General features: G+C 42.6%; 1 protein-coding gene and 1 long non-coding RNA gene across 2 annotated transcripts; one reads left to right on the top strand and one right to left on the bottom strand.

The window, feature by feature from the left end:
* Nucleotides 1-1,252: 1,252 nt before the first annotated feature.
* LOC124290089 lies at nucleotides 1,253-2,889 on the bottom strand. Its single transcript, XR_006901828.1, has 2 exons — nucleotides 2,614-2,889; nucleotides 1,253-2,017 (listed from the first exon to the last, which is right to left on the bottom strand). It is a non-coding gene; the product is annotated as an uncharacterized LOC124290089 (long non-coding RNA).
* A 41,560-nt stretch (nucleotides 2,890-44,449) lies between these two features.
* Nucleotides 44,450-70,738, top strand: LOC124290073 (taurocyamine kinase-like). Its single transcript, XM_046726761.1, has 15 exons — nucleotides 44,450-44,656; nucleotides 48,895-49,154; nucleotides 49,542-49,690; nucleotides 50,467-50,632; nucleotides 50,992-51,175; nucleotides 51,927-52,077; nucleotides 56,166-56,230; nucleotides 56,741-57,000; nucleotides 59,804-59,822; nucleotides 60,554-60,757; nucleotides 62,827-63,086; nucleotides 68,200-68,348; nucleotides 68,860-69,025; nucleotides 69,278-69,461; nucleotides 70,076-70,738. The coding sequence occupies exons 1-15, from the start codon at nucleotides 44,506-44,508 to the stop codon at nucleotides 70,231-70,233; spliced, it is 2,526 nt and encodes an 841-aa protein (XP_046582717.1). The 5' UTR covers nucleotides 44,450-44,505; the 3' UTR covers nucleotides 70,234-70,738.
* The last annotated feature ends 1,351 nt before the right edge of the window (nucleotides 70,739-72,089 follow it).

Raw genomic sequence — 72,089 nt, 5'->3', positions numbered from 1 at the left:
ACACAATTGGGATACGATGGCATGTGTCAATCAAGTCAGCGAGCCTGACGACCCGATCCCGTTAGCCGTCTCTTACGACAAGCATGGGTTACTGAAGACCAATTCTAACCCGCATCTTCACGGGTGGAATGGTATCAGAGTATACCCTGACTGCGTGGACTGTTGTTCGTATCATCAAGATAGACTCTTGATTATCGGCAGGAATGCCAACCTCATTTTGACAAACCGGATGCCAAGCTCTGTGGAAATCCGGATGCCGTAAAGCAGTATACGAGATGCCGTAAACGGATGATAATATTTCAATGTTAACATATATTTTCGTATTTATTTACAAGCAAAAGGTGACGAATCAATATAAATAACTAGCCTTCATATGTCCACACATGTCCATGCATACTATGTGGAAATCCCAGTATACTTAATGTGCACCTACTGTGTACGCCAATATGACTCAAGAGAATGCCAAGACGACGCCAGATGCCTATAGATATGCAATATCATTGAGAGGGCGGGGCTGTGGGGTAGCCTAGTGTTTAAAGCGTTCGCTCGTCACCTCGGAGACCCGGGTTCGAATCCCCACATGGGAACAATGTGTGAAGCCCATGTCTGGTGTTCCCCGCCGTGTTATTGCTGAAACATTGCTAAAAGCGGCGTAAAACTAAACTCACTCACTTGCTGAGTACTGAAGAACAGTTTAAATAGATTCGTGTTACAAAACTGTGTGAACGTATCAGTTATGTACTGACCTATATAAAGAATCCATGTCACGAGTTTCAGATACATAATTTACGATGAAATTGTGGTTTGTGGTGCAAAGAATAAACTGAATTGCCTTATCAGTTAATGAGAAAATAATATTGTAAAGATACGTCATTGACCGTTCGAGCGTTACCCTTACTACAATCGTTTATAAGCGAGGAACAGAATATTCACCAGGATCGATTTTTGTGGGGGAAGTGCCTGTTTTGATCGTAATATATGATCAAGGAGTTTTGACTTAAAAGCATTAGGAGATAACCAATTTCCGTTCCAAAATGGCCATGCTAAATTAAAACAAACCACAGAGGAATAGGCGACCTAATTTTAACAATCTGCCATAAACTGACGTGAAGTCAATACGTTATATCCAATTCCCCCAAAATCGATGATAAAACATTTTGCTGATATTCAAGATCAAGGGCGCTCTCTTCAGAGACGTGATGTTTTTACATATCAAAAACAAATTTAATTAGACAAACACCCCAACACAGAATTCATTGGTAGAGTTTAGTCGCTGTGTTTACACAGTTGGTAAGCCGTCAGTTTGGACTGGGAACCCTCCCAGTCGCAGTAATACCAAGACGTTCTTAAAACCGGTGGCCGTATCGAGTTGTAAGGCAGTAATAATAGCACAAGAGAATGAACGAAAAAACTATGGGCGCTTATTAAATCCACCAAGGTCACGAAATGCCCTCGACCGACTTACACATGATCAATACTTTTGCTACAGCGGATCATTCAATGGGCAAGATTTTGGCACCACTCCAAGCACAGCATCGGATTCCTGCAAGTCTGCTGCCAATGTTTGGTAACATCGTTCACGCTGAGGCCGAAGAACGCTGCGACTGCATCATCAATTCTTGGTGTATTTTTATCCGTGTTCCATCGGCGTGTAGCTCTATCTCCAGAATCATACTGGAAGCTTGTTCTTTGCCGTGCATTTGGTGATTATATAATTATAACCGACTCTGACCGATATTCGTTCACGGTTTCATAGGCATCTAGGTTACTAGTGCCAAAATAAAATGGATTTTTAAGTGCCTCCCCGGGGTTGCACTGTCTGTAGCAAGATTCACATTCAGTTGTCTATTTTCCTCCAATTCTAAAATATCCACTAGAATAAGTGAGCCAGTACGACAGGGCGCCCAGCATCAGTGTTGTCAAGGATACTGCATTGGCATTTGTAGGAATATCAGCTGATTGTGAGGATAGGCTTCTGTGCACTCGTATCTGCTCATACATCGAATTAGGTCTTCATCTGGATAAAAAAATTATTAATTTAAAGATGTATTTACTGGGTTATGTATGTGCTGGGTTTTCCCAAAGAAAGGTGGCAACCTCTTTCTAGATCTCTTGTTCGACATTCTGCTTTAACTTGCAATTTCCTCACCTGACCTAATATTTGCAATAATCCAAACATGAATGCGGAAGCTCTCCCTCAAAGTATTCAAAAATACCTTTTTCTCACTCGTCACACACTCAATAACTATCTCTCTCTGTCTTACTCTCTCTCATAGATACACTCTCTCTTTCTTTCTCTCACACACAGAAACACAATCTCTTTCTCTCCCTCTTTCTCCCCTTCTCTCTCCCTCTTTCTTCCCCACTTCCTCTTATAATATAATAGTAATACCTAACCCCATACAAAGCCTAAGTATAATCCTATTACCGATTGTTACATCATAGCTACTTAAGTCAACGGAGTTATAACATTCATGTATTACGTACAATCTAAGGTTAATAGCCCCAAGGTGAAGGTCACGGAAGAGCTGACGTAGCGATTTGAACGCCAGCTGGGAGCCGTTACGCCAGTGATGGTTCCATCCAGCGTATGCTATACGAAAGTGTACTCACGTGCATTAAATGGTTATGGATCATAAATGTCAGGATAGGTTTCCCCGATGCATTTCTGAGACGTTCATACCTCTGGTGGCTAAGCGACCACAACTGTTTCTCATTATAAACTACCTTTGCTCCACGGTATACACTGTGTTAGGAGCATGAGGTGCATATGTTAGCTGTTTGCTCGTCAAGGTTCAAGCTAGGGCCAAAGGTTAGCATTCTTGTTCGGAAATATATACTATTGCATTTAGTGTCAAGTGTAGTGCGTCTTTAAACCTGCCGAGATATTCCATGATTGCATTCCCGCAGGTATAATATACTAGTCCGTTGATTGCGGCTCCAGATATTCTCGAAATAGAAAAGCAATGAAATACCATTAGCTGCTCGTATTTTATGAGATTCTTTCAACACACAATCGTTAAGTCTAAACACCACTTTTGAAAGAATTAAAGCGACTGTTTGTACGTAAATAATCATCATCTTCACCTTCACATCGTAGAACATCGATAGCTACTGCATAGCGATAGCTCCTCTGCATAGCTATGTGAGAGAAGCCTACTTGGCGACCTTGTGTGGAGACATCTGATATCCCTGTGACGTCATATGTGTCTGTGCGGTAAGTGAGACAGATCCAGGTTGGAGATTTCTTACTGCAGATTTCAAGGCCAGATGGTGAAAGGTATGGGGCAATTTGGCAAAAGAGTCAAAGAAACCCTTCGTCGTTAAAAAGCACGAATGTGGGGGATTCGAGTTACAGTTTCTCACGCTAATACAATGCTGCCACGCTGAAACGTATCGCATTATGTTACTACATTAGTTTCCAGGTACGGCAATACCGTTAAAGAAGCACGGGCAATAAGGAAAACCATTAATTCAACGGGGAGCGGACCTCAGAGAAGACAACAAAATGGCGTCCATAATGACTGGCCAGTAAGAGCAACAACGTGTAAGGACTCAGGGAAGAACTATCCTCAATACCCCAGGCTCGCTGAAATGAGGATTATGTGGTTACTGTGTATGAAATGGCTGTAAAAAGCCTGACACACATTTCGTTGATAATTGATCGTGCTGTCAACCCCTAGTGTTCCTGGTACAGTCCGGAACATATGCAGCCAATCGGTAATATGTTCAAAAGCAAAGAAAAAGGCACACATTATTTAATTGTACGTCAATTGTAGGTTCAAATGTAACCAATGAATACAGCTTGTTTGCCAGGGAGAAGTCATGCTGTGAACAAACGGTTCATGTCACAACGATTTCGCCGCTTTCATTCTATATTTTTCTGTTGTTGCTGTTACGCGACTCATTTATGACAAAAGGTGTTGGTTAGGAAAGAGCAAAAATACATTTTTACAACCCATGTGGCAGTGTACCCTATACTGTAGCCAATGGATGTATAGTAATTCTATCTTCAAAGAGGCAAGTCTAGATGAGCGGACAGTACGAGGAAGCGAGACTGTTAAAGGGACAATGTGTTCTTTTTATTCCCATTCTTTTAGAAATTATCATTTAAATCTTATTTATTGCCTTAGAGACTTGTGCAAGTCTACCTATACTGTGTATCAATGAGTTTTGAAGACGATTGTTTGAAATATGTTTAACTTGCTGTCACAAAAAGACAAAAGTAGTGTCCATCATTGGGGGTTATTTTCTCCGAAGGCAGAGGTCCGTAAACGAAAGAACAGGCGTGGCGAGAGCCTTTAATGGAACATACCTGTGCGTAACGCGATACGACAAAGATAACAAGCATGTAGCTGAGGGTCACGGCGACTTCAAGCAGCAGGAGTAAATGGATCCAGACGTTGTTTCAACTCTTTGTCGATACACCTTTGCTCCATGCCTAGTAGCGATACCGATTAAGTGTAATTCCCGACTGGAGACCAAGGCCCCCCGCCCCCCACCCATTTCAGCTTTAGCCTCCCGGAACATCCCTATTCAGTTCCATACTCCATTGCATCCACTTTCGGCTCCTAGCCTCCATTATCATCCCCCTTTCGTCTCCATCCATTTCCGTCCCATCCACTCCAGCCTCCGTGCTCTCCCTGGGGTCCATCCTGCCACTCCATTGTCGTCCCTGTCCGGTGTCCATTTCCGCTCGTGCGTCCGCCTCCCTATTGTGTCCTCCTGTCCTCCATTCCGGCCTCATTCGTCTCCGCTGTCCTCCGTGTCTGTGTCAGTCCCTGTTCCTTCCTCCTGTGTGTCCGTATTCCGTGTCTCGTCCATTGTGTCCATGCTCCTTGTCTGTGTCTGTCCCCATTCCTTCCATTTGTCCGTCCCTTCCGGCTCCCTATTCGGTTCCGGCCTCCTGTGTCGGCCTCCGTGTCCCTTGTCCGGCCTCCGTGTCCCTCCGTTCCGTGCCTCCACATTGTTCAGCTCCGTGCTGTCCCTATTCCGGCTCCATGTCCGTTGTCGTCCTATTCCGGCCTCCGTTATCCATTGTATTCAGCTGGCCTTCCGTTCAGTCTCCACTGGTCCTTCCGGTGTCGTCCATCCAGCCTCCATTGTGTCATCCACTGGTGTCCGTTGTCTCTCGGCCTCCGTGCCTTCCGGTTGGTCATTGCATCCCTTTCCGTGCTCTGCCTCCCATTGTCCTTCCGTCTCTTCATTTCCTTGGCCTCCATTGTCATCCACTCCATGTCCATTGTGTCCCATTCCGCTCATCCCTCCACTGTGTCGTCCTATTCCGGCCTCCGTGTCATCCCTGTTGTCGCCTCCATTGCCTCCATTGCTGTCCCTGTGTCGTGTCCGTCCCTGTGGCTCCCGGCCTCTGTGTCCACATCCGGCTGTGTCAGTCCGGCCTCCACCCCTGCTCATCGGCCTCCATTGTCGTCCCTGTTCAGTCTGGTATCCGTGTGGCGTCCCTCTGTTCAGCCTCCGGTTGTCCACTTTCGTCCCTATTCGTCCCTGTGGCATCCGGCCTCCATTCCGTATCCCTGTTATCGGCTGTGTCGTTCTGTTCCGGCCTCCTGTTGTCGTCCCTATTCCTTCCATGCTCCCATTGTCGATCCTGTTCGTTATCCATTACGTAGCTAAGCGTCCCTTTCAGTCTGGCCTGCCGGTGCTCGTCCCATGTCCGTTGTCAGTCCTGTGTCGTCCCTGTTCGGCTCCGGCCTCCGTTGTCGTCCCTGTTCAATCATCCTATTCGTCCCTGGCTCAGCCGGCCTCCTGTTATCGTCCCTGTTGGCTCCGTCCTCCGTTGTATCGTTCCCTGGTCGGTCCCATTCTCTTTATCGTCCCTGTGGCTCCTGTTATCTGTCCCCTGTTCGGCTCCATTTGTCCATCCGTATGTCCCCTGTTCGTCTGGTATCCTGATTGTCGTCCCTGATCCAGTTATCGTCCCTATTCGATCTCGGCCTCCCATTGTCATCCCCTATTCATCCGATGTCGTTGTCATCCCCCTGTTCAGCTCCCATTATCATTCTATTCTATCATCCCCCTATTCGGCCTCCCAGCCTCCCATTATCATCCCCCTGTTCAGCCTCCAGCCTCCCATTATCATCCCCCTATTCGGCTCCAGCCTCCCATTATCATCCCTATTCAGCTCCAGCCTCCCATTATCATCCCCCTATTCAGCTCCAGCCTCCCATTATCATCCCCCTATTCAGCTCCAGCCTCCTATTATCATCCCCCCTATTCAGCTCCAGCCTCCCATTATCATCCCCCCTATTCAGCTCCAGCCTCCCATTATCATCCCCCTATTCAGCTCCAGCCTCCCATTAACATCCCCCCTATTCAGCTCCAGCCTCCTATTATCATCCCCCCTATTCAGCTCCAGCCTCCCATTATTAACACACACACCCTATTCAGCTCCAGCCTCCCATTATCATCCCCTATTCAGCTCCAGCCTCCCATTAGCATCCCCCCTATTCAGTCCCAGAGTCCCATTAGCATCCCCCTTTCAGCTCTAGCCTCCCATTATCATCCCCCTTTCGTCTCTTATTCCGGCATCCCATTTCAGCTCCAGCCTCTATTATCAGCCTCCATTTATCATCCCCCTATTCAGCTCCAGCCTCCCATTATCATCCCCTATTCAGCTCTAGCCTCCCATTATCATCCCCTATTCAGCTCCAGCCTCCCATTAGCATCCCATTATCTATTCAGCTCCAGCCTCCATTATCATCCCCTATTCAGCTCCAGCCTCCCATTAGCATCCCCTATTCAGCTCAGCCTCCCATTAGCATCCCCCTATTCGGTTCCAGAGTCCCATTAACATCCCCTATTCAGCTCTAGACTACCATTATCATCCCCTATTCGGCTCCAGCCTCATTACCATCCCCTATTCAGCTCCAGCCTCCCATTAGCATCCCCCTATTCAGCTCCAGCCTCCCATTAGCATCCCCTATTCAGTTCCCCATTAACATCCCCTATTCAGCTCCAGCCTCCCATTATCATCCCCCTATTCAGCTCTAGCCTCCCATTATCATCCCCTATTCAGCTCCAGCCTCCCATTATCATCCCCTATTCAGCTCTAGCCTCCCATCCCCTATTCGGCTCAGCCTCCCATTATCATCCCTATTCAGCTCAGCCTCCCATTAACATCCCCCTATTCCAGACTCCCATTATCATCCCTATTCAGCTCCAGCCTCCATTATCATCCCCTATTCAGCTCCAGCCTCCCATTAACATCCCCTATTCAGCTCTTAGCCTCCATTATCATCCCCCTATTCAGCTCCAGCCTCCCATTATCATCCCCCTATTCAGCTCTAGCCTCCCATTATCATCCCTCCTATTCAGCTCCAGCCTCCCATTATCATCCCTATTCAGCTCTAGCCTCCATTAACATCCCTCCTATTCAGCTCCAGCCTCCCATTAACATCCCCCCTATTCAGCTCCAGCCTCCCATTATCATCCCCCTATTCAGCTCCAGCCTCCCATTAACATCCCCCTATTCAGCTCCAGCCTCCCATTAACATCCCTATTCAGCTCCCTCCTATTATCATCCCTATTCAGCTCCAGCCTCCCATTATCATCCCCCCTATTCAGCTCCAGCCTCCCATTAGCATCCCCCCTATTCAGCTCCAGCCTCCCATTATCATCCCCTATTCGGCTCTAGCCTCCCATTATCATCCCCCTATTCGGCTCCAGCCTCCCGATTATCATCCCTATATTCGGCTCCAGCCTCCCATTATCATCCCCTATTCGGCTCAGCCTCCCTCCCCATTAACATCCCTATTCGGCTCCAGCCTCCCATTATCATCCCCTATTCGGCTCTAGCCTCCCATTAACATCCCCCTATTCAGCTCTAGCCTCCCATTATCATCCCCTATTCAGCTCCAGCCTCCTTTATCATCCCCTATTCAGCTCTGTACCTCCCATTAACATCCCCTATTCAGCTTTAGCCTCCTATTATCATCCCCCTATTCAGCTTTAGCCTCCCGTTATCATCCCCCTATTCAGCTCTATCCTCCCATTAACATCCCCCAAACATCTCCCACCTCTAGAAACCAATTCTCATCCCCTCTTAGCTCTGGCTTCAGCGTTCCCATCACCCCCTGCATCCCACTGCCATGTTCATCCTCTGCTGTGTCAGTGACAATGGGGTTCGTTAAGTGTATAGTTTATGTGATAGTAGACATTTGATTACCGTCCACGCATAACTAACTTCATCAAATTTGAACTAACTGCCATGGAACAGCTGCAATATATGTTACTACATTAGGATATCGGGTACTGTAGTGTAACTTGTTTGTAAAAAGTAAATGTACTTCGTCTAAAAAAGGTAATACATGATACAGTTGTTTCAAAAGTCAATATAAAGAGTTTATCTCAAAAAACTGTTTTGCTGCACGAACAAGACAAACTGTAGGGGATGGTTCCTTAATGTAAAACAAGTCCGACTCGTGAAAATACAGAAATCAGCTTTGGATACATTTCGTTGTGTGTAGAACATGGTCCTGAAATTTAATGATTTGCTTATCATTAATTGATGCGAAAATTAGTTTAAAATAAATAAAGAGTGAGAAATTGTGTGGTTCGTGTTTATTCTTTGATATCATGTATCATGACATTATATCCCGATGGCGTAGATCGATGCTCATGCTGTTGATCACTGGATTGTCTGGTCCAGACTCGATTATTTACAGACCGCAACCATATAGCTGGAATATTGCCGAGTGCGGCGTTACAAAACAAACATACCTCTCTCATAACAAACTTGTCTTTTTTGGTACGAAGTGAAAGTTTAATGTAGCTGCCATGTACCATATACCATTAGACGGATTGATTTCGTTGGCTGTGTTGTGATTGTAAATATTTGATTAAACATCACACACAACTAACTATATTTCGAGGAATGTACGTCATGCATACTCGTGAGTGAATGAGTGCGTGCGTGCGTGAGTACGTGTGTGCGTGTGTGTGTGTCTAATCATGACATGTTTAACATAGGAACGCCAAGGGTGTGTTTAAAGATGGTATAATATGTTATATTCTGTTGCTGTCCATGTTCTGTTTTGCTGGGTGTGACTGATATCGCCTGTCTACTAGTGGTGATCCGATTAATTGAAATAATCGAAGATTGGTCGCAGTGACCAAACGACCAAGCAATCGATCACATTTTCTCATAATCGAACATAAACGATTTTGGAACTACTGTTTTAGTGTCTTTCAGTGGCATTTACTGTTTTAGTCTTTGAAATACTTGACAATGGAACATATCGTTGAAGTTGTCAGGGCATGAAAACGTGTTTAATTCTTAGAAAACTCACTTCACTAACTGAGAAGCCATGACTGAATATTTCTTGAAGACTCCAGGAAGTTTATGTTCATGATATTCTAGTCATCACTTTAAAGTAGCAAGTTGCATCATGTTATAAATATCTGCAATAACAACCTGGATAGGAAAATCTGAAAAATGACGCTAACCAATTGTTTTCGATGCTTGTTCGTTGGTAATGAATCAATCATCAACTGTGAGATTTCAACCAATTCCCAACACTACTGTCTACTGTCATCATGAACATCACGATTCTGCATCCATTGCGAACTATCAATTTCAGTGCATTGACGAGCGACGGCTTAATGCATGAGATCCCATGATTCCCAATGGTACAGGCTTGCCGTTAAAATGAAATACTGAAAAAACTGTTGGCAACAGCGAGTTCAGCAGCTCTGAACAGTATATCGGTATATGATGATAAGAATCCTCTGCGAAAAGCAAATTCCGGCTATATCACAGTCTGAAGATTTTCTTAACTCTCTAGAGCATTGTTCTATTTCAGTCAATGGATTATCTTAAACATTACTCTAAAGCTTTTCTTAATCTCTGTCTAAACCTTGTCAGTATATACTAAACAATATAAAAAAAACTTAAATGCAGTCTTAAGCTTTCGTTTATATCTGAAAATGTTCTTAATACCAGTTTGAACATGTGCTTACATGTGCTTACTATTAGAGGAACGATCACACATTTCATTGTGCCCAGTAGTTTGTCTCACAGTCCTTGAACCACATAATTGTCCCTACAGCCTAGCCCTGCAATGCTGAAGCCCTAAATGAAGCAAGTCTAGATTCCCATCTGACTGGGGCTCCTTTTCAATTTATTTGGTTGGTTTATTACTGTCAAAATTATATATATTTAGAGACTAAGCGTTAGCCTATGTGCACAGTTGCATGCGTGGTCTGCATTTGTGCTTCTGGGAGGGGGTAGCCTTTGACTTCCCGGCAGGGTTGAGACGTCTGGCTGTCGGTTGTTTTGAAGAGTAAATGATGCCGGACAGTTACACATGACTGATAATAACAACCAGATTCTAACTTCTAGCCCCGGGGAGCTGCTAGTCTTAATTACATAGGAATCCTACTCAAGTCTAGAATGTTTGGCGAGTCTAGATTGACTCAGCTCTGACAATTTAGGATTGTTCTGGTTCCATATGGATTTATCATTAAATTATTTAATTTAATTATTATTAAATAAGACAACTATATTTCTGAGACTACATATCTGCCTGCATGGTCCTGGAGCTGAGAATGGGATGAGAATATATAATAATAATCGATGTATTCTGTCTCACAGTCCCAGGAGCATGTTACATGCCGAGCAAGTTTCTGTAATGATACACTCTTAAATGAAACAAGACTCTTTAGTATAGATTTTCAGAATCCAAACCTATTTCTCCTCTTCAATATAAAAATAGTTGTTTATTTCTGTCTGACTGACTGACTGACTGAGCTTGGTTTTACGCCGCTTTTAGCAATATTCCAGCAACATCACAGCGGGGGACACCAGAAATGGGCTTCACACATTGTACTCATGTGGGAATCGAACCCGGGTCTTCAGCGTGACGAGCCAACGCTTTAACCACTAGGCTACCCCACCGCCCCGTTTATTTCTGTCAACACGAATAGCTGCAAAATAGCTGATTCGACGTTAAGCAATATTCACAAACTTCCGGTCAATATTGGAGTAAACTAAAGTTACAATGAATTCAAAAGACGACTTCTTATTTAATTTAACCGTTGTTCGTTATACACGTTTCAATGATAAAAACCACACCACGTGGCATCCGTCAACCCGTGAGTTCGCGTTAAACGTGTTCGTTATAAACATAGTGTATGCCTACTGTATGCGAGTATAGTATAAAGCTTATGGGGGTGAATTAAGAATGGAATGGAACGGAATGTGATGATTATCTTGTTAAATAAATGTTATGGCGTCTGTAGGAGAGACGGGATATTGTTCCCAAATGATGCTCACCGCAGCTGCAGCAGACTTCGGCTGCACGTGCTGCTCGTGCGCCATGGTGACCGGTAATTGATCTACAGGCGCTCCCGTCTGGTGATCACGGAACCGATAACACGGAGCTTGTACGGAGGAATTCCAGAGAAATGTCGGAATGACAGAGGATTGTATATCTCCTTTTAACCTTGTTAGTAGCAATGAACAGAGTTATCCACGTCACGTTATTCGTGTTCTTATCTGGTTAATTTCATTGATGGCTTCGTGCCGTGTTATCAGCTAACTGCTGACACCACGTGTCACGGTGTGTCATTAGTTGTCAATTTCATGTCCATTCAGAGAGGCACTTTGATCAGAATCAAAGCAATGTATATGACAGTAATTGGTCCTGTTTATTAACTAGATCTTGTGTCACGTTATCGGAAAGCGGTGCAGTTGTGCTACATTGTGCCTTTGGAAAAAGGCGGTTGCGTTTCCAAAAGACAGCTCTATATAGGTCTAGTATTAGAGTAGGCTCACACGCATGCACGCACACATACACACGCAAACAGGTAAAACCTGTGTTGATTTTTGAGAAATCAGTGGGCTATGTTGCTGATATGCTAGTGCAATGTTTGCTTAGTATACACCACCACCTGTACAGAGCCTCTTTATGATGGGACCCGTGATGATTTTGAAGATCCGGGTTTGAATTGATCTTCAGTAACCCATGCTTGTCGTAAGAGACGACTGACGGGATTGGGTGGTCAGGCTCGCTGGCTTGGTTGACACATGTCATCGGTTCCCAATTGCGCAGATCGATGCTCATGCTGTTGATCACTGGATTGTCTGGTCCAGGCTCAATTATGTACAGACCGCCGCTATACAGCTGGAATATTACAGAGTGTGGCGTAAAACTAAACTCTCTCACTTACTCTGAACGATGTAATGAATGTGTGACTGCGTGTTTGCGTTTGTGTTTTCGCACATGCATGTAAATGTGCGTTTCGTGTCCGAGACTGGGTGTGTCAATGTCTTGATGGAGTGTGTGTGAGACTGTGTGTTTGAACGTGTGTGTGTGCATGTGTTTGGCTGTGTGTTTGAAGGTGTGTAAAACTCCGTATTGAGTGTGTTGTATGGTTCAATATCCACGATCGCATACAAGACATTTATCTAATGGTGATTATCCAGTCGTTGTGAGGACGGCGTATTGATCGCTGACTCTGCAAATATGACGACTATATCACGTGACAACTGAGTCATGATTATGTGATAAATGATTAAATTCCGCCACAGAAAAATACTGTCATCACACTGAGGATCCAGGGTATAGAAATGATAACATAGGAGTATCGTACATTTGGGATAATGCATACACAAGGGTCTTCTGCATAAATATTTAGTGATGAGTGAGTAAGTGAGTATTGTTTTACACCGCTTTTAGCAATATTCCAGCAATATCACGGCGGGGGACACCAGAAATGGGCTTCACACATTGTACCCATGTGGGGAATCGAACCCAGGTCTTCGGCGTGATGAGCGAGTGCTTTAACCACTAGGCTACCCAACCGCCCCTATTTAGGGATGAAACAACACCAGTGCCACGGACACGATCACTAAGGATTGAGACTATACCAGGCACATGGACATGATTGTTAACACAGAACACGTGATGTTTGTTTGTTTGTTTGTTTACCGCGGTAGTATTTCATCCATATGACTGCACTCTGTAAATAATCGAGTCTGGACCAGAAAACACAGTGATCGAAATCATGAGCATCGATCTCCGGACATGGGATACGATGACCTGTACATGTGTGAACAAGGTCAGCGAGACTGACGAGCCTCAAATTCGTAAGATGTAGTTATACAGAGTTTATTCTAAAATATGCAATATATTCACATTTTTACAAAAGATGCGTTTTCCAACCATGCCGGAAGCATAGCATGTATGTTGTTTTGATACGATAACGTATTCCGTGCACTGAGAAATTCATGTATCTGCTCAAGTTCATTAAAAACAAGGAAGACGTTTTCGGAGACAAATTCAACATTTCAAATGCCTCTCGTTGACATGTTTGAGCAAAATACATGCATATGATTGTATTCGGGGTTCTTAATCATAGGAATACAAACATAATCTAGACTACTTAATCTGCCAATATGACGTTCTTACATGCAGTTCCGTGTAAAATACGATGTTTCGTGTAACATGTATTTAACATACGGACATATACTTTAAAAACTAATGAAAGTAGTATATCGCTGTGAAACCAGGACACACACGTCCAATGCTACATGGTAGACGCGATATTTTATCCCTTGTGTATGACGACTTTTTGCGTTTATTTTAACCAACAATCTGTGACAGCCATCAATGCTTTCCAAACATTCGGAAACCAACGGAAACTGAGAAACACACTTTCTGTGACCTGTACGAGAAAAATGTAGCCCATTTCTGGTGTCCCCACAGTGATATTGGTGGAGTGTTGCTGAAAGGGCTGTAACGATGCATCGAACTATTGAAATTGTTGATTCTCTGATGAGCAATTAATCGATGGTAGAAACGAAAACTATCGATGCATCGATCGATAGTTTGTGTAACTATCGATAGTTTAGTAATTGACTTCCGTTGATAAATGCTCAATCCAAATGAGTATATGGATGGTTATATATTTTTATCAAATAATGTTGTTTTTTATTTTTTATTTTTTTGGTAGACTATTGAGTTTATGTTAAAAAATGTTTACTTGATATGGGTTTCAAGTTTCTTGTCAGTTATTAAAAGAGACTGAAACTACTTCAATTTGTTTTTATTTCATATAAACTATACATTCATTTGGGAAATGATTTCACATGAGACAATGCAAGGAGAGACAAAAATATTGCAATAGTAGGCCTATTGAAATAGATGGTCGCAATAAACTATCGATGTCGCAATAGTTGTTTCCCCCTCAATAGTCACCCCTAGTTGCCAGCCGCGGCGTAAAATCCTTTTCACTTGACGTATTTGTACGTTAATCTGTCATATACATATACTGCTATCATATTTCATATACGAAAATGTGAGGTATGTCGGTCGTTGCCCTAGGCGAGATGATTCGCCGCGTCCATCGTTTTGCATATACATTCCATATATCTTTCAGGTGTATTTCAGAGATGGTGCTAGACTAACAACTAGTCTCTGAAATGAACATATTTTACTGAAAAACTACGCAGACTAAGATGGTGCCTGACTCTGAGATTGTGGGTTGGAATCCCGGATGGTACTCAACCTAACAAATGTTACATAGATGTATCCATTAGCTCACCTTTGTTATGTACTTAATGCTGTTCTGCCTTGTTAATTGGATATACATTATACATTATACATAATGCAATAATATTCATACATACAGCATTATCAAGACAGGTGTCGATAAGCGCTACATCTTGTTTGAGAATAGGTAAAGGAATTATGCTAATGAATATTCTGATGTAGGGACATATTCGTTCTGAACAAGGTAGGTAACACATGTATTTCATAATCACAACAGATGGCGATTCATTATGTTGTTACGAAATTTGATCTTGAATTTAATAAATAATTCAACTACATTCCTTCCACGGCAAGGCTTCAGACGGCAGCTGGATCAGTGTCTTGATGCAACTGACAACACACGATGGTTGCCTCACTACTGCTTGCAATACATGCAGTCAAAGGGAATCAATGAAACTCGATCTGACCTGAACTGATGCAAGTTTAATTGTAGTGGCAGTGGAAACTGGTCCTCATTCACGTTACAACAAAACTCCCCTGAACCACGTGGAGAATTGATACATGGTTCATGTGGCCTTGGCGCCATCTACATCACTTGTAGTCACAGCAACAAATACATGACTCGGATGTGTGTGTGTGTCTAACAAGAAGACTCAAAGGGAAGCTGTATTGCCCCAGGGTCGTCTGTGTCGAGCTGACCTTGTGAGCTCACAAACAGGGCATGATCTTCAAGCTGCGGTTCGACTTGCAAGGTGCTGCTTAATGCCACGAGTTGTTCGTACTGAAAAATAGGCACGTCGGAAAAAATGGCAATAGGGACAAGCACACTTTCATTGAGTGTCATTGTGTTTGTCACGGCGTGGATCATAGTGTATGTCACGGTATACGTCATGGTGTGGATCATAGTGTATATCACGGTATATGTCATGGTGTGGATCATAGTGTATGTGTATGTCAGTGTGGATCATATATGTCACGGATCATGGATCATAGTGTATGTCACGGTATACGTCATGTGGGATCATAGTGTATGTCACGGAATACGTCATGGTGTGGATCATAGTGTATGTCACGGTATACGTCCTGGTGTGGATCATAGTGTATGTCACGGTATACGTCATGGTGTGGATCATAGTGTATGTCTCGGTATATGTCAAAGTGTGGATCATAGTGTATATCACGGTATAGGTCATGGTGTGGATCATAGTGTATGTCACGGTATAGGTCATGGTTAGGATCATAGTGTATGTCACGGTTTAGGTCATGGTGTGGGATCATGGTGTGGATCATAGTGTATGTCACGGTATACGTCATGGTGTGGATCATAGTGTATGTCACGGTATACGTCATGGTGTGGATCATAGTGTATGTCACGGTATACGTCACGGTGTGGATCATAGTGTATACGTCATATATGTCATGTGTGTATGTCACGGTATATGTCATAGTGTACGTCATGGTGTGGATCATAGTGTATGTCACGGTATACGTCATGTCACGGTATACGTCATGGTGTGGATCATAGTGTATGTCACGGTATACGTCATGGTGTGGATCATAGTGTATGTCACGGTATACGTCATGGTGTGGATCATAGTGTATATCACGGTATACGTCATGGTGTGGATCATAGTGTATGTCACGGTATACGTCATGGTGTGGATCATAGTGTATATCACGGTATAGGTCATGGTGTGGATCATAGTGTATATCACGGTATATCACGGTATAGGTCATGGTGTGGATCATAGTGTATATCATGGTATAGGTCATGGTGTGGATCATAGTGTATATCACGGTATAGGTCATGGTGTGGATCATAGTGTAAATCACGTTATAGGTCATTGTGTGCTCACAACAATCACTGGTTTGTCAGGTCCAGACTTGAACATTTACAGAACGCCGCCATACTGAATATTGCTAAGTGACGAGTTTCAAACAACGATATTAGATTGTAAGAAATACGTGCCTCAGAGAAATGCAAGCTGGCTTCACACGAACACGTCAAATATACAAATACGAGTTTACAAACTTTAAAACAATACTTTCTAAACACGTTTTTATTCACACGCCTGACGATGTGCACAATTACGCCACACTATTTTGTTAACATACGTTTAGCAGACATCACGTGATAAATTAGCGATTTCTTCTCACTTGACAAATGCTCACATATCAACATACAAACACGAAAACGTGGTAGAGAATAAAGTCCTGCTATATCTTCCTGAAAACAGTGTGTAAAGTGTTGTTGCGACGTTTACAGACGTAAGCTTGAACTGACAAACATGTTCACGATTTCTGTTGTTTGCGTGAAGCCGCCAAAAACTGACCAACACGTGGCAGTGAACTGGAGACAACCAGAACTGTATTTAACGCAGTGGTCAGTGTTGTTACCTTTATGTCAGCGTGAAACTGAAGCTGTCCACGGTAGCCAGGTCAATCAGCCAGGTCACACTGACTTTCCTGGCACCAGAGACATCACATAGTTTCGGCTTCAAATTTCTTGTCTCAACTAAGTGGTGTTTGACACTGAAAATCGAATTTAAAACGAAACCTAGTGATTGATAGTATGACAACGCCTTTGGGGTTTGTAGTCACACAATCAGCAAGCACAAATTTAGGAAACAGATTATACAAATAATGTCTGTGTGTATGTATGTATGTATGAGAGTGAGAGAGAGAGAGAGAGAGAGAGAGAGAGAGAGAGAGAGCGAGACCATCCATCCACACACACAGACACACATAGTCGTGTTTAAGTTAGTATACTAGCCACATAAAGAAACTGTGCACACAGAAAATTCCTTCAGAATTGGAGTACAACACAGAAAAGACGACATGATGTAGACACTTTATAAGCTGAAGTATCGGGCCTCAACAGCATGTCAAAAGAACATGAACAATATCCGTAACGATGACGTCAGAAGTTCAAAATTGAGTCGGGGTCACACGTCAAAGTCACAAAGTCAATATCGGGTATGACCATCATGCGCGTGAAGCACAGCAGTGCATCGACGACGCATAGATGCTACCAAATGTTCCAAAATGAAGGCCTGGGGAATGGTTTGGGACGTGGTCACTGCCGTCTGGAACCTGTGTCTGATATGAGTCACCCGAATCCATCTGTCCTGTCTTGGCGTCGTTACTCGGGGACGCCCAGAACGTGGGTGGTCGGCGACGTCATTACTGTTTCCCTAACGCCTGACCAATGAAGATATCGTGTTACGATGGCATTGGAAATGTGCTGCCACCTGTTGTTGGCTCATGCCTGCTCGAACCATTCCAGTGGCTTCATGACGTTGAGCACATGTTAATCTTGGCATGATGTGCATGTGACTTTTCATGTGAATTTGTGAACGTTTGAATGACCAAAGATCAAGCTTTCGACAGTGACATCAATTTCTGAGTTTCACATGTTGTGTGCAGCTGCACAGGCTGCAAGTGCAGTAACACATTGCAAGTCCATAGGCCACCATCAATGACGTCACGTCGCCTGGCACTGCATGAGCGTTTGATTGTCTCCAATACTTGCTATGTTCACACCTTTATTTATGCATAAAGACGCTGTCTGCCTATCTTTATATTTTCTGTGTGCACAGTTTCTTTATGTGGCCAGTATATATATGAAATTACGTCATTATACAAGCGTACATCAGGTTAATGGCTCCATGTTATCAGAATTATCTGTTTGAACTGACGATCGAAAGGTCAGTGAGACACTTATAGCCTCATTATCGGAGATACAGGAGAGGACAGTGTAATACTGATCTGCTTATAATGAGTCACTTGAAGTCACACATTAAGTAGATCTGTAATATTACACACTACAACATTGCTGAAGATTGTGTTATCACACACCGCGGTGTGCCTGATGTATGTATTCACTGACTGTATCTAACATGTTCCTGTTCTGCTTCAGGAAGTTCACATATTTTCCTGTATACACACAAGCTATGGTATACACTACACTAACGGGACTGACAAAACACTGACATGTTTTCCTCCTGCAACATTTATAATTATGTGAATATTGATATATTTTCCTTGCAGGATATATTTGTATTTATAGGCGGCATTTGTTGCTATTCCAGTAACCTACTCGTACATTTCTATCCCTAGATCTGTTGATGAAATGTTTCTCCAGGCTACCGGTGTATAGTGTTATTACTGTATATTTACCTATATGTGTCTACTCTGTGTGTCTACTCTGTGTGTGTGCGTGCGTGCGTGCGTGGTGTGGTGTGGTGTGGTGTTGTGTGGTGTGGTGTGGTGGTGTGGTGTGATGTGGTGTGCTCGGTGGTGGTGTGTGGTGTGGTGTGGTGTGCGTGGTGGTGGTGTGTGGTGTGGTGTGCGTGGTGGTGTGTGGTGTGGTGTGCGTGGTGGTGTGTGGTGTGCGTGGTGGTGGTGTGTGGTGTGGTGTGCGTGGTGGTGTGTGGTGTGGTGTGCGTGGTGGTGTGTGGTGTGCGTGGTGGTGTGTGGTGTGGTGTGGTGGTGTGGTGTGTGGTGTGGTGTGGTGGTGGTGTGTGGTGTGTTGTGTGTTGTGTGTTGTGTGTTGTGGTGTGGTGTGGTGGTGTGGCGTGGCGTGGCGTGGCGTGGCGTGGCGTGGCGTGGCGTGGCGTGGCGTGGCCTGGCGTGGCGTGGTGTGATATGCAGGTGTTTGGGTGTATAAAGTGTGTGGGTGTCCGGTGGTTTGTGCATGCTGTGTATGTGGTGTGTGTATGTGTGCGTGCGCGCTCGCGCGCGCGTGTGTGTGAAGACACCTCCAGTAGTTTAGGCGTTGGAAGGCTTGCAGAGTAGCACACCAGCATCAAACTAACACCATCAAACTAACACCATCAAACTAACACCATCAAACTAACACCATCAAATCAACACTGCAACCTACCCTCTACTGCAACCACCTACAAACTCACATTGCACACACACGCACACCCACCCACACCCACCCCAAACCCACACCCCCCTGCGAGAATAAGTACTTGTCGTTATACCGTACCGCTTCCTGTGTTTGACTCATTTAGACGGACAAGTTTGAATTTGATTAGGGAAGCAAATATCCAGACTTCAAAGAAGCTGAGCTGTAACAAGCGCTATTTCCCGAGGTAGTAAAGTGTGGTTGTGTCTGAGGAATAAGTGAAGATATTTTTAGCAAACGTAATTGAAGAATTTGACCTTCACGACGTAATATAAAATATTCTGAAGAAACCCCTATCGGAAATCGAACAAGAGATTATATAGCGATCCTAGTTAACTATGCTATTCCGATGTTTAGTCATAATGTGGAATGTTATTCAGAAGGTGATCTTGCTGAACGTGATTAACAGAGATGTCTATCAATCATGTCCATATCGACCGATGTCCATATCGATACTTCGTATCACCCAGCTAAGCATTTGGTTTGTCTTGAAGATGATGCACTTGATATATTCTATATCATAATCATCATCATAACAACATCCTTATAATTATCAGTATTACCGCAATCACCACCTATGATGAATCTCCATCTTCACAATCTTCATCAACGCTAATAACAACACATCACATCAAAGGGTGGGGTAGCCTATTGGTTAAAGCGTTTGCTCGTCACGCCGAAGACCCGGGTTCGATTCCTCACATGGGTACAATGTGTGAAGCCCATTTCTGGTGTCCCCCGCCGTGATATTGCTGGAATATTGCTAAAAGCGGCGTAAAACCAAACTCACTCACTCACAATCAACGTTTCAGTGGTATTATTTTCAAGCTACACAATGCCTCTAACATCAGTTCCATGACGTAGGTTTCCCGCCCCCAATAATCAAACCAGTAGCTCCAACATAATCAAGCACGTCTGAGAGAAGAATCCCCTGTACCAGCAAGATGCACATCCTCCGTCGATCACCGCATCAGTCAGATGCTTGTTACCTGGCCCTAGACATAGAAGCTCGTTACATCAAACCCACAGTTAACTCTGAAGGCACGGATGTGTGTCAGTATTCAGGATATGTCTAGAAACAAGATCCAGGGTATGTCTAGGCAGCCTGACAGCTAATGTCAGTTACATGTATATAGAAACTGATACGCACCATCAACACCTGCATCAACGGTATGGCTGTTGGAGTTATGTCACAAGTGCGTGTTCGTAACAGGAATATCATTGACAAATACAAAAGAGAGAACACAACACTAAAATGGCGGATAACACGAAACACAAAAATGCAGTTGTTACCTGATGCTGGTTTACCTGATACGAGAGGCAATAGTGTTTTGATGCATAAACTTGCAGTGTTACGGTGACACTTTTCAGCCTTGTAAAGTTTTGTAAAAAATCAAATCTAATTTTCAAGGGGGCAGTGGGGTAGCCGAGTGGTTAAAGCGTTCGCTCGTCACGACGAAGACCCGGGTTCGATTCCCCACATCGGTACAATGTGTGAAGCCTATTTCTGGTGTCCCCCGTCGTCATATTGCTGGAATATTGCTAAAAGCGGCGTAAAACTATACTTACTCACACTCACTCAATCTTCAAGTGTATACTTTCTTCTGTGCGTCAGTTTATACAGTAGTGATCTCACACAATATGACGCTGCACGTGTCACGAGTTACCTGAACGGTATTTCTTATCCTGCAGTTGACCTTTCAGAAACATGCTTCAAATACCACCAGCTGTCCATATTTGTATATTTAAATACAATGAAACCTTTCTGAACCTGCATTTGTTGCATATTGGCAACATGGAAACATGTTCCTGAGACCAACAGCTGTTTGTATTCAACTATCAAAACTCATTCATTGCAAATTATTGCCTGATACTACGTACCTGTATGCTACCAACCTAATCTGAATAGGTTGAATGAGTTGAGCGAGTGCGAACTTAACGTCCTACTAGCCCAGTGCCACGTTGCTGTGTCATGATAGTGGCCTCACGTGGTTTTGACGTTGACGTTGCCCTTTGACTAGGAAAGTGGGTGAAGGTTTATCTGGCTACCGTTGTGATAATATGTAATCAGTCCTGGATGAGGCAATAGTGGTAGACAGCCACCATCGGACAACGACCTTCGGGGTAGGAAGTCAGACCAACAGACCTGATTAAGCTGTTTTCATCCCGAAACGCGTCCCTGCATTTCATCTTTCAACGGTCTTTCACATTTGCTTTGCAAAGACCATGACTTAATATATCTCACACAGCGTGTATAAAACATCAGTTAACACAATAGGTTAGGTTAGGTTATTTTAAAATGCGCCTACACTTTTCAAGAGAGTGAGCATGGTTTTCGCTGCTGTTAGCAATATGTCAGCAACATGAAATGACGTTGGACACAAGAAATGAGCTTCACATATTGTACCCATATGGAGAATCTAGATACATAGATGCATAGATACATTGATACACATATGATTGATAGATACAGTCATAGATATGTAGGTAGATAGATGGATAGATAGATAGAAGTAGTAACAGCAGCGTCATCAGTAGTAGCAATGAGAGAGTGATCTATTTTTCGCTTTTAGCAATATTCTAGCAATTTCACGGCGGGGGACACCATGAATGGGCTTCAAACATTGCAACCATGTGGGGAAGCGAACCCGGGAACGCTTTAAACACTAGGCTACCCCAGGACCCCGGCCGATAGATAGATAGATAGATAGATAGAAAGATAGATCGATCGATAGATAGATAGATAGATAGATAGATAGATAGATAGATAGATAGGTAGGTAGGTAGGTAGGTAGGTAGGTAGGTAGTGGCTTCTGAAGTGCCCGGATGTATAACCAGTAGCAAACCAAATTACATGGTTATCGCGATATATTGCATCATCACAAATCCGCCTGAGCTCGCCTGTATATACACACATTTACGTCAGACATTTACGTTAACCGCAGCCTGTAGTACCAGCTCCACATGGCCGAAGCACGCTACACCTTGGCAATTTGGAGATGCGTCTGAGTGGTTCTCTAATACCATCACACCTGCGCAGCTATCTCCTCTCTGTAGACAGCGCCCACGCCGCGGAGTTAACAGCCTCGTTGTAGGTTGCACATCGTTTGTAGGTTATTCGGGTTATCTGGGTTATCTTGCACTCGATGTGTTCACATCTGCCAACAATGTGCCTTGACTTGTACGTAGGTGATAAACAGTGACCTGAATGTTATCTATCAACCGGGAATTTTTAAAGACCGTTTGAGGAAGTTTCACAACATTGCTAACCAGTCGATGCATGTATTGTGAACGAAATGTTAGAAAATTTATCGGACAGATCAGAGGCGATTGTACGATTCCGATTGCATCACGTGTGCATGAATCACTATCTAATGTGACGATACCGGGCGGGCTCGTAAAGGTGAACGTATCATGGCCCACCATTGACACCCGTCACAAACACATGCAGAGGCAAGGCAATTGTTTATTCGAAAACAAAACCACAAAGGAGCATATGAGTAAAGTTAAAATAAGCTATTGCATCAAACAATATTGTGTTAGTGATGCCCCAAATTTAAAAATGTCCTTCACGAACCTTCACTGAGGTTTTGAAATCTTGTAAATTTCATCAAACTACTTTTGCTCAAGGGTTATATAACATGGATTTCTAAATATTGATATGCTTGACACAATGCACAACACTAAAACTCATCATGCCCAGGACTTTAAAACATTAATTTTCTTGTTTTATATTCATGTTTCAGATGCTGTTTAATATTTCAGGCATGTGAGCATAATAAGCAGTGTCATAAACCTGAAAACTTTCTCAATACAGTAAACTACTGTTGTAACGAACCCAAAGAGACCACATATTTTAGTTCGTTATAACCGTGGTTCGATGAACGCATTTCAGCTTAAATGTGCAAGCTGAGGGACAAAAAACAGGCACAGCGCTCCAGGAATGTCGATATGGTAGCCTTGCTCCAGGGCTGTACTGAACATAAGTCAAAGTACCATACGTCTGACACAGGTTATGTGTGGGACTACACTTTCTCAGTGCGTTACAGTTATCAGCCCCGTTATAAGCATGATCGTTATAAACATAATATCATGTACTTGAAATTCCAAAATATCAAAACAGATATAATTACATATAATTGCATAAATATAGGTAAAACATGCCTTGTAGATCTTTGATACCCACAGACGCACGCCATTAGTCACGAGCATGAATGGCCCGTATTGTGTAAGCCTAAAGTTACAGCTCACACGTATACCTAATTATTGTACAGCCGATTGTTTGTTGACGATCAAAGACAGATATCTTCTAAAATCGTCTAATCTATAGGGTACTTGGATTAGGCTGTGTCACGGGAGCTGTGCACTGTGCAGCGACTCCAGGTTAGGTTTCATATGATCAAATGTATATTAACAAGAATATGTTACATGACATATAATACCGCATTGTGAGCCGAACTCACCTCGATACAATTCCCGACCCCGCTATACAAAATATGTAGGCTTTGTCATTCATAGGTGTGAATCGAAGCGAGACGGACTGGAAGACTTTTTGCAGGTACACAACACAGATCGAGTAATAAATATGTATGCATATATACTCATGCAATTATTAGTATATTTTTAAACCTTTTTTAAATATACATGATTATTATACCCTTGATCTGAGGGTCTGGTTGACAAAGTGGGTGGTTAAAAGAAGATTAATAACAGTTTATCAAAGTGTATGGGTTCAGACTGCGTGAAGGGCATGTTGAGACATCTTCACCTTTGGCGCGGCGCTGTGATTCATCAAATAGGGTAACGAGTTCTTAAACATGAGGGAAAGACACACAATGCCATTCATATATTATGTTCTGGGTTGTTTTTCGTTTAACGCCGCACTCAGCAATATTCCAGCTATCATGAGTATCGATCTATGCAACTGGGATACGATGACATATGTCAACCAAGCCAGCGAGCCTGACCACCCGATCCCGTTAGTCGCCTCTTACGACAAGCATGGGTTCCTGAAGACTAATTCTAACCGAACCTTCACGGTTCTCATATATCAATTTTCACATCTTTTTGTATCAGAAGGAAAGTATTATATGATAATCAATTTAAGATTAACATTTAAACTAAAACTTCATTAATCTGTAGGCTAATAATCCTGAGTATTGCATTTCAAGTTAAACAGTACGGATTAAAAACACAACTGTTTTGCGTATTTGCGATATAAATTATGTGAGAATTGGTGACTCACTTCACGAGGTTCATGAGAAATCTAACTTCTAGATATATTAGTTATGATCATAACGGTAATGCCCATTTCACAGTCGGAAAGATCCGTAGGGTCTCTGTGCGGCGTAAAACAACATGCACATATATTTACTAATACCTGTATACAGGTGAGCAAAACATATTCACCATTTCGGTGTTAAAAATACGCAATGCAACGCTTCCACAATTCTTTGCAGCAATCCCACAAAGCTTCAGTCATTAATTCTTCTGACTTTATTATTCATTTGTTGACTAATCAGCTAAATCAGCAAAAACGAACTCTTTTAACAGCGTGTATATGTATTGCCATTCCCTACAGTGTGTGCCCACATAGTATCTTGAGATCAAGCCATTCCATTTCGGCAGCAGTGACTTGGTGCTTATGTGTTCATATAACGTCCTTCAATATATCTGATTCTGTAGACTATAGAGCTTCACAAGGCACAGCGCTCCAGGAATGTCGATATGGTAGCCTTGCTCCAGGGCTGTACTGAACATAAGTCAAAGGAAGTATCATACGTCTAACTCTGGTGTCCCCCGCCGTGATGTTGCTGGAATATTGCTAAAAGCGGCGTAAAACTAAACTCGGTCAGTCATACGTCTAACACAGGTTATATGTGGGACTACACTTTCTCAGTAAAGTACAGATTCTAGTTATTCTGTTGGGTTCAGTCCCATCTGGGATTCGAACCCACACCCCAGAGCAAGGTACCTAATCGCCAGCACACAAATTCAGCGTCTAACCCACTCAGCCATCGCAACTTCCACGTATTACGTTTATCCTTATACCAGAAAAACATTGATAAACTCCAGTACAATGTCGCCATTATTTTCTGGTGACAAATTGTTCTATCTATTTATTTAATCTAAACATCATGAACATCTAAACTATGATTATCCATATCCTAATAAAAATAATACATTGATGCCTTAGAGACTGGCAGGAGTCTAGCGATAAGGCTGATCACATTTCAACCAGCCATATTGGAATTTAGCTGTCTGTATGTATTGTCTGCCCACTCGGTTGTATGTATTGCCATATTGCATGTCAGATATATTGATTCTGAATAAATTTCATTTTTACGTGCAGTTTATTAAGTAATAACATAGATGTATATTCTTTTTATCACTTTATTTCATTTTGATCTGGGTACAGCATTTCATACAGGTTTAACAGGTCGGCATATTTGTAGTATATAGAGCAAGTCAAATTACAGTCATGATCTATGTAAATAGATTCTGGCAAGACGACCAAAATGTAACAAAAGTGTCGTATTTGCAGTGAGAGTAGGCACTAAATTTATGTAATTGGTAATTGTAATTCAATTTTGGTTTCAGACCAGCGAGAGAAGGTGCAATGTTTGCTACTTTTCTAGAATACATTGTATATGTATTCTTTAGTTAATAGGGGCGGTGGGGTAGCCTAGTGGTTACAGCGTTGGTTCGTCACGCCGAAGACCCGGGTTCGAATCCCCACATGGGTACAATGTGTGAAGCCCATTTCTGGTGTCCCCCGCCGTGATGTTTCTGGAATATTGCTAAAAGCGGCGTAAAACCAAAACTCAGTCAGTCTTTAGTTAATAGGAAAATGAAATTCAGTACATCATTTCTTCTCTCTTTGAATCCGAAAATAATAGCTTATGCCTTTAATTTGAAATGGGTGTCTGTTTCATTTTCAATCCATTCTAGTAGATCTTGTCACAGCTTTTTGACATATTTTGCATTCATATAGTAGATGAATCATCGATTCTTTTTCAACATCACAAAATGTAATCTATATATGTTGTGAGGATCCTATGGAGAATGCGGTATTGAAGCCACCTGTGCTTAGCAGTATAAGATGCTCGAAATGGTATACAATTATGTGTTTTCCATAGATTATATATTATGTATGTTCAATTCTTTTTCCCACTTGCTTTGATAAAGCAGTTTTGGGTTTAAAACTACCTTGTGAAGAAGCCGGTTGTAAAATATGCTACATCCTTTCTTAGCTTTAAGTAGTATTTCCAAATTAGGAGGAATAAAACGTAAATCTTTCTGAATATTTATTTTGAACGAACCCTTACAGTTTAACTCCATACAGTTCTACGAATTCTTTATAAGAAAGAAATGTATTGTCATCTTTTAGGAAGTCATTTATAAATTTGACATTGGATTGTAGATAGTGGTCACACACGACTGGTTCTCTCCCCTTTGTTATGTCATCATTTGCCCATTTTCATACTTGCTTTGTCCTTGTAATTCTGATACGTCAAATACGTCTTTCCAGAATGGGCTGATGAGGTTCGGAATATAATGTGTTATCAGATACAATGGTCCCATTTCTATGGGGTTTAGTTCACTGGTTGTGAAGTATATATATAAAAGATTATTTAATTTTGTGTCATGTACGAATAATCTTCTGATCCATGATATTTACTGGGACTTATTTCTTACAAGTATAGCTGGTACTTTTAGACCACCTTCTTGGTATGTTTTTGTTATCAGACATCGTTTTATTCTATCAGGTTTTCCTTTCCAAATAAACGAGAAACATTTCTTTTGAAGGTTCACTTTCGTTTCTAATTTAGGGTTTGCTAGCGAGGCGAAAATATGATTTAGTGTTGGTAAAATCAACTCTTTAGAATATGATACATGTATATTAATAGCCTTAGTTTATGAGTGTAACTTGTAAAGGAGTGGTGATATAAGCCGAAGGGTAATTGTGAATTCCTTCTGTTGTATGCTGTATGATGGCAAGCTGTACTTTGTGATTCTGGATGAATGAGGGAGGGAGGAAGTGTGTCACTGGGTGAGATTGTGTGTCTTTGGGTGAGCGAGTGTGTGTCATTGGGTGAGCGGGTGTGTGTCATTGGGTGAGTTTGTGTGTCTTTTGGTTAGTTTGTGTGCCTTTGGGTGAGCAAGTGTGTATTTCGGTGAGCGAGTGTGTGTCATTGGGTGAGTTTGTGTGTCTTTTGGTGAGCGAGTGTGTGTCATTGGGTGAGTTTGTGTGTCTTTTGGTGAGCGAGTGTGTGTCATTGGGTGAGTTTGTATGTCTTTTATTGAGTTTGTGTGTTGCTTTCGGTGAGCGAGTGTGTGTCATTGGGTGAGTTTGTGTACCTTTGGGTGACCAAGTGTGCCTGTCGGCAAACGAATGTGTGTCACTGGGTGAGTTTGTGTGTCGTTTGGTGGGTTTGTGTGCCTTTGGGTGAGCAAGTGTGTCTTTCGGCAAACGAATGTGTGTCACTGGGTGAGTTTGTGTGTCTTTTGGTGAGTTTGTGTGCCTTTGGGTGAGCAAGTGTGTCTTTTGGTAAGCGACTGGGTGAGCAAGTGTGTCTTTTGGTGAGTGTGTGAACTTTTAGTCATTTTCCATCTAGGAGATGGAGGACTCTAGGAATGGGTGAGTGAGTGATTGAGGTTTATCTCTGTTTTCAGCATTTAAGTTATGCCGCTATGCATTAGTTAAATGTGTTGGGAAAGAAAGCGATGCTGGCTTTATTAGTTAAACAGATAGTAAATCAGTTAGAGAATTGGGCTTTCGTACAGTTAGCGGGGCGGTGGGGTAGCCTAGTGGTTAAAGCGTTGGCTCGTCACGCCGAAGACCCGGGTTCGAATCCCCACATGGGTACATTGTGTGAAGCCCATTTCTGGTGTCCCCCGCCGTGATGTTGCTGGAACATTGCTAAAAGCGGCGTAAAACCAAACTCAGTCAGTCAGTTAGTCGTACAGTTAGCATATGTGCTATCAAGAATCATTTTGGATCAGTGGATCCTGTATAATCAAGGGGAGCAACTCTATACAGCAGTGCTAAAGACCACTGTGTCACTCTTGTCCTCTTCATGTCGAACAACCTCTTTACAGTCCATACTCGGCCAAAACAGTGTTTGCTGTATGTGACTTCACATAATGTGCACACTGGTTAGCGGTTTAGTACCCGTTGGCTCGGTAGGGTAGCCTAATGGTTAAAGCGTTCGCTCGTCACGCCGAAGACCCGTTTCGAATCCCCACATGGGTACATTGCGTGAAGCCCATTTCTGGTGTCCCTCGCCGTGATATTGCTGGAATATTGTTAAAAGCGGCGAAAAACCATACTCACTTACTCAAACTCTCACTCTAGTACCCGTGAAGATCCGGGTTAAAACTGATCTTCAGCGAACCATGCTTGTCGTAAAAGAACGCATCGTTTAATCTGGCTCACAGACAAGCAGTGTAGTAGTCATAGCATCCCAACTGTGTAGATTGATGGGCATGATGTCAATCACTGGATTGTCTGGTCAAGACCAGATTATTTACAGCTGCAATATTTCTGAGAGCTTCGTCAAACAACAGATAACCAAAGAAAGCTGTAAAGTACCTACCTAGGCTCCAACAGCAGTACGCTATATATATAAAAGGTATATCGACTAAGTGGTTGGTGTCAAGGCTACATACAAGCTTACACGATGCTCCGGTTTCACTCGCCGAATCTATATCTTAAGATAATTTCAGCGCATATCGACAATAAACAGGTGGTGCTCGCTTCAATATGTGAACAGCATGCACTCATGAAGGCGACATGCAAGGAATACATTGAACGCTTAGATCATGCACAAGGCACAAGCTGCTAGCTGTAATTATTACCTCACGAACTATCGTCTATAAAACCTAGTGCTTGGATGTCGGTAAAGCTTCACTACCCAGCCCTGAAGGTATATATGGAATGTTCACTGACTAACTTGATAACGTTATGTAGGACTTTCGCCGCCATCCATGACACGTGTCACCGGCGTATGTGCACGGTTTTTGCGAACACGTGGTGTCCTATCAGATTTCAGCAAACTTTCGATTGGTATGGGGTCTTGAATGTTTCAATGGTCTCTGATGGTGCTCAATTTGTGAAAGATTTAAATAATTACACAGCTAAAGACGTTTATTTTTCGTCGTTATTTGCCACCGGCCGTTTAGTATAGTAGTATAGTGTTTAGTATAGCGAACACCTGGTGTCATCTGTTTTTTTATCCATTCATATTATTTCATTATTATTTGACATTTTATGTCCAAAATTATACGAACACCTGGTGTCATGGCTGATTTTCAGTGATCCATTCGTATTATCTTCACTATCAATTGTCATTTTATGTCCAAAATTATAACGAACACCTGGTGTCATGGCTGATTTTCAGTGATCCATCCGTATTATCTTCACTATCAATTGTCATTTTATGTCCAAAATCATACGAACACCTGGTGTCATGGCTGATTTTCAGTGATCCATTCGTATTATCTTCACTATCAATTTGACATTTATGTCCAAAATTTCCACCGATATTCGAGACCGATTTATTTCAAGCGTTGATGTATTATAAACAGAAGGGCAAAAGAAACGATACCACTAAGTAGGTTTTATCATTTTTCTCATCAATATCACACTCAAAACATTAGGTCTGTACAGACGCTTAGTCAGCTCTCAGATTTCTTCATTTATCTAAAAACAATATGATTAAAAATTAAACTGTTAAGAATATCACAGACATTATAATCAAGACATTGATTATTTTTTAACTGTTGCAGGAATAAGTAATGGTTACGTCGACACTTTCAAATTTTAGTTTTTAATTTGATACAAATCAAACTCGGTTTACGTTCTTTTGACCCTCAGTTTGCGTATAGAATGCAGCCATTTGACAGTTGACCAAGCTTATGCACACAATGATACCAAGCAGCCTGAATGTAAGGCCATGTAATGTGGTACATAGTGATTAAAGCCCCGGGAATCGTCCTCGAGATCTGTAAAAGTACAACATGCTATACTACGCGAAGTCTGGGCCAGTATTGCCAATCCACGACAGCGTCGTCAACGTCAGACTGCGCAGGAGTGATTAACGACGTGAAATACGAGACGCGTGTTATAGATCAGGTATTGATCTAGGCCCTGTTGCTTCACTGATGTACCAGCGGGCTGCACTGTGTCCATATAAGTAAATATAGATAGGATTTAGATAGACAGTTCGAGGTGTTATCAAAGGTACGAGTAAAGTCTCACTACTCCTCTCAGAGGAATCTCTTGTAGATGTTATTGCTGCGAACGGTGTAGCTGATGATGTTCTTGTTAGTGCTACAGTTTATTGCATATTTATTGCAATTAGTTGTGTTCTTTCGTCTGCGACAGCGTTTCACAAAACAAATTCTACTTTTATAATGCTACTGATCATCGTAATTCTACTTCTACTCAATATACATCGGCTTTTCCACCTCCTACGACCACAGCATCCTCTTCTGCTCCTTATTCTGCTACAACGTCTTCTACTTCATCCACCTACTACTCTGTACAACTACAACACCTCTCTACTCTGCTCCATACAACACCACTACTCTGTCAACTACAACACCCTCTACTCTCTACTACTGCCGCTACTACTGCTCTACTACTCTAAACACCCTCTACTACTCTGCTCCAACTACAACACCCTCTACTACTCTGCTCCAACTACAACACCCTCTACTACTCTGCTCCAACTACAACACCCTCTACTACTCTGCTCCAACTACAACACCCTCTACTACTCTGCTCCAACTACAACACCCTCTACTACTCTGCTCCAACTACAACACCCTCTACTACTCTGCTCCAACCATCTACTACTCTTCTACAACACAACACTCTACTACTCTGCTCCAACTACAACACCCACTACTACTCTCCTCTCCAACTACAACACCCTCTACTACTCTGCTCCAACTACAACACCATCTACTACTCTGCTCCAACTACAACACCTCTCTACTACTCTGCTCCCTACAACTACTACTCTGCTCCAACTACAACACCCTCACCTCTCTACTACTCTGCTCCAACTACAACACCCTCTACTACTCTGCTACAACTACAACACTCCTACTACTACTCTGCTCCAACTACTACACCTACAACACCCTCTCTACTACTCTGCTCCAACTACAACACCATCTACAACTCTGCTACAACACCCCTCTACTACTCTGCTACAACAACACTACACCGTACAACACCCTCTACTACTACAACTACAACACCCTCTACTACTACTCTGCTCCAACTACAACACCCTCTACTACTCTGCTCCAACTACAACACCCTCTACTACTCTGTGACCCTCTAACTACTCTGCTCCACACAACACCCACTACTCTGCTCCTACTCTGCTGCTACTCTACAACTCCAACACCTCTACTACTCTGCCTCAACACTACATCTCCTACACTACTCTGCTCCAAACTACAACACCTCTACTACTCTGCTCCAACTACAACACCCTCTACTACTACTCCAACTACAACACCCCTCTACTACTCTGCTCCAACTACAACACCATCTACTACTCTGCTCCAACTACAACACCCTCTACTACTCTGCTCCAAACTACAACACCTACTTCCTCTACTACTCTGCTCTGCTACAACACCCTCTACTACTCTGCTCCAACTACAACACCCTCTACTACTCTGCTCCAACTACAACACCCTCTACTACTGCTCTGCTCAAACTACAACACCCTCTACTACTCTGCTCCAACTACAACACCCTCTACTACTCTTAAGCTACAACAACAACACCGTCTACTACTCTGCAACACCTCAACTACTACTGCTGCTCACCCAACTACAACACTCTACTACTCTGCTCCAACTACAACACCCTACTACTCCTCTACAACAACCACAACACTTTCTACTACTCTGCTACAACAACTACAACACCCTCTTCTGTCCAGCCTTCAACACTACTTGCTGTCAACACCCTCTACTAACTACCCACTACTACTCTGCTCCAACTACAACACCCTCTACCTCTACCCTAATAATAATAATAATGTTAATTCTGTTAGTATACATCTTCTGTCCATACATCACTGCAGTCATTTACAAAAGCAACTACAACGACGTCTGTGCCTTTGGAGTACTGCCGGTTCTACCACTTGTACAACACTGGCAAACATATCAAACCAAATCTTTAAGGTACTCATGGTCGACATCAAGTCCTATAGATTTGATTAATGCATCGGTACACCTGCATTCAATGATTGATATACGAACTGATTAGGATCGATATCCAATCAATGTAGATTATCTGCCCATACTGGTGCGTTGATCACAGTACACAGATACGAGCAGACGTCTGAACCGAGACTAATTTGTAAAGGTAAAGGTCAACTAGACTCGAGGGACAGACAAACACCATTAATACAACCATACGAGTGACTTGTTGTTGTTGTTGTGCAAATAGTACATGCAGTAAAAGTATTATGAGTAATAGCAGAAGAAGTAGTGTCAGTTGTTGTAAAGTAGCAGCAGTTCCAGTAACACAGGTAATGGAAGTAGTTGTGGGAGTAGTATCAGCAGTAGTGTCAGTTGTTGTAAAGTAGCAGCAGTTCCAGTAACACAGGTAATGGAAGTAGTTGTGGGAGTAGTATCAGCAGTGGTGTCAGTTGTTGTAAAGTAGCAACAGTTCCAGTAACACAGGTAATGGAAGTAGTTGTGGGAGTAGTATCAGCAGTGGTGTCAGTTGTTGTAAAGTAGCAGCAGTTCCAGTAACGCAGGTAATGGAAGTAGTAGTTGTGGGAGTAGTATCAGCAGTAACGGAGGTGTCAGTTGTTGTAAAGTAGCAGCAGTTCCAGTAACGCAGGTAATGGAAGTAGTTGTGGGAGTAGTATCAGCAGTAGTGTCAGTTGTTGTAAAGTAGCAGCAGTTCCAGTAACACAGGTAATGGAAGTATTTGTGGGAGTAGTATCAGCAGTATTGTCAGTTGTTGTAAAGTAGCAACAGTAGTGTCAGTTGTTGTAAAGTAGCAGCAGTTCCAGTAACGCAGGTAATGGAAGTAGTTGTGGGAGTAGTATCAGCAGTAGTGTCAGTTGTTGTAAAGTAGCAGCAGTTCCAGTAACACAGGTAATGGAAGTAGTTGTGGGAATGGTATCAGCAGTAGTGTCAGAGTGGCCACACCTGGGTATGACCTTAGTCATTGATTAGTGTCACAGGAGGCACCTCCAGTTGGGGGATTTGTTGTAGCTAGGAACTAATCCCCTTTGGTGGTCTGATCCATTGAATAGAGAACTGGTCCGTAACTCTGGATAATGTGCCACTTGGAACCCACCCAAAGTCTCTACCCTTCACTCAGCGTGGCTGCACAACGCTCAGGGAGTAAAGTTGGGGTACACGGGGTGGGGGAGCCGGTTCACTCAGAGGACAATAAAGTCCCCACCTAGTGCTCACCTTGGTTTATTACACACCTGTGAATGACAAGGTCATTGAATGACAAGGTTCCCATGAAAGCATTCCAAACTAATATATAAAAAAATTAAACAATTAATATAATAATGAAAACATTTTGTTTTGATGTAATACAAAACTCGTGGATCTGAGGAGCGGGACGAATGATATACAATGCCGTCCGGTAATTCCGCGCACCTAAGAACATCGATCACAACACGGCAACTAACGTCTCTTATTTATTGTGGGTTACGTGACTAAACATGCTGGTATGCATCATATTTACCTAGAAATATAAGTTTTATTGACGACTAATAGATTCTAACGTTGCATTATGACATACGTTTGACCTTACCGGCGTTTTAACGACATCGCTTGCTGTCCGGTAATTCTGCGCAGCAACTGATGCGCATAACATCCAGCTGGAGATCCGAAGTATGGAAGCGTATTATTCCGAGTTTGTTTCATTTTTACCGCTATCAAACAAAGGTCTATACATGTAATGACTATGGAATCTGGGTTTGTGACCTGACTGGCTGTGTAATTATGCTCCAGTGGTGAGCAACTGTGCTCATAATATCGTCCCTCAGCTTCTGACGCTGTATATCCTGTACAGATCAGTGAACACAGTATGGAACACCCACTGCTCGTGTTGTCAGCATGTTGTCTGTTTGGAAGATATGTTTTAACACGTTTTAGTCCTTGACGATAAGTATGATGAAGTGTTCGAGTAAATGGTGGTTATTTTCAAATTGAATATTTATTACCTAGTTGAAAATGTAGTTTCGATCTTTTATGATCCTACTTGTTGCTAAAAATATCATTAGTTCAGTTTAACGGTATATTGTCACCTGGACCACAACTTGGCCCTATATTTGTGTCTGTTAAACAACCCTGCCACAATAATCAGTCTGTAAATTACGACTAGGCATACTTGACGTCGACCTTGAACCCGAGAAGGTTGAAACAACACGAGTGACACTTATACTTCAACAGAACGTGGCAGGATAAAAAATCATGTTGACACGCACACGCCAGTCACTGAAAATATGAGCAACCAAATCTATACTGAAAAAAGCATGGGGTCATGAATATTTTTCGGATAGTTTTATGAAATTGTGTACTCAGCGTTCCTTACGACAAACATATTCGTATCTCTAATCTCTTTTTGCTCAGTATATATCGAGGCTTAGCCTTAAAACGTGTCGAGTAGCGTGTTTCAACAAGGCATGAATTCATTATCGCACGGAAAACCCCCGCTGACGTCGTGAAAACAAAAGAGCGGGTGTTCGGGTATATCTCCCCCGGGTGGCCATTATAGTTGGGACCATGTGTGGAACAGACACTGGAGTGCTTTGTTATGGCAGTCACCGGAGGTTTTGTGTTGTTGTGGACTTACCTCCTTAAACATATTTTTTAAATTAGATTTAAAGTATGACTTGTATCACATTTACGTAAGTTCCAACATTTTGTTTGTTTGGGTCTCTATTTGTTTAACGCTGAACTCAGCAATATTTCAGGTGTGTTCAACAAAACATTCCCAGCGTACGCTAATGTATGGGGTTACGATGGCCTTAGCGTTAAGAATGCTTTGTGAGTGAGTGAGTATACTTTTACGTCGCTTTCAGCAATATTCCAGCAATATCACGGCGATTGACACCAGAAATGGGATTCACACATTGAAATCCCCTGAATTCGGATAGTATCGTTCCAAATGAATTCGTCAGGATTAACAAATTAGGGATAAACGAATACGAGTACAGGAATATATCCACAGACAACCATTCCAGACGTCACCTGACCGAAGGTTTTCCACGCACGCACGCACGCACGCACATACACACGCACACGCACACAACCTCCTCCAACCACCACGTCTGCAAACTAGACCCTGCGTCCTGCAAATCGAGTCTGGACCAAACACCCACGTCTGTGGTGTCAACGACTACGCTTTGGATTTTCATCATTAATCCCAGATTTCGAAGGATTTAACAAGGTACCATTGAAGAGCATTAATCTCAAAGTTGTTTGTTTCACTAAGACTGGGCAGTATATATAAATGTTAGAATGTACAAATCACAATCCTCCCTTGTATTGAACGCTTGCAATCGATTTCACAAGTGAAGCTATAACCTCAGAGACACCTCTCGCCACTCTGGTACTTCTCATACAGAAGAGTGAGTGAGTTTAATTTTACGCCGCACTCAGCAATAATCCAGCTATATGGCGGCGGTCTGTAATTAATCAAGTCTGGACCAGACAATCCAGTGATCAACATCATGATCAACGATCTACACAATTGGGATACGATGACATGTATCAAGTCAGCGAGCCTGACCACCCGATCCCGTAAGTCGTTTTTTATGACAAGCATGGGTTGCTGAAGACCAATTCTGACACGGATCTTCACGGATCAGGTTAGTTTTGATTTATTGAGGTTTAAAAGAGTCGTTGACGAATTATCCTCAACAGGGAATATTTCCATTACACAGGACCCCCTGGAATATCATCTACATCAAAACAAAACTCGTTAAAGTCGATTTCAATTGAATTATGACAAAAATGTTGTGTGATTTGCTAAACACTATATATAATTTTGCTTATCAGGAGCAGAACATGTTGCCAGTGTTTCTGATTAACGTTGGTACATATGGTCCATCGTTGTTCATGCTTTCAACCACTGGTTTGCCCAGGTAAATTACAGATCGATGTTTGTATTCATGTTACGTCCATGAGTTGGTCCAAAACAACATCATCTCATATATTGATAGTGGGGTTTTTTTCATCACATAATGACAATGAAATACGTTTTTCTTCAACGAAACAATTCAAAAGAGCGTTCTATTTTAACACACTTAGGATACAATTTCCTGATTCCTGTAATGGTTTTCATTATTATTTTAAAACGTGATTAAGCATTTCAAACCAACCTGAGCTGAACTCGTGAATCAGCGGAGTGACTGAAAAGAGCATGAATTCATGGGAATTCGCTGACCAAGTCAACTATTGGCAGGCCTTACGGTAAATTGCCATTCATCAATTCTGGATGAGGGTACAAATGGAACTGTTCCGTGCCAGACTCTCGATCGATGTTTGCAGATTTCCCCCTAACGTATTACACACAGAATTCCGCGGATTTAAAGAACGATTTTATTTGTGCTGAATGCGGTGTCTTTCTTGTTGGCAATGTATTTCAGATATGGCAGCTGTTGTTTTTACAGCAGTTTAAAGATCGTTTAATATTGGGAAAAGAGGGGAAAAGGGAGGATTGTGGGTCACTGGGGTATGGACTTTAGACAGAATGTTGGTTTTCTTTAACCAGTGCTTTAAGACGAGAAGACAACTTCATCTGCTTAAAGCTGGTGAATAACAATTTTAAAGAATGTTCTTGCACATGTGACCAGTGAATATCCGGGATAGAATTGGTCTTCAGCAAGCCATGGATCGGGTGGTCAGGCTCGCTGACTTGGTTGACGCTTCCTAGTTCACCCATCTGTGAATGGGTACCTCGTAAGCATGGGAAAGCCACATTAACTCGGTGCGCCTAATTGGCTGCAAGAGTTGTATGATCCCCATGAAGTTGAGATTGAAAAATACGATGTGCCGTTGAAATTGACGTCCAATGATCGAAGGAAAAACAAAGCGCATTTGAGCAGCTGAGTTGAATATTGGCGCTATACAAATATTAGTATTTATGTGTGTATATGTCATCATATCCCATTTGCGTAGATCGATGCTCATGCTGTTGATCACTGGATTATTTACAGACCACTGCCATACAGCTTGAATAATGGGGACCTATTCTGTACCGGTACACTGACACAGAGGCAGTTTTGACCAGCGGTGTGTTCTTCAATGGAATCCCAAGACCTTGTTCCTCTTTCAAAACTACCGGGGCGGTGGGTTAGCCTAGTGGTTAAAGGGTTCTCTTGTCACACCAAAGACCCAGGTTTGATTCCCCAAATGGGTACAATGTGTAAAGCCTATTTCTGGTGTCCCCCGCTGGAAATATGCTAAAAGCGGCGTATAACAATACTCACTCACTCAAAACTACCAAATACACCAGTAGAGGTGAGGTGAAATTGGGTTTAACTCCGTGAGAATATATCGCTCATATGACGACGTGCATGCGTGTGTATGTGTATGTGGGGCTGCTTGTACTAGCCCAGACTTAAGCTGGTTTTATAGTGCTAGCCCACTGAGATACCACGCCGCAGTGAAGCATGAATACCCCACTCAGACACATTATACTGACTCCAAGCCGACCAGTCCTTGTTGTACCCATTAATGCCGAGCGCCAGGCAGGGACCAACAAGTACCATATTTTAACGTACACCAGTAGATGTAACCCAAGTAACCAACCCAGTTTTACAAATTGCTTCCAGCTCTACCTGCCAATCAACAGGTGATAGTACTGTATGTGACTCATGCAAACTTTTATTTGAAATACACTCAACCACCGTTGTGTCGAAGTTGGACCTACATGAACATTTCGAGTTATCCGAGCTCGACACAAACACCGAAAGCTGACAAGGGAAAAGTAGGCTGGGACGAAGCTTATACTTCGAGTTATCCGGGCTGGACACAAACACCGAATGCTGGGAAAAGTAGGCTGGGACCAAGCTTATACTTCGTGACAGCCGTAGTTCGATTCACCAACGTTCGACACAATAGTGTTTGTGTGTAATAATATAATATTTGTCACGGTACTGACTGGCACTAATATCGACTGTTCTCAAAGCTCGAACAAAGGATAACTTTCAGTTTCAGTGTATTGCCGCGCTTGTTTTGTTGGGGGTTTTTTTCGGTAAAATAGAAACGTTTTCAAAAATGACCCCAAAATATTTTAACTAAATTCAATCAACTGCAATTTCACAGTAATAATGTTCCGCATGAAGTTTGTGTTTTGCGAAGAGTGTTATGTTTTCAGTGCACAGATAATTCCGTGTGGATCTATTTCAAATCGTTACCTTTTTGAAGAATGAACGTATTTTAAAACATAAGATTTCACTTCCTCTCCACCGCAATTGATTGTGCAAAGGAACAGGCAACGTGAACGATGCCGGTGATAACCCAGTTTGACCCCTGTGAAAAACTGCCCACAAACAAGCCCTTCAGTTGCCTATGTAGGTCAGTAGAGGTGACAGTATTATGTCTTATGCCCTAGACGCAATGTATGCCGGTGTATATATACAATTAAACCCATGGTCATTGCTCAGTGCAGTAAGTTAATACTAGTACCCTCTGCGGTCTCACAAGCCGTGATTCAGTCAAGCAGATTCCGTCACCGCTTGACGGATCTTTTGTTGGTTGTACCGTTCGATAGCCTTATGTGATTCAAAATCAATTCCCATGGGCTTTCTTCGCTGGTTCGATGGCAAATACAGCTATACAGACCGGCTGTCTCTGTGATGGAAATGAAAGGTTTTCGGTTATAAGAAATCTCCCACTGTTGATATTTCGATTCGAATGAATATAGAGTGGTGGGGACATTTAGGGCTGAGAAAACCAGTAACTAGTATTACTTCGATGGGTATGTTATGTATAGAGGATGTATCAGGGGCTGATATGTAGGGGTAATATTACAAATATATCTAATTAGAGATTTGTGTACCGTTTCGCTTAAGATCTGACACGTGTGCACTCAAACACGCCTGCAAAATGATATTTTTGGAAATTTTAAAGAATCTTCGATGGGGAAAATCAAAAGATTTTACATGCAGTTTTGCCTGTGCATTACACTTGACGTTCGCTCTGCATACGCTCGACCGCGCATTAAGCTTAAAGTTGTCTTTTAGTACGCTTACGTTGTCTTTTAGTACGCGTACGTTGTTGTGCAATACGCTTGACGTCGGCGGTGTGTATTGTACGCCTGACTTTGGCGATGTTGTACGCTTGACGTCGGCGGTGTGTATTGTACGCCTGACTTTGGCGATGTTGTACGCTTGACGTTGGTCGCACAGTGGGTTGGATAACGCTGACCTGCAGTACGCTTGACATTGTCTTTTAGGTGTTTGTACAAAAGGCTAGATAACGTTGACGTACAGTACGCTTGACGTTAACGATGTACGCTGGCATTGTAATAGGATAACGTTGCCGTTTAGTACGCATGACGTTGGTTGTACAGTAGGCTGGATGACGCTGACGTACATTACACTTGACTTCAGTGGTATGATACGTTTGAAAGTACCGCGTCCAGTACGTCGTTATATCCATCAGTTCCTTATATCCATCAGTTCGTTATATCCGTCAGTTCGTTATATCAGCCAGTCCGGTATATCCGTCAGTTCGTTATCTCCGTCAGTTAGTTATATATCCGCCAGTCCGTTATATCCGTCAGTTTGTTATATCCGTCAGTTCGTTATATCCATCAGTTCGTTATATCCGTCAGGTCGTTATAACCATCAGTTCGTTATATCCGTCAGTCCGTTATATCCGCCAGTCCGGTATATCCGTCAGGTCGTTATAACCATCAGTTCGTTATATCCGTCAGTCCGTTATATCCGCCAGTCCGGTATATCCGTCTGTCCGTTATATCCGTCAGTCCGTCATATCCATCCGTTCGTTATATCCGTCAGTCCGTTATATCCGCCAGTTCGTTATATCCGTCAGTTCGTTATATCCGTCAGGTCTTTATATCCGTCAGTTTGTTACATCCGTCAGTTCGTTATATCCGTCAGTTCCTTATATCCGTCAGTTTGTTATATCCGTCAGTTCGTTATATCCGTCAGTTCTTTATATCCGTCAGTTCGTTATATCCATCAGTTCGTTATATCCATCAGTTCGTTATATCCATCAGTTCGTTATAAGCGTGTTTGTTCTAAACGTAGTTTACTGCATTCAATATTATTTTATGTTTATGGATTTATCGGCAGTCTTATTATTCTTTAACGCCACAGTTAACATTTGTTAGGCCACATCACGCCCCTTGTCAAAAACTGACTTGGACCAGACATTCCAGTGATAAAAGCACGTCCCTCGATCTGGAGGCACGATGACCTACTATGAGCCAATTCACAGAGGCGAATCTACAGGTCCAATCTAGTCGACTCTTACGACCTGCCATAAAGTAGAAAGGATTGATTGTAACCCTGGTCCCCCCGGAGTTTATGAGTCACAGCTTCAGAATGGGTAATCACCATAACAAAGTTGAGTCACTGGTGGTGTGAAAGCTAACATTCTTTGCCAGATTTTAAAACGAATCATTTAAAAAACGAAGATTACAAACAAAAAAAAAAATAAAAACACGTCAAGCTCTACAACAAAACCGATCAACATAAGTCGCATATGATACACAATGCAAATTACAAACAATCTCCCTTACGTTGTTTAAGTACGCTTAAAAGCAAGAGAACACCAAAACTCATTGTACTTAACTATTAAGTAATGTTTCTGTGGATATTTAAAGCAGAAATGTATCATTCAGCATAACTGTCCGAATGTGGTGATATCACATGTGGATTAGATATGATCAGTTAATCAAGTGGTTTCATTTTCGGACTAAATGTTTCCTCAGTGCCCGCACAGCATAATTTGCGTTTTCACCGACCCTGGGACCCCCATCTGAAGCCCAGACCCCCACCCCATACAGTCTGCCACGTGCACATGGTCATTACCACCTGGAGGACAACGCGTTACGTCATTCAACTTGTAGTACTTTTCCACAGGGAACATCGTTAGTGTGGCTATTCTTGATGAAACCTGTGGCTATTCTTGATGAAATATTACCCATCCCTAAGTACTTATATTTATTATGCTTGCTTGGTATATTCCTAGTTGTTGCCGTTCTGGATTGTTACTGGTATCCTGTTAAATACGAGATAAACATAAATGTTACGATGAATGAAATAATAAGATTTGCTCCTTTTGTTGAATGCATACGCATTTCAAGCGCAGGTGGTGGTTTAATAATACGTTGCTTGAGTACATGTGTGGAGATGTCCTTGTTGGGTAGAGCCGATACAGTCAGGATTGCGTGACGTGTATAATGCGTCCGTTTAGTATCGATGTTACTGAATCAGTGCTGTTATGCACGTACAACATTTACTTACTATAGTTACTGTTATCGATTTTAGTTCTATGTACAACAGTATGTGACGGTCCTATTGCTGTTTCGATATTCTACTTCAACTTGCAATTTCCTCACTGGCATAATATTTGCGATAATCAAACTATGAAACTATGAAACTATATCTCAGATAATGAGGCTAAAAATTTTAAGTGTCTCATCGACCTTCAGATCGTCAGTTCAAACAGACCACTCCGATAACATGGAGTCATTAACCTGATGTACGCTTGTATAATGACGAAATGACATACATACTATCTCAAATATATGTATGTATGCATGTATGTATGTATGCATGTATGTGTGTGTGTGTGTGTGTGTGTGTGTGTGTGTGTGTGTGTGTGTGTGTGTGTGTGTGTGTGTGTGTGTGTGTGTGTGTGTGTGTGTGTGTGTGTGTGTGTGTATGTATCTAAGTACGTATGTATGTAATGTCCAATCTCACTGGTGCTGCCCACTGTGATATTGTTGGAATATTGCTAAAAGCGGCGTAAACTACTCTCTCTCTCTCTCTCTCTCTCTCTCTCTCTCTCTCTCTCTCTCTCTCTCTCTCTCTCTCTCTCTCTCTCTCTCTCTCTCTCTCTCTCTCTCTCTCTCTCTCTCTCTCTCTCTCTCTCTCTCTCTCTCTCTCTCTCTCTCTCATTATTGCATCATACCAGGACACTGTGACATCAGCTGGGTAGCGTTTTGTCTTCAATGAGTCACGCCGCACCTTGTGAACACGCCACATTGACAATCTGTTGTTGGCGTAGCGTGTGACACGATTAGGTTGTCGGTCACGTGACTTTCCCAGCTGCAAACTATGCATATACCTGTACATCATCAATCATTTCGTAATTATCGATGGCAGTTAAATGTTTTTCTGGTCCTAGTGTGGTCTTTATGTTCTTGCCAAAACCATTACATATTTACATTCTAGTTCAAGTTAAGGCGATGTAGCTTGGAGTTAGCGTATGCCTGAAGTTGGGCTTTATAATATAGACAGAAGCGGGTTTTCATTTGAATACGGAAAAGGTAAAGGTTTTTTTCAAATCAGATTCAACATACACATTATTGTGTAATGGTAACTAAACTATTCTTGTTTAACGTTATTAATTCAAGAACAGGACATTTGTGAGGTATACGTCTTGACCATGCATTTTGGTATGGTCGTCAACTATTTCATATTAGAACGAAAATTCAGTGCGACGAAGAGAATTGTGAATGGGATACGTGAAGATCTGGGTGAGAAGAGCAGGTGGCAAGGCTCACACAGACTTGGTCGCTATATGTCATCGTGTTTCCGTTGTATTGATGTCAATCACTGGAATATCTGGCCCAGATATTTCATAGACCATCGTCAAATACCTCAAATATGTGAGCGTTGCGTTAATCAACAAAGCAAAGTTTTGCAAAAGGTAGTCAGCCCCAAAACACAAACAAGATATTTGGCTGACAACGATAATATTGTTCATGAGGCGTTCTAAGAAGTTACTTGTATTTGCCAATCACTCGATTATCTAGTCCAGACTCGATTATCTATAGACTACCGTCTATAAATTATTTGTATTTGCCTATGAAAGATAGATATGATACTTATAATAAAAATATGCATGTAGGTGTCGAATTCTATATTTCGCTAAGTATGCAACTGTCTACAAAACGTTAAAAATGTCTTACGACATTAAACTTCGACAAAACGACATGAAGGTGTATGTGTGTGTGGGGGGAGGTGTGGTGGATTTTGCAACTGAAATTTGAAAGGGGTCCAGTGAGATAGGAGTTTATGTAACTGAACCTATGGTAAATCTGGACTTGCTGTCTTTAGAGAAACAGCATTCAAGTATGGAATGGACCGAAGGGAATACAATATTGTTCCAGGGATGTGAGACTGACTGGGCGCATTCTTCAACATACACACAGGTTATTCCTTTGGGTTCGCATCCGTGTCAGGTTCAGTTTACCTGTTTCACAAATGGACCCTTTATAGTTCCTCTTTGCGTCAGTACTAGACTAACGCTTAGTCTCTGAATATATATAATTTTGATAGTAACAAATACACCCATTATTTAGCATTGCATGGAGAGTAGGGAAAATAATGTGGTTCATGGACTGTGAGACAGACTACGTCAGTATTTGTGAAAGTTAAGGTGTACTCACTAAAATGTCAAATGTATCAACACCATACTCGAGACTATACATACAGGCACTTCCGGGGCATGACACACTTCCTGTTTCAGCGAAAGGTCACCTGAACGATATATTTCTTAATACATTTATAAAGATAAGAGGATTTAAATAATTAATTTAAATTATCACATTGTAAGCGTTTTTCAATACAAACATGTGATTAATTAAACGGTCTACGTGCAGTATACGCTCAGCTGATAACAAGCACCAGTCCCCCGATAAGTGCCGATTTCGTGGTACTCGTTTTCTTCAGCCAATCAAAAACCTCCGTCGCACGTAGTGCGGTAACCAGGCAACCTGTATATAAGGAAGACGGCACCGAGGTTTTAGGCAGAGATTTTCTGGACTAGCTTCGTACCGACCTCTCTCAAACTCTCGCCATGGCTTCTCTTGACGAACTCTGGGGTAAACTCAGTGGGTCTGCTGACTGCAAATCCCTTCTGAAAAAACATCTAACCAAGGAACGCTATGAGGCGCTCAAGGATAAAAAGACGTCATTTGGAGGTACCCTTGCAGAGTGCATCCGATCAGGTGGGTTGAATTCAGTTGAAATAGAAATGAATCCGAGCAGTAAATACATGTACAAAAAAGTATGCGCGGTTAAATGCTCCTGAAAGGCTTAAGCTTATGTTATAACATTAATTAGTTATTTGATATTTGAGTCGTATGACTATAATGTCAAGATTTTGATAATCATTAAATGTAATTTAGTGACAATGGTTATCTGAATAACTGGTATATCTTAAAATCTGTGTGAAGATAATTAAGCTGGAGTCATAAGCTATTTTTTTCACATACCTTCGATCTAGCATCATCTTAAATTTACAGCAGTTTTAAATGATTAATTCGATTGCTACTGCTAGTTCTGTTGCAATCCATTCCACTACGACTGTCCCTCGCGTTTAACCCCCCTCTGCAACCTTCGAGATATCCCCTATTTTCTGTGAAATATCAGTATTTTTCCACTGAACTGCATTCTCTGCATCATTTGCAGGCAAGTATTCTGCACGTGTAGTACCAGGCATCGGTTGTCACACTGTATTGGCACCGTGTTATTTTCGGCAGCCGCTATAGCGATGCCCGTATATAGACAGAGCTCTCTCCTCAGTGCGGGCGAGTGTGCGCTTTCACTCATGTTCAGCAAGCGGTTGCGACAGTGATTACCACATTTTTTTCAGTAGCTAACCATTTACGTTCGATGGAATCCATATACACCGCTGGTATTGCCATTTGTCATTAATGCTGACACGGTGTTTTATGTCCACGAGGTTATATTTAGTAGCACGCCAGCCAGCCTCGTTATGGTCTGAAGGTCACTCACATTGTGATAGCCAACGTATCTTGGCTTGTATAGATATACAGTTAGTTTACTTTCAGAAACACTTATAAGTAATTATATGTATGTAAACACTATAATCGAAATGGAGGCAATGCAAATGCTTACTTTCAGGTCGGACGAACTCTAGACTTTCCAAACTGTTCTATAGGTATCGGGTTCACCATTACTCTCACAGGCTATGAAAATCCCAAAACTTTCAGCCAGACCACAGGGCTGGTTGGATGTAAAAACTTGCCAGCCCTGACCAAAACTTACCTGCCCACAAAAAAATACTTATTTACTTATTTACTCTATTTTTACGAGTGAATTAATAATGATTTATTATCCTGAAATATGATGAATATCTTTATATACATGTCTAAATTTTAACCCGACCGTCGGACAGGTGGATTTGAGAATCTGGCAGTCCGTGTTGAAAATAACCCGTCTCGGGCGGTCGGGCAGGCGGGTATTTCGAACGCTGGCTCTCAAGGCTACTTTAATCCCTGCGAATATATACACGGTGTTGAGGGGCGTCATTCATCCATCTAGTCAAACTCATGTCTTCTACGTTTATAACTAAACTACGCTTGTGACGAACTGACGGATATAACGAGCTGGTTTTGTCCCCGACAGTCTGTGTAATGCCTAACCCAAACTACTGTTATAACCAACTAGAGTTAGTGGTCGCTTTGAGTTCGTTATAACTATAGCAAAACATACACACGCTTACTTCGAACTGTTGGATATTACGACATGTTTTAGGTCATTCCTGAATATGTCGATTGTAATGCGTATCACAAACTACATTTATAACGAACTATATGTTGTGGTCCCTTTCGTTTCGTTATAGCCGTTACATACCTTTACGATAACAAAACTATCAAACAACGTGCACGTCTACAGTTACAACGCCATTGAGTCGTTATTGGTTTAGACATGAGTCACGATGTACTTCGAGATAACCATATTGATTAGTGCACTCCCTGGCAGGGTGCCCGGCATCGGTTTACCGAAATGATAGCCCAGGACATATAGTGAGATGAGGTGAAAATGGGTTTAACGTCGTGCTTGAGAATATTTTGCTCATATGACGACGTGCATGCGTGTGTATGTGTATGTGCGGCTGCTTGTACTAGCCCAGACTTAAGCTGGCTTTATAGTGCTAGCCCACTGAGATACCATGCCGCAGTGAAGCATGAATACCCCCCTCAGACACATTATACTGACTCCAAGCCGACCAGTCCTTGTTGTACCCATAAATGCTGAGCGCCAGACAGGGACCAACAAGTACCATATTTTAACGTCTTTTGGTATGACGCGGTCGGGGATCGAACCCGCGACCTTCCCCTCTCCGGGCGGACTCTCTAACCACTACACCACGGAGGCGGTCCCTGGACATATAGTGAATGTCAATACTGTGGTTAAATGTGAGAAATATTCAGTCATAACAGCCTCGTGTTGATGCTCATTCAGCAGTTATCTTAAGGCGTGTTGTTAAACGTCGTACTCGGCAATATTCCCACTGTTTGACGGTATGTAAGTGATCGAAGCTGGACAAGATAATCATGTGATTGACATCATGCATCGATCTGCGCGTTTAGAACATGATTACATGTCAGTGCGTCTGGCCACCCATTCTCGAAAGTCGCTTACAAGTACGGAATTTAATCGATTTAAAAAAAGAACTTAAATTTAAATTTAAACAGATTTGGAACAGACATGATGCTTGACAATATTCAAGCATGTTCAGTGTAAAAAATATGTATATTATTAGGAATAAATGTCTCCTCAACTTTACAGAGTTATTTTTTCGAAAGTAAGTATGATTTGATGGAGTTGATAATACCCCTATATTCTAAAATATGTCTTAATATTGTATAGGGAAATAAACTCCTCATAGGCAAGAAAATTATTATCTTTGTTCAGTAAATCATTAATGAATTTAACATTTCCCTTCAAGTAATGTTTATAGATAATTGTTTTTTGATCTACGGTGGTATTGTGGTTTGCCCATATATATTGTTGTGAAATTTCAGTATCAATGTCATCATTTGTTTGTAAAGATTGCATATTTGCCCACGCTTCGTAAACACCTTTCCAAAAAACATTTCTGATATTTGGGATAATAGTGTGTTTTAAATAGCTTGCTCCCATCTCTGTTGGATGAAGACTTTCTGTTGGAATAGCAAGATCTATAACATTTGATGTGTTAGAATGTTTAACTAATGTTCTGCGCAGCCATGAGAGTTTTTGAGCCTGTATTGTTTCAAGAATTAAAGGTACATTTAGCCGCCCCCGCCCCCCTCCCCTAACCTTTGTGCGATTGAATAATCGTGTTTCGTCAGGTTTTCCGTTCCAAACAAATTTAAAGCATTTTTTCTGTAGATTTTGAATGGTATCACTTCTTGGATTTGGCAACATGGTAAAAAGATGGTTTAGGGAAGGTAATATAAGGCTTTTAAGGACAGTAATTCTACCAAATGGAGTAAGGTCTCTTCTTAACCACATCGTCATTGTCTTACCAACTTGTTTTAGTTTGTCTTTATAATTTCTTTCAACCATTTCAGCCTGGTTGTGTTGAAACTGAATTCCGAGTAAAGTAAAGGGTCTTTGGGACCAATCTAGTTTGAAGGTCTTACAGTATTGAATGCTTGAGTATTACATAGAACCAATCCAAAAATGCATGAATATTTTTCCAAAAGAATTTAAAGAAATCGGATGTGTAACCAGAAGGTCCGGGACTTTTGTTATTTTTCATATTTTTCAGAGCATTAAGATATTACACAAAAGTACTTCGAAGAACAGTTGGTGATTAATAGTTAAATGTTTTCCCCCTTCGGTATCAACTCTACTGTATTCACCAAATGTATCTCTTACAGTTTTCTTAAGTTTGCTAACATACTCTGGATCATGTAACAAGCTATTGTTAAACTTCCAGAACCCACGTCCCCTTTCAAGTCTTGTGAATTGGAGTTCTATTGCTGTCAGGGAATGATCAGATCTATAACCGGCAAATATATCAGATGACATCACAGATTTCTCGAGATTTCTACTAATTAAAAAGAAGTCTAACCTGGCTTGTTTAAGAGGTTTCGATTTTCTCCAGGTATATCTTTTGGTGTTCAAGTTAGCTTCGCGCCAAGGATCGTAAAGGTTAAGTTCTTCTAACATATCGACAACAACATTTCTGGCTTTTGGATTATTAAAGTGCTTGTAGTTGTATGTATCTATATCTTGATTTTGTACGAGATTAAAATCGCCACACATTATATTTGTGTCACAATCAAGCGATCAAAATTTTTGCTGATAAGCATGATCCTGCTACGCTGGTATAAGGTCAGCAAGGTCACACTTTATGTCCATCCAATCCTCACAGGAGTGACATTTTCATTATATTCTGTAATTCATGTATTTGTGATTATTTTAAGTTTGACGATTCATTCTTCAGGCTGCCTTAACCTCGACAGCGGTGTCGGAATCTACGCCTGCGACCCCGAGGGCTACACCGTCTTCGCCGAAGTCCTCGATGCGGTCATCAAGGACTACCACAAGGTCGAGAAGCTTGACCACCCGGAGCCAGACATGGGTGACCTTGACAAGCTGAACTTCGGCGACCTTGACCCATCCGGCGAATACATCGTGTCCACCCGCGTCCGTGTCGGCAGGAGCCACGACAAGTATGGCTTCCCACCTGTCCTTACCAAACAGGTATGAGGTTATACATGCGTTTTCGACTTTCGGGGGTCAAGGTTAGGTGTGGCTGAAAATTGTCATCCGGTTTTGCCCCAACACAATAATTGTCGGGTGTTGGATGTGGAGAAAAACGCACCGGAATATTAGTGGAATAATGTTGAAAAAGTTTCCAAACCAGATTCAGTCACTGTCTCAAAGTAATGGTACTGTATCGAACTACTGGTACTTAAGGATTATGGTGTGGTGGGGTAGCCTTGTGGTTAAAGCGTTCGCTCGTCACGCCGAAGACCTGGGTTCAATTCCCAAAATGGGTACAATGTGTGAAGCCAGATATTGCTGGAATATTCATAAAAGCGGCGTAAAACTAACCTAGCTCACCGAAAGATAACCTTTGCTTTATAGGAGCGCCTGAAGATGGAGGAAGACACCAAGGCCGCCTTCGAGAAGTTCACTGGCGAACTGGCTGGCAAGTACTTCCCTCTGGAGGGCATGTCCAAGGAGGACCAGAAACAGATGACAGAGGACCACTTTCTCTTCAAGGATGACGACAGGTAAACCTGTAACAAGGAATGATTGGTTGCGATTGATTCCCCACCCTTAAGGAAGCATTGACAAAGAGTCAGTTGCCCCTCGTTGTACGGTTGTGCACTTCCGTTATTAGTTATTCAGATCTGTTAATTGCCTGATAGGGGATTGCGTCTGGTTACAGTTGATAGGGACCAGTTGACAGCTGGGGTTTACTGTAGCACTGGACATCAGGTTATGGTTCTGCAGCCGTTACCCCGGATATCGGTTTCCGTCCACACTGTAACAACCTGTGTTGCCCTTCCCCGGGATCTCCTATATCGCGAATACCATCAAAACATTACCCGTGGAGCACCGGGTTAGAACTGACTCTCAGCAACCCATACTTGTCGTAAGGCGGCTAACGGGGTTAACGAGATCAAGTGGTAAGGCTCGCTGACCTGGTTGACACATGTCTTCGTATCCCAATTACGTAGATCGATGCTCATGCTCTTGATCACTGGATTGGCTGGTCCAGACTCGATTATTTCCGCCATAAAGCTGAAATATAGCTGAGTGCGGTGTTAAGAAACAAACAAAAAACATTATTACAAGCGACATCAAATTCAACTTCCTCGCTCCATTAGCGACGATTTTACAGACTAGATACATGTTAAATTGTGACATCGTGCTTTGCTATATATAATACATATTGCTTGATGGGGAGAAAAATTTGCCTCTGAGGGAGCTTTGCTTGTTGGTATGTGACTAATTATAAGCACCCCCGTTTGGCACACATCTCGCACGTATGAATGTATTACAGATTCTTGAGGGACGCCGGTGGCTACAACGACTGGTGCTCAGGCAGAGGCATCTTCTTCAACAGCGCCAAGAATTTCCTTGTGTGGGTGAACGAAGAGGACCATCTCCGTCTCATCTCCATGCAGAAGGGCGGCGACTTGGCCGCAGTGTACAAGAGGCTCGTGGTGGTAAGGTCGAAATCCAACTCACGACTCATTTCTATAGAAATACTGAACGAAATACAAGCCCAAAGAAGTTCTTACATCAGTTCCACACACTTAGTCCAGGAGCCGGTTGACCAATTATGCTGATCGACAATTTTGAGGGAATAGATCTGTTTTAGCCGAATTCGTGATATCCGGAGTTCGGTTGTTAAGAATTAAATAAACAGTATAAAACGTTAGCTTTCTTGCCTTATGCCAGAACTTTTACAGGCATATTCATGTTGGCTTAGGAACAGCAAACCAATGGTCGATAGCACGAACAACATACGCTGTAAATACACCTCTGGTTCTATTTTACGACTATTACCCGATTTCTTTTGCAGGCCATCAAGACAATGACCTCCAGTGGTCTGTCCTTCGCCAAACGTGAAGGTCTGGGCTACCTGACATTCTGCCCTAGCAACTTGGGCACAGCTCTCCGTGCCTCTGTGCACATGAAGATCCCCAATCTGGCCGCTCAGCCTGACTTCAAGGAATTCTGTGATGGATTTCACATCCAAGCTAGAGGTAAATCTACCTTTAACTATCTTCACAGTTGGTGGCTAATTTCAAACTCGATGTTTACCTGAATGTTTGTTTGTTTGTTTATTGCTTAATGTGACGGAGTTCTGTAAATAATCCAGTCTGGACCAGACATTCCAGTGATTGTCAGCATGAGCATCATTCGGCGCAAGTAGGGTTTAATAATAATAATAATAATAATTGATTTATAGAGCGCCTATTTCCAAAAGATATTGCTCAATGGCGCTATAAAGAGAAAAGATTGTAGACAATGTCTATGGAAAAGAGAGTTTGAACAGATGAGTTTTGAGGGCTGTTTTGAAAGCGTCAGCAGATACTATTTCTTTTAGGGTTTACCTTTATGAGGAAAGAGTTGAAATGATTCGTGTACTGGTAAACGTGAATTGTTTCATGTGACTTAAGGATTGGCTGATATAGCAGTGTCGATAAAATTAAGGCCTCGGTGTGTCTTTAAAAGAGTGCGTGAGATGGGCTTTACGCCTCTTTTAGTTATAGTTTGTCCGGGGAACACCAGTATGGGCTTTACCCATTGTACCCATGTTGGGAATCGAACCCAAGCCTTCGGTGTGATGAGAGGACGCTTTTACCACTAGGCTACCCCACGAGCTGTCTTAAAAGAAGTTTTTGGAATATATACGTTTTGGTAGAGAAATCGGTGTTTGGAAGACTACAAACCAGAACATAATGATTTCTCGGCATTTAGACATCAACTTCAACCCCATTTTCTCTGATATAGGTATCCATGGCGAGCATACCGAGAGTGTCGGAGGAGTGTACGATCTGTCCAACAAGCGTCGTCTTGGCCTTACTGAGTACCAGGCCGTGGAGGAGATGCGTAAGGGAGTGGAGGCGTGTCTTGCCAAAGAGAAGGAACTTGCCGCCAAGAAGTAAACCAACAAACTCTCACCCAGTCGTCCACTCAAGGCAGTATTATGCAGCGAACTTGTAAATAACTCCACGTGTGTTTTTATTTATTTGTGCCCACAGCTCGGAAAAGCACCACGGGAGCCAATCATCTGAATCTTCAGATAGGGATACCTGCCCTTCTCAATCCATCGGTCCACCCGATTAGCTCTGTCACTGGCTACGCAAGTCGTTGGCTTCCCCCACACGGGTGGACACAAGCCGACTACTGTGAAAGGTCAAGAAACCAGCGATGACCAGTGTTAGTGCAACCTAGTTCAGTGTGTATGTCCGGCCGTCCATTCAGTTTCCGGTGTGGGCGGGCGGACGGTTGGACATGGTTCAATCCTGCTCTCTCTGCCTCCAATAGGAGCATATGGGGCTATTCCATAGTGTCCTGTGATATCAACGAGGATTATTGTATCTAAACCCTATTTTATGACCCCAGAATAAAAACAAGAAGAGAATCGTATGGTGTTTGTTTCACGACCTCGTGTATCCCGAATGTTCGGATTAACAGTTGTCCAGGGATGTGTATAATGTTCCAGACGTTTTAACATCACTTTTTTACAGGTATAGCCAGTTTTCCTGTCCACCCTGGGCATGGCAACCCAGTGATTGGCATATTAACCACTTGTACGCCATCGAGAAACGACATCAAGGCACCGATCACACCATTCAAATACGCCTCTACTACGACGAGCAATGGCTTGTTTGTGACCTTCTCTAACACTGGTGCTGGGGGTCTAATTATCAAAAAATGCATTACTTCTTTTTTCTTTCAAGGGATCAGTACCAGTGAGACTTAGCTTTATATGTTTACGAGAGAAAGGCCAAGCAAACATATTGGGACAGTCTCCATTTTCTTACATAATCAACTATCACTAAACAAACAAACAAATCACAACAAAAATGTCAATTAGAAACTCTGCTAGAAAAAATATGGTAAGTGTCACCAATATTTTTTATGCATTCGGACCACGCCATGATAGAGGGGAAACGTTGCACTGTATATCTCTGAACAGAATTTTATTATCATTTATATATTTGGAAACAACACTTGTATCGGCGCCATCTGGCGGACAGGGGAGATAACTGATTACGTGAGAACAGAAACACTTTTACATTCCATTTTCATTGAAACAAACTGTTGTACGTAACTAACATCTCAAAGGCTGGTTATACAGCTCAAGTCATGCACCATTGACTACACATTGACATGGAGACATAAATCAGAAAGAACAATGACAACTGACATCCGTGTAGGTGCTGCACAAAACAGGAACTGTCCTCTCCACCGACATGAACGCCCTGAGATTTACAAAGTGCTCACCATTGACGAAAATGTCATTTCAAGATAGAAATGTGCGCAATCTTTTTGTACAGCCATGTCCATTTTAAAAAAAACATACTGCATGATATAGTCTGACCAAATGCATCGCCAGCCCTCTCCTATAAACGTCAGTATCATAAACCCTGCAAAATGAAACGTAATTTATCAGCTATCGTGTGTCCAAATGACACGCTATTACTGACATGCTATTCAACACAACTCTCTTTCATCCTCAAAGCGTAAACGAATTTAAAATATCATATATTCTTTCCCCCTTTACATAGCCACCTTCAATCAAGTTTTAATATGTCGTAAAACATTAAGACAAAAATGTCGACACATACAAATTATGCCTTGGAGGCATTAACTATGACTCAGTATGTGTGAATGTCCCTTACAGGGTCGAAACACTCGCAGTGATGTTTGAAGTTACAAGCTAGTGGCATTCAACGCGCTCAAGCTGTTTGTACTTCAAGTGTTCTGTTTTACTTCCTGGTTCAAGGATCACAAGGAAAGCTATCAAACGTATTATGTTTATAATTAGTAACAAAACGGGAGTGGTAGTGATAGAAAACGTTTGGGGGTTTTGCCACTTATAAAATGTTTATCTAGTGACAAACAATATAAATTTAAATACTATCGAATACAACATATGTTATATTTGGGATTACACTTTCTTCGTAAAGTACAAATTCAAGTACTTTTTAGGGTTGAGTCCCATCCGGGTGTACCCACCCTCAGAGTCAGGCACCAAATCACCAGCACACAAAGTCGCTCAGCCACCGCGACTTCCACAGAATCTATCGAATAGATTGTAAGAACCGCCGCGTTCTTTAATATTATTTTGTGATTTTAAATGTTTTCATCGGGATGTATAGTCATTTAAAAACAGCTACTGGGATACATGTTTAAATACGCCTATCAAAACTGGGGTTACATTACACGCAGTAAGCGTTCGAAATTAACGTCGGTCCTTAGACAGCTTTCGTTTTCTGTAGGTCCTTATGGCCGACAGCTTTTTCATTCCCAATAACTAAGCGTATTAAAAAAAATTCAAATATTCTGTAATTTCTAGTTTTTATCTCGATCAGCAGCTGTTGTCTGTAAGTGAAACGACTATCAATTCCGAGGAAGCAATTTAGATTGCTGAGATATGATATTTTAACCTCGAACAAGTTATCCTTTAACTCTTTAACTCAGTTAGTTAGTTATGGTTCTGGGTCCTTAGGGCCTGTAATTTTTCAGGGTTAAGGTCAAACACTGCATACAGTCGCTAAACCACCATCATGTTACACAAACTTAAATCTACTTCCGATACTATGTTTACTGGAGGCGATTCAGAGGATATTGGTCGTAGGTTCGATTACAGGTGGTGAAGTTATAAAGTGATGATTTGTTTTCAAAATATTCAGATAAATGTTATAATATTATATATTTCAAATGAGAAATCTGATAAACAATCAACTTAGATTACACAAAGCCATTTAGAAAGTGGTCAAATGTAACATATGTTATATTTGGGATTACACTTCCTTAGTAAAGTACAGATTCTTGTACTTTTGTTGGGTTGAGTCCCATTTGGGATTCGAACCCACACCCTCAGAGTCAGGCACTAAATCGCCAGCACACAAGGTTAGACGGCTGATATCTGCCAGTGGTGAAATAAGTTAGGACTGAAAAATAAAACGAAGTCAATGTACGTCGCTATATAGTTGTCTTATAATCCTAATTACTTTATTCTTATATTTTTATGCATTTCGGAAGTTTATAAAAAGTACACGATATGTTAGGGAACTGATAACATGACTGGAATATCTACACATTTTATGGATTGCCTACGTGAATCATATTTCACAAACACGCCCTAAGTACGACCTTGTGTAGGGTGTCTGTCTCATCAAACTTGGAATGATTCCGTTGGATGCTACAAAAAATGAATAGAAACAAAATACAAATGTTAAAACTAAAACCAACTCAAGTTAGAGCAATAATATCAGGCCGTTACCATATGCACATAAAGAAACGATATATCATTCATCTGCAGCTGACAAAGAAACCTGTCCCATGTCAGCTGTCTTTAAACAGTGTATAATATGCAAAATATGCATAAATCGTTATAGACAACTTCTCTATTGCAATCGATGCGATTTCAGTGTAGATTAGCATCGATCGCATTAAAGAAGTTGTCTTTATCGTTATAACTAGTGATGAACAGGAACGGTTTTTTATGGGTACACAACTGGTTTATTGCAATCGATGCGACGTTTCCTTGTAGATGCTATTCTACACCGAAACGTTGCATCGATTGCAATAAAGAACTATAGACACCTACTTGACCTAGACTAACAACTAGTCTCTGAAATGAACATATTTTACAGAAAAAAGTCTCATAGTGAAAAAAAACACAAAATAAAATAAAAAGGAGCCCTGAGACTTTCTTCATTTTCTGAAGCTGTGGAATCTAGACTTGCCACATTTTCTAGACATGCATGGGATTTCTTGGATATATTTGCTTCAGGGTCTGTATGACAGACTACAAGTTGACCCAAAAGAGCACGGTCCGCGTGTCCGCTACCTTGTGCAGTATATAAGATTACAGATTACAAGGCAAAAGTCGAGATGGCATCTGGAAATACTCCAGCCGGCAACGCTGACTTAAAAGAATAGTGGGGAAAACTTTCGAAAGCGTCCCCGGATACCTGCAAGTCCCTGTTGAAAAAACACTTAACCCAAGAAAAGGTATGACAAACTCAAGGATCTAAAGACGGATCTCGGAGGAACTCTGGCAGACTGTATTCGATCAGGTGGGTAGGTTTTTTTTAATATAGTTTAATGCAGAATCTGTAGAAAAACACGATACAGTATGAACAAGAATCTTGACATCAAAATGTTTCAAATGTGGTTTGGCTTTTCATCACAATGTTTTCCCGGTTCAGTATTTAGGTGTCTGATAAAAATATACTGGAACAGAATGAGATCTGTAATTTAAGCATATTTAAGTGTTTATGTGAGTTTCTGAAATGCCGAAGCTTTTAAATATTTCCACTCTGTTCATTTAGACCTTATTGACTTACTGTCTTTACCAGGTTAAGTTAGAGGTCATATCTTGTGATTAGTGAGTTTGGTGAAATTAGTCACTGGTTAATATTTGTTAGATATAATGTTCCAGAAATCTGGACTGATATTATCAATTCGGAGGGTAACCACCAAACGCATCCTGCAAAGTCGAAACCCAGCTAACAATATTTCACGTTGTCGCAACGTCATGCTTTCGTTCCGTGGACTTCCATTTACGTTGTCAAGTTTAATTTCAGGCTGCCTTAACCCCGACAGCGTGGTCGGTATCTACGTCTGCGACCCCGAGGGCTACACCGTCTTCGCCGAGGTCCTCGATGCGGTCATCAAGGACTACCACAAGGTCGAGAAGCTTGACCACCCGGAGCCAGACGTGGGTGACCTTGACGAGCTGGACTTCGGCGACCTTGACCCATCCGGCGACTACATCGTCTCCACCCGCGTCCGAGTCTGCAGGAGCCACGACTTCTTTGGATTCCCACCCGTCCTTACCAAACCGGTATGAGGTTAAATGGGTTGTTATTGTATTTTGAAAGGATAAAGGGTAGGGGTGGATGTACATTGTCATCCGGTTTTACACCAACACAACAATCGTCGGATGTTGGATTTGAGGTGAGGTGAGGTGAGGTGAAATGGGGTTTAACGTATAATATTTCGCTCATATGACTACGTGCATGCGTGTGTATGTGCGGCTGCTTGTACTAGCCCAGACTTAAACTGGTTTTATAGTGCTAGCCCACTGAGACACCATGCCGCAGTGAAGTATAAATACCCCACTCAGACACATCATACTGACTCCGAGCCGACCAGTCCTTGTTGTACCCATTAATGCCGAGCGCCAGGCGGGGACCAACAAGTACTATATTTTAACGCCTTTTGATATGACGCGGCCGGGGATCGAACCCGCGACCTTCCGCTCGGCGGGCGGACGCTCTAACCACGGAGGCGGTCTGTTGGATTTGAAACAAAACACTGAAATATAAGTGAAATAATGTTGAAAATAGTGCAAACCAGATTCAGTCATTGTCTCAAAATTAAAGGTACTGTGACTAACTACTAGTACTCTTGTACTGAAAGATTACGGGGGTGAGCTTGACATAGTTGAAAACAGGATTTGTACTGACGCCATCTGGTGGACAGGGGAGATAACTGATTACGTTTGCGTGAGACCACAACATTTTGACTATAAATGCTCACTGAGGGGTGGTGGGGCTAGCCAAGTGGTCACAGCGTTCGTTCTTCGCTCCGAAGGCCCAGGTTCCATTCCCCACTTGGGTACAATGTGTGAAGTCCATTTCTGGTGTCCCTCGCCGTGATATTGCTGGAATGGGAGTAAAACCATGATCACTCACTCACTCACAAAGTGTAATGATACTTTGTCGAGGTATAACATATATGGAGTTTTAGTTTCCACATCAAAGACAGCGGTTCTGGCAATGAAAGCGTGACAATTTAAGTGGGTCCTGTCATTTTCGCAAGAGATGTTTGAATTCATTATTTGTGTGTGCAAACATTTGTAGCTGGATCAGGCTTGTAAACAGATAGGCACATGCAACGAATATCAACTCTCTTCATAGCTGAGCATCAGAGCAGCACGTAATTCATCACAGTGAGTGAGTGAGTGAGTTAGCTATACTCCAGCCACTCTCAGACAACAGAAGCTACGCATGTGTTCGGTTTATTTACATACAGTAGGGAATGTGAAACAACCCTGAAACAATCAGATTAACACAGATTAAACAACGCACACGTGTTATAAATTGCAGATAAACAATTCGTGCACACGCAAATACGTACAAAGCAAGTTGGTAGCATCATAGAGTTGAACAAACACCGGCCTTGTGTACCAGTACTGGTATACATTAAGGCGGGCAAACACTAACTACAAACATGTAGGGGCGGTGGGGTAGCCCAGTGGTTAAAGCGTTGGCTCGTCACGCGAGGGCCCGGGTTCGAATCCCCACATGGGTATATTGTGTGAAGCCCATTTCTGGTGTCCCCCGCCGTGATGTTGCTGGAATATTGCTAAAAGCGGCGTAAAACCAAACTCACTCACTAGAAACATGTAGGTAAGCACGTATTTGTGAAACGTCTTTCTGTTTCGGTACATGAGTTATCTTGATTTGTTGGCTGGTTGTTGTTTCCCTACATGGGTACAACGTGTGAAGCCCAAATTCCTGGTGTCCCCCGTCGTTATATTGCTGGAATATTGCTAAATGCGGCGTAAAACTCAACTCACTCACTCATTCCCTCTCTATTTTGTCAAAATGTATATTATCATCTAGAAATGTATTATTGGCCGAGGGAGTAAGCACAGATGAGGATTTTTTCGATGCAGCGGGTCTGAGCCTCACAAAACTCACTCCCTTGAATAACCTGTTAACAGAAGACGTGCAGATTTCGTAAGTTATGGCAGTCGTTACTGACATGAACTGACAGATAAAATTTATGCCCTTTTAAGAGTTTCTATTCGTAAAAGGCAACTTAGACGAGTGGGTGCCCCAGACGCTTTAATTAAAGACCGAAGGCCTATGGGTGAGTGAGTGAGTGTAATTTTACGCCGCTTTTAGCGATATTTCAGCAATATCACGGCGGGGGACACCAGAAATGGGCTTCACACAGTGTACCCATGTGGGGAATCCAACGCTTTAACCACTAGGCTAACACACACACACACACACACACACACACATGGCTTGAATATTGCTGTGTGCGGCGTAAAACAGCAAACAAGTAAATGTAGACGAATCGAACGCCAAGAGCGTTGGAGATTGTTCATGATATTACCCACTGGTTTGTCGATTATTCAACATACCTCCACGTAAATGAGCTTTAGCAGTGTTTATTGCAGCGTTGAACAATAAACAAACAAATGTAGGCGAATCGGGTGGTTAGGAACCCCGATCGTGTGGAGATTGTTCATGATATTACCCACTGGTTTGTCGATTATTCTACATACCTCCACGTAAATGAGCTAAAAACAATGCTGATTCCAGCGTTGAACAATAAACAAACAACATTATCTGTTTATTCACGGAGAACACCAAGTGCAAGTATCCCGTCACGAGTCCACGAGGAGCACGTGCCGTCCGTGTTTTCTAACACATCGCGTGGCTCACGAGATTCACGATCTTTTCGCAGCAAAGGCTGACACCATTCATGATGTGGTAACAGGACGGCGAAGGTCATCCTTTCAACAGGCTTCGGCTGCAAACATTTCCGCGTCACATCCGGCTCAATACCAGGAGGACGTGAACTGCCGCACGCATCTTTATTTGAGCTGGCGCTAGGAGGACAGATAGATACACGCGGTATATTCAGGTACATTTTACAGTTTATTTACGACATTTATAAAATACTAACGATATATTTGTCAATTTATTCGTTACTGTAAGTATATATGTAGTCCAGTGTCATGATTAACTGCAGTAAATGTTCATTCGTACTTTAACTTGGATGGGCCGATGAATGTGAAATTAATACAGTTTTATCACGTTGTACGCGTATGTGTATAGACGTATTTACGTTCAACTGCATTATGTATGGCTTTACTGTTGTATTCACAACGGTCAAAACCCGTCAGTGGTTCATGAATGTTCAAGCATGTCGGAGGTGTTGCCCTCCGTATACCGGCTGAATAACTTATAGCCAGACGTGAAACCTCATACGTTCCCTGTTCTAATCGGTCGAACTGGTAGCTAAGGGATAAGAGGATATCACAACACGGCCGGCTTGAAACACACAACGGGTTCCGCAGTGTTCAGACGTCCATTTCGCTTGTGCGAGTCTAAGTCGGTTGAAACACCGTTAACACAGCTGCTGGAGCTAAAATACTCACACAGACGTCCAGCGCTGCTCTAAACAGCAGGTCACGCATTTTTAGCTGTATATTCGCCACGAAAGCAGACATTTGAATCGTCGCTTGTGCTGTTGCTAGGCAGCTTGTGTGTTAACGTCTGCGATAGGACGAGAGCTAGTTGACCCAAGAGAGCACAGTCCGCGTGTCCGCTACCTTGTACAGTATATAAGAGCCGGCGTCCAAATGTATTCAGATTACAAGGCAAAAGTCGAGATGGCATCTGGAAATACCCCAGCCGGCAACGCTGACTTACAAGCATTGTGGGAAAGGCTTTCGAAAGCGTCCCCGGATACCTGCAAGTCCCTGTTGAAAAAACATTTAACCCAAGAAAGGTATGACAAACTCAAGGATCTAAAGACGGATCTCGGAGGAACTCTGGCAGACTGTATTCGATCAGGTGAGTAGGTTTTTTTTATATAGTTTAATGCAGAATCTGTAGAAAAACACGATTCTTATACAGTATGAACAAGAATTTTGACATTAATATGTATCAATGGTTTCGATTTTCTCACAATTTTTCCCAGTTCAGTATTTAGATGTCTGATAGAAATATTCTGGAACAGAATTAGATCTGTAATTTAAACATATTTAAGTGTTTATGTGAGTTTCTGAAATACCGAAGCTGTTTAAATATTTCCACCCTGTTCATTTAGACCTTATTGACTTACTGTCCTTACCAGGTTAAGTTAGAGGTCGTATTAATAGTATAGGTTAATATATTTTTAAGTATGTTCCCGAAATCTGGACTCATATTATCAATTCGAAGACGAACCAACAAATCCACGATATCCTGCAAAGTCGTAATGGCGGATTTTGACAGATTTGAGTTCATTGGTATTTAAACACGGTCTTATATCTGAACTCTTTGGTGTGGCTAGTGAGCTAGCAGCACAATACAGGGACATTCAACTTTTCATTTTTTAGCTCTTTATCTGTTAATCTTGTGAGAAGTAACAGATAGCAGATAAAGGAGTGCGCGTATTGTAAGGCAACCACGCCCAGTCCTCCAGTCGATTCATGCCGCCATGATAGCTGTTGAGAAGTGAAACAAAACCACGGATAAAACATCCGTGTGTATTGTTTACGTGGCATACTGCTTTTTCGTTTATGGTGGAAAATGTTAGGAAGATTAAATTGAATTTTACATGGGAGGATTTTGGCAAGATTGCTAGATAAAATCCGCACGTTGAGCGTCCGCTATTCTGATTGAAACGCCAGTAAAATGTCCAGTTTAATTCCTGGCCCGCTGGAGTTGCCTCCCTTAATTCGTCGATCTGTTTCTTCGCACATTTCTCGCACAAGTGAGGTAACTTTTCTGATGTATCAACTGTTTAACGTTCAGTCATCCATATGTAGCCTATTGTTACTCAAGTACAATTACTGATCTCTTGTTCAAATTATAGTGCTCAAAGGTAGTAGACGGTTGTTGTGTGCGAATTTGCTGTACTATTCGTTTCATTAAGAGAAAATTGTCTCGATTGTTGACATAGCCATATTGTCAATTCCCAAAAATGCTCATCCAGGGAATTGGTACTTTTGTTGTGATGATAAACAACAGGATTTTGGAATTGTATCCAGGGAATGTTCCCGAATGCATTCTGAGAAAGTTTATTATGACGAAGGTAAACTGTATATTTTACACATTCATAATGACCTAGTGGTTAATGCGTTCGCTCATCACGACGAAGACCCGGGTTCGATTTTTGGTGTTCCCCGTCGTGATATTGCTGTAATATTACTGAAAGCGACATAAAACAACTCGCTCGCTCGCATGCATAATGTATCAATAATTGGTCAAGTACAGGGTGTAGATGCAGCTCCAGAATTGATGTTATTTGTCTACACAATCTCCCTCGCCAGAGGTCACGTATACAGAATTAGTTTATGTAATTCTGAAGATAAGCGATACAGCTTCCAGTGGGGGAGAGGCGTTGGTGTAGACAAGTGGATAAAGCATTCGCTCTTCACGCCGAACACCCGGGTTCGATTCCCCACGTTGGTTAAATGTGTTAAACCCATTTCTGGTATCCACTTCCGTGATATTGCTGGGATATTCCTAAAAGCGGCGTAAACCCAACTCACTCACTCAATGGACGAAGCACATTGGGAGCAGGTTATGAGTATTTAAACTAATGCCCAGTCGTGATAACGTTCAGAAAATGCGTTTGTGAGATGGGCATATATAGTCTTTTTCAATGCCAGTATGTTCTAAGTACAAGAGTATCGGCAAAGCTTGTGACCTTAACCAACTGATAAATAACCAGAAATAACTGACTCCTCAAGATCAGTGACCTTGCATACCTCTCTCGCCTGTCGGGCATGATGCTTGGACTGGTCTTTCTGAACGTGCAGGTAGCTGACGTTTTAAAGAGCCAATGATTGTTGGGTTTCATAACTTCAAAGCTATTAATAGTTAACAGATGCTTCAGGTTGGAGTGTATCAACTCATACCTTCATTTCCCTTAGGATGCAAGAACCTGGAGAGCGGTGTCGGTATCTACGCCTGCGACCCCAAAGCTTACACCGTCTTCGGCGAGGTCTTCGAAGCTGTCATCAAAGACTACCACAAGGTTGATGGGCTTATCCACCCAGAGCCAAACATGGGTAGCAAGGAGCAGCTGGAGTTCGCTGACCTTGACCCATCTGGCGACTACATCGTCTCCACCCGCGTCCGTGTCGGCAGGAGCCACGACAAGTATGGCTTCCCACCCGTCCTTACCAAACAAGTAAGTCAATGTCAGAGTTAATCTGATGGTCCAGCAAGGATTGGAAATGTTCCTTGTGTTTTCGGGAGGGTTGTAACATTATGTGGTTACCACATCCAATTTTTTAAATGTTATAACCGTGGGTTCAGTGATATCCCAGTTGTACTTCTAATGGTCAGTGACAAATGGTTGCGGAGCTTTCTGTTCTACTGCTTTGAGAAATATATCACCCTGACCTGTAAATTTCTTGGAGACAGCTTATGGCCCTAAGATATACTCCTCACAAAAAGTTAAGCAACATAAATTTGTAGTCTCGTTACATTTTCATTTATTGAAATTGCAAATCATGGAATGTTGCAATAGAAAGGTGAAACATATGTACACATTGTGCTGCATTGATGGAGCAAAATGATAACATAAAGGTTCAAGTCCGTTTTGGACAGTAACGGGTATGATCATGAGTACAAATGCAAGCTTCTGCAAGTCTTTGCATTGACCAAATGAGCCTTTAAAGTTGCTGTTGTAGAATGTTCTGCCATTCTCTCTGTAACGCCTGCGCAAGGTCATCCAGAGTCTGGGGGTGAACATGGAGACCGTAAACACTTCAAATAATGCCCAAAGCATGTTCAATGGCATTAAGATCAAGTGACCTTGCGGCTCAGTCCATATGTGTGATGTTGTTGATCTAAACATCGTGAACAACTCTTTCTCGGGAATTATCATCCATGGACGGGCATTATTATCCATAAATATGAAGTTAGGACCTGCTTGTTGTGCCTGAGGTATAATTACATGTTGGTTTACACCGATCAGGATGCATGTGTGAAGAGTGGAGCACATTCATGCCACACATTTGCATGTTTCTGAGGGTGGTTGTGTTCGGGTGATGTCAATGTTATCAGATAAAGCATTCTTTTTCATAGAGATCGTCCTTGGGGTACATATTATGCATTTTCCAAGCTGAAAATGTCCTGTGACAGTTGTATCAATGTTTTTGAATAAAAATATTGTACAATAAATAAAAATCGTTTTATTTATTATACGGCCCCCACCTCGTGGAGTTACCTCCCGTTGCGCATGCGGACCAACTGGGTAAGCACCTAGGCCCGTATCATCATTACTTCTGCTGTCACTGCCAAGTAAGTCGCATGTGTAGAGCAGAGCTGTACTCTTGTGAACTTAAGAGAATAATGTCTGAGACGCCACCACCTGTATGTATGGTCTTTATTTTGTCCTTGTAAGGAAAAGTAAAGCTTTGCGGTCGGTTGTTTCATAATTGTGACTTTGTATTAATTATTTTATGCTAACTTTCCCGTGGTTTACGCACATGTTGCTCTTCCATGGCGGGAAGTTTAGCATGCCACGTGGTTGTAATATTGCGGTGAAGTCCCTTGTTCACGAGTCAGTTGGAGGTCTCCGCCAGGAGTTCCTCGCCAACTCGGAGCAGGGGACGGAGAGTCGGGGGTGGGATCGCCGAGCCCGGCTCGATCCCTCAGCCTGGAGGTGTCTGTCGATCCATTGCCTCTGGCTTCGGGTCCGGACGCCTCGGCTGCCCCGGAGGGGGAGGCTTCGCTCCCAGTCCCCCTCTCGGAGTTGGCGCAGGGTCCGTTGATGATTCCTGGGGTTCCGGTCCCTGCGCCGTCCCGCCCCATGAGAGCGGAGGCACCAGTTCTGCCTGGTCTGCCTCCAGCTTCTCGGGACCGGGGTTCGTGCGTGATGGCAGGTGCTGACGCGGGGCGCTCTGTCTGTTCTTCCCTCTCCTCTGTGACTGGTGCTAGGCCGCCCACTGGGTCGGGGTTCGGGTCCTCTTCGCGAGGAGACCCAGCCTCGGACTCGGGCGACGAGTCCATGGACACAGGGGAGGTTGAGGAGCAGGAGGGTGGACCATTGTCGGGAATCTCTCCAGGGGGGTCCCTTTGGAAATCCCGACGCCAGCTCTTACGGTTCAGACCGATGTGTCCCTCACCTTAGTGCAGGGGTGGGGTGGGGTGGGCTCAGGTTTGTTCTGGGCAGCCTGTCGGTGTCCGGACTCTGGTCCGAAGCTGAAGCCCACCTTCACATCAACGTGTTGGAACTGAGAGCTGTGCGGTTGGTTTTCGAGCGCTTCCGAGAGCATGTCCAGGGCCAGGTGGTTCGTCTTCAGTTGGACAAGCAGACGGCCATGTCGTACATCCTGAGGCAAGGCGGCACGGTGTCCCGAGCGCTCCTCCGGGAGACATGGGACTTTCTCCTCTGGTGCGACCAGTGCGATTGTCAGGTACTCCCTGTTTATCTCCTGGGGCTGGCCCCGCACGAGTGGATGCTTGACCGGCAGATATTCGGAGTTATCTCCCAGTTGTACGGGTCGTTCCAGGTGGATCTGTTTGCGTCCGGCGGGACGAATCAGACACCTGTGTTCTGCTCTCGAATACCGGACCCAAGGGCGTTGGCTGCCGACGCCTTCCTGCTGGATTGGACGGGCAAAGTGCTCTTGGCGTTCCCGCCGTTACCACTCATTCCCCGTGTCCTCTCACAGCTGTCCACCCAGCCAGCTCGGCTGCTTGTGCTACTGGCACCGCTTTGGCCGTCACAGAGCTGGTTTCCGGTAATTCTCAGGTTTCTGGCTGAGCCTCCTGTTCTATTACCTTTGCAACCGGACATTCTCACTCAGAACGGAGCGCCCCACCCCAATCCAAGGATTCAGTGGGTGGCTTGGCCTCTGTCAGGTCTAGCCTTGAAGCACGCGGGAATTCCTGCAGCAGTTGCAGACACAATTCTGGCTTCGAGGCGGGATTCGACAAACGTTCAGTATGAGGATAGGTGGTCCCGCTATGCGCGCTGGTGTTCAGATAGGGGGATTGCAGATCCCTTTTCTGCGGATTTAGTCCGAGTATTGGAGTTTTTGCAAGCCCGTTTGGAAGAAGGCCTGGCGGCTTCGACCATTCATGGCTACTCCACCGCTACTTCCACCTTTCACATCCCTGTCGATGGTGCTCTTCTGGGGCAGCACCCTCTCGTACCCTTTCTCACACCTATCGGCTATTTCCATTCAGTTGTTAACTTGGAAGGCTGTATTTCTGGTGGCGGTAACATCTGGCCGTAGGGTCGGCGATTTGCATGCTATGTCGTCCGACCCGGCGCTGACTGTTTCACGCTGATCATGTCAGTATTCGCCTCCCCGATACTTACAGCCCGAAGGTCGATCACGCTTTCCATGTGACAGCTCCTATCGAACTTCCCACTCTTACCCAGCCTTCCACATCGGGGACCTCTGCAACAAGCACTCACTCGTTGGATGTCCGCAAGACACTCAAGGTCTATCTCAAACGAACACGACGGATCCGTACGGGTACCCATCTGTTCTGCTGTTACGGTGGCGGGAAGGCTGGGCTGCCGCGGCGAGCAAGCAGACTTTGTCCCGCTGGCTCGTCTCGGCTATTTGTGCTGCGTATCAGGCTAAGGGCAAGCCTCCCCTGAGGGGTTGAAGGCTCACTCGGTCAGGGCAATAGCCGCATCAAAAGCTTTTGCATCGGCACTCCCCATTGAAGAGATCTGCTCTGCCGCTATTTGGAGCCGGCCTAGCACATTTATTCGGCACTATCAGCTCGATACACATTCCCGTAATCGTGCGAGCTTTGGCCGTTCTGTTCTCTCCAGTGGACAGTGTCCTGCCACCCTGACCGAGTGAGTCTTGGTTCATTGGTTTTGTTGACGCTGCTGTTCAATACTGTGTTTTTATTGACCTATCCGCTGCTGGGTGTTTAACCTCCTTTCGATCCTCTACGGAGAATATAGGTCGGTAGTGAGCGTTTTTAAATTCCCCCCTCCGGTGCTCTCTAATCGACACAAGGTGGGTGGGGTTTTGTTTACATTCGCACCATGTGCGAATTCTTATGCTAAACATGCGAGGTCGTATTTGAGTACATTTCCTACCTGTCAGTTACCCTCCCATAATGCCTCTCGCGGAAGCACAAACCGTGACAGGTGAGTGATTATGGCGTCTGTTACATTATTCAATTAACGATAGCTATTTGTGTGTGCTTTGACAGAATTCCCTCCTCCCTGGCCTCAGGTCTTTGTGAGTCTGTGTTTATGCATAATATGTACCCCAAGGACGATCTCTATGAAAGAATTAACTTTGACAAATTCCCTGTCCCTGAGGTTTTCAATGAGTCTGTTGAAGATGTCGTCCTTGAAAAGAATTAACCAAACCTAGGGCCTCCCGCCTCCCCGCAATTCTGTTCACTGATTTATTCAGCAGAAGGAATGATGATACGGGCCTAGGTGCTTACCCAGTTGGTGCGCATGCGCAACGGGAGGTAACTCCACGAGGTGGGGGCCGTGTAATAAATAAAACGATTTTTATTTATTGTACAATATTTTTATTCAAAAACATTGATACAACTGTCACATGACATTTTCAGCTTGGAAAATGCATAATATGTACCCCAAGGACGACTCTCTTCAAAGAATTGAAAACCTCTACAGGTTTGGTTAAATTTGACAGTCACTTAAGGTTATGTATTCTTTGAATATTTATTTACCTTGCAGTAACATGTCGGCAAAAAATCGCTGTGGAGATTGACAAAGATGTTACACTGAAAATGATTTTTGCTTAATTTTTTTGTGAGGAATATGAAAAGGCCTGGGTACTACTTACATAAATGGTTTCACAGATAACAAGGCTTGTAAAAAACGTTTTGCTTTTACTTTTCATTACATTTTTTAAAGTTTATTTTTTGCTTTACAAAGGTAAGCAAAATAGACTTACAACTTTCATAACTTTCTTATATTGTCATGCAACTATTGCAGAAGGGTGCCTCATGGTTGGTTTTGTTGGTATAACTATACTGGACAAAATAAGTTAGGGATATTGGTATTTTTATGCTTTTATATTTTAGCAGTGTGTCAATGAATAAATAGATCATTATTCATAATTTCAAAATTTACATATATTCCTAACTATTTTTGTCCAGTATATTTGGATAACTATTTTCCAGACCAATAATCAAATGGACTTAACCATTCAATATTTCTTGAAACAGTGTAAGCGTATTCAACCCATGTTCATTTGGGGTCTGCTCGATTCAAGTGAAAATGACATGGTCACTTCGAAAACTGGTTACTCATGCACAAGGTAACCTTTGCTTCCCAGGATCGTCTGAAGATGGAGGAAGACACCAAGGCCGCCTTCGAGAAGTTCTCTGGTGAGCTGGCTGGCAAGTACTACCCTCTCGAGGGCATGAAGAAAGAGGACCAGACACAGTTGGTTGCGGACCATTTCCTCTTCAAGGACGATGACAGGTCAGTGGGTTATGGGGGCAGTGGGCTTGCCTGACTCTAGCTGACTTGGTTGACACATGTCTAGTACCCAATTGTCTGGCCCAATCTCTATATTTACATACGGCCTCAATATAGGTGGAATGATTGCTGCATTACTATCTTTTAGTCACTAGTTTGTAAGGACTAGTGAAAAATTTGGCTGCTGTGATATGAGTCTTCACTCGGAAGCATTCAAGCTGTAAATCCTTGAAAGACATGAACATCGATCTTAGCAACTGGGATAGCAAGGCATACATCAACCAAGGTCGGTGAACCAACAACCAGATCCACAAACGTCACCTCTTTCTGAAGACCAGGTTTAACACAGATCTACACAGCTGTTATCCATGCTTAACAAGTTGCTTCACTCCCCAAAGTTCTATGTTCCCCTGTCTGCATCACCAATCTGGTATTTTCATGGGTTACAATCCATTTTGAAATGTCAAGTATATGGCTAAATTAAACTAATCCTATTTAAAACTTTCTGTACCAGGTTTTTGAGAGATGCCAGCGGCTACGACGACTGGCCTTCTGGAAGAGGCATCTTCCACAACAACGACAAGACCTTCCTTGTGTGGGTGAACGAGGAGGACCATCTCCGTCTCATATCCATGCAGAAGGGCGGCGACTTGGGAGCCGTCTACAGAAGGCTGGTGGCGGTAAGCTATTTACGTAGGGTAGTCTAGTGCATAAAGCATTCGCTGAAGCCGAAGACCCAGTTCGATTCCCCACACGAGGTACAAAGTGTGAAACCCATTTCTAAAGTACCCACCTGCTGTGATATTGCTGAAAACTTGATGAATTGTGGTAAACCAAGTCGCTCGCTCGTCCTATCAGCTTTTCTTTGTTTGAATGGATGTCACAAATGAATCATTTTTGCACCCATCTCACAACTGCTATTATGTTTTTAGGCTATCAGGACAATGGAGGGAAGTGGTCTGTCATTTGCCAAAAAGAAAGGCCTGGGCAACTTGACCTTCTGCCCCTCCAACTTGGGCACAGCTCTCCGTGCCTCCGTGCACATGAAGATCCCCAATCTGGCCGCTCAGCCTGACTTCAAGGAATTCTGTGAGAAACTCCACATCCAACCAAGAGGTATTTATTATTATTTTGCGATATAAAACACATCATTTTGCTGTTGTCAAACATTATTTTGGTGACAAACCCAAACAAGAGGTTCATTAATACCTTTGGCTCGCTTTCCGAGTCAGACCGAACTGTGAAGATCCAGTTGAATGTCTTCAACCCATGCTAGTAAGAGGCCTTACAATGGATCACCTTTGTATAGATTGATGCTCAGTTTTAATCCCATCTTTTCAAATTATTAACAAACAGCTGTCATAGCTTGAGAATTGAAGAACTATTTTTATGGATAAAAAAACTTCTAGATGCTAAAACGGTGATGTAACAATTCAGAAGTCACAAATTGCAATAAAGAAGTTGCATATCCATATACATTAGTCCTCATCAGACCAGCTTGTAAATGCCATGTTAAGAAGCTTGATTGTTGCTGTAAAAAAAATTGTTTTGAAAAGCCAGAGGTGATTGGGAAGAATTTGTTTCATTTGCGAACAAGCCAAAACTATCAGTTGCCGGATTTAACGTAAAAGCGATTGATATCTTTTTGGGGTGGTTGGAAACGGGATTGAAATTGACCCAACGCAAGTTTTAAGGAAATTTAGTTAGAGGTATTAAAATTGTGTTTTTAGGCATCCACGGCGAGCACACGGAGAGCGTGGGCGGCGTCTACGACCTCTCCAACAAACGTCGTCTTGGTCTGACGGAGTTCGAGGCTGTCGATGAGATGCGGAAAGGCGTTGTGGCATGCCTGGAGAAAGAGAAAGAACTAGCAGCGGCCAAGAAGTAGACCTACCCAACTGACATTCCAATATGAATCGCCAACTTGTATATAAATATATCACTGAGTGCGTGTGAAGCTTGTATCTCGAAATAGTCTTACAGAAAGTCGAATCCTGAATATTCGGAAGAATTTCCCAAATAGGGATACCACTTCCGGCATCACAACGGCATTACACGGGATGTGGAAGAGCACGATGTTCCGTTGACATCAACACCGATGGTGATTTGGCCTTTGTACAGTTGGAGAACCTTGGTCAGTGCTTGTTAATGGATCACATTTAACTTGACTCCGGATGATATCTCAGAGCTGTAATACTTCAATACATCCAGACCGTCTTCGGTGTCTTTACCAAGTGCTAAATGTTCAGGTTTCCAGACCAGTTGGTTGACCAGTCTTGTCCACTCTTCTTCCATGGGACCAAATTCTGAGAGCGTTTTTCCATTCCAATGTGATTATCAACAAGGATTGTATTCATGCCGAGTATAAATTAACAATAAAACATTGTTATGTATGTTGTCTTTTTCTCATGTTTGCAACAGCAAAACATTCATTGTAATGACAAGTTAGTGTTGCAGCTTGTTCACCTTGACCAGATCAAGTGTATACTAACGAATTGCATGACCGTGTCACAGCTGGTTGGGTCTATTATTGTGAAGGGGTGCACCTTGTCAGTTTGATTGTCAACATTTCCAAACAGCCGAGACAAGGTCGCTGTTTCACATCTGTGTCGGGAAACCGTCAGCAATATCCTAACTGTCCTTAAAAATGAAGCTACAAACATATTGCTGTTGAACATAAAATAGAAAAAGTGATAATTGAACTTGGTGTAGAGTGACGGCGAGAGTGAATCGGATTGTGAAAGTAACTGACGTCTGTACGTTGTAAAGTTAGTAAACCAAACTAATGGCATGTGACTGTATAAACAACTCAATTAAAACATGAAATGATTGTTGTTTTTTCAGAAGTGTTTTCCGGGACAAGTTTTGTAACGAATCCATGCATGTTTTAAATGAACGTACCATTCTTTGCTCCCTATTTAATGAAGTTAACTCGACCTGCCGTTTGTGTCATTTGACCTCCCGGGTCATGCATATGTAGAGTAGCTCAGGTCAAGCTGAACAACCTGTAACTATTCGTGGTGGCCCACGTGTCCTGGTTTAGGTTAACATGTACCTTCTCTAACCACCAGCGGTGTGGTAGCCTTTTAGTTCATTCGATCATCACCCACGTGAACTGGGTTTGATCCCCTGGACAGGTACAGTGTTTGAAGCCTATTTCTAGGATGCCCTGCCACGGGAATAATGCTGAAAGTGTACTCAAAATTACACAGCCACATGTCTGCTTCCTCATACGTCAGGTTGTGATGTTTTAATTACTGTTAAACGTTGTGTTCAAAGAGTCCGAGGCCTATTGAATGGGCGATTTGGCAACAGCTCGCCATAATGTTGGCGAGTGAACTAAGGGAGGTAATCCCTTCCAATGTTGAGTCTTGAAACGCAAGACATTGTGCGCTAATATAATATTTTAACTATATCGTGCCATGCAACTAAAATATACTACAAACAAAATGTATGGGAAAAATTGCTCTCATCCTAAAATGAGACCCTAAAATTGGATAGCCATATATAAACTTAAACGTGGTGCTTCTGTCGTGGGCGCCTAACGGTTTGCGCTGTGGCATGGATAAGTTGCGATACTTCAATACTGTCATCTTTTAAATGAAATGTTGCCACAAGCTGCATGGGAAGTGTCATCCACATGCACTAAAGTACTGTCGGAAATGCTAGAAAAATGCTTTTTAGCCTTAATACTTTGATAAAGGTGATAAATGTACTATGTTGTCAATATATCAACTCGCCTAT

Source organism: Haliotis rubra, unplaced genomic scaffold (genome assembly GCF_003918875.1).
Source record: "Haliotis rubra isolate DU_JTF1 unplaced genomic scaffold, ASM391887v1 Scf456, whole genome shotgun sequence".
NCBI lineage: Eukaryota > Metazoa > Mollusca > Gastropoda > Lepetellida > Haliotidae > Haliotis > Haliotis rubra.
The sequence above is the reverse complement of the archived record's forward strand: the minus strand, read 5'-3'. Positions and strand labels throughout refer to the sequence as shown.

Excerpts from the sequence above, each read along its gene's own strand:
- LOC124290073 (XM_046726761.1), top strand. The coding sequence starts at position 44,506 with ATGGCTTCTCTTGACGAACTCTGGGGTAAACTCAGTGGGTCTGCTGAC. Across the intron at positions 50,633-50,991 it reads TGTACAAGAGGCTCGTGGTG|GCCATCAAGACAATGACCTC; the intron begins GTAAGGTCGAAA and ends TTTCTTTTGCAG. Across the intron at positions 63,087-68,199 it reads CACCCGTCCTTACCAAACAA|GATCGTCTGAAGATGGAGGA; the intron begins GTAAGTCAATGT and ends TTTGCTTCCCAG.